The sequence below is a fragment of the Puntigrus tetrazona genome, chromosome 5 (assembly GCF_018831695.1).
Source record: "Puntigrus tetrazona isolate hp1 chromosome 5, ASM1883169v1, whole genome shotgun sequence".
In the NCBI taxonomy this organism is placed as follows: domain Eukaryota; kingdom Metazoa; phylum Chordata; class Actinopteri; order Cypriniformes; family Cyprinidae; genus Puntigrus; species Puntigrus tetrazona.
Genome location: NC_056703.1, coordinates 11,652,579 through 11,713,526, shown reverse-complemented (window position 1 = coordinate 11,713,526; position 60,948 = coordinate 11,652,579). Strand labels below are relative to the sequence as shown.

Genomic DNA, 60,948 nt, shown 5'->3' with positions numbered 1-60,948 from the left:
TTGTCACTTTTGCTGAAGAGTCTCTTAGAACACTTGCATTTATACCCCACATACTGTACATAATGTGTGGGTCTATATTGGGAATAATTTATATTTTGCGTGGACTGTTCTGAATCTGTACATTGTGCGTATTATTCTCTTCTGCTAGATCTGCTGCACTTTTGTTGGGTGAAAACGTCCAGCAATTTCCCACCTTCCATTACACGTACGGTATGTATATGGTTAGGGTCATTTGTGAGGCTACCTGAATCACCTGAATTTAAACATCACAATATACAGAGCACATACATTTGTTTCTGTGAATTGTGTAGACGTTTCATAGACCAAGCTATATTTTTTCCCCTAACCCAACCCTAAGCCTGAACCTACCCCTTATAGACAACCAGTTTGTTTTGTTACACATTCAGATAAACATAATTTACTATTTTTCATGCCAGGCTGTTCCACAATTAAAAAGAAAACCAGGTTTTACTATCCTTGTGACATTTGTTTGCCACAATGTAGCATAAACAAGTACACACACACACACACACACACACACACACATATGCATGACTAAGACAATACAATACAGAGCATTTAACATATTTGTTATCAAATCTAGTTCATGCTCCACTCATCACCATGATGGCAATACCACCAAAAAAACAACAATATAACAGATTCTCTTCCAGATCAGCATTGCAAAACACTGCTAAAACTAAATAGCAGCATTATTTAAGTGCAAATAGCATTTTCTGCTATTTATACAAACTTACTTCAAGTTGCAATTATCTGCACCTCAGTATTAAAGTAAAATGCAAATTATTGAGCGTAAATGTTAATTTTAATTCAAATTATTAAATAGATGCAATGGTTGACACCCTTTTTGGGACAATAAAGCTCTCTCTACACCTACCCTAACACTACCCAATACCTCATTTTCAACTTTTTGATAAATTAATGCTTTTATGATGTGATTTCAAATTTACATACCCCTTAATTAAATTTAAGGGAGAAAAAATATTATAAAAAATATATTATAGTTAGTATGCAAATAAGATGGCTATTTGCACTTAATGTAAATAGACACTGTTAAAAAATTCACACAAAAAAGCTAAATACAGATAAAAGTATGAATTTAAGTTTGTCCTAGACAAACCATTCTGAGCATTTTACAGTGAAGCATATGTTGTAGGTGGGATATGACTATTTCATTTCAGTCATAGCCAAAGATATCATGACAATCTGTTGGGTTTTTAAAAAATACACACAAATCTTGCTCCTATTGGGAAATGCACGGTACTGAACCTTAGCCAAGTGTCAAATTATTTTATCTTATCTTCAAGAGCAGCTATCAAGCAGTCTGAATATTTGGCACTTGATTCTTGAGGGTGCTTTAAACTGGATCTTTAGAAAAATGTGTTACTCATTGCAGCTTTTTAGTCTTGGTAGCTGCGTGTGGCGTGTAAACCACAAGAGCAAGTTTTTGAGAATAAATAAAATTAAACAAAATGTGTGGTAAGCAGAGGATAACTGCAAGATTAATCACAAACAATTATGTGATTAAACTGTTTCAATGCATGCTTGGTGTGTCCTATTTTCTTGAGCAAAATAAAGGGAAATCAGAAAGGCGTCCAAAATGTGTACATCCAATATTTTTTTCCTGCTTTTTTAAAGGAATATTTCAGCCAACAATACAAATCTGTCCAAAATGAAAAAGTCCAAAAATGTTTCTTTCATCAGAACAGATCTGTAGAAATTAAGCATCACATCACCTGCTCGCCTCACTTTCTGCCAGAAAAAGAGTCCAAACAGCTGATAAAATCGTCATTGTAACTACTCAAGACATCAGTCCTTCAATTACTGATGGATGATCATAGCTTTTTGAAGAGTGCTTTTGAATAGATTGACAGCTTATCAGCATTTTAAATGAATTTTCCAGGCAGGTTCTTCGTGTTAAGTGTTTAATGAGTGCACTAACTGTCATGCGGCATCAATGTAATATTCACTAATATTGTTATTCACATGTTGCCATTTAGCGTTATAGAATTCCATTACAAAACTATCACCTCCTAGGAATGGGACTTGATCGACCATAAAATTGTTGGACATGCCAACAGTGTACAACTATCAAAACTTAATTTGCCATTTAATGAATTGCAATCGAGTTTGTGCTCAAAATGGTTCCACAGCTATATCAGTTGAATTTAACCATGATCAATGACAAACAATAATTTTTAAAGAATAACAAGAAAAGGACAATACTTAAATTTATGGCTTTCTTCTTTTTAACCTCAGGAACTGTGAACATGAATGAGTGAGGTCATACGTGTTTGTACAAATTAGCCACCGAAGCAAATCAACTCATTAAGGGAAATGTATATAAATAATTACAATTACGATAAACTGCAATTGTTTATATCAGCTAGCAGTAGTTACGCTGCCATCAACAAATCTGTTCATTCAGCGAACATTCATTGTAAATACATTTAAACTCTAAGAAAGGATATTTTCGTGGCCACAGAAAATGCTTTCGTACAGTATCAGTGCATCAGAGCATGTAGCAAGAATCTAAATCGTAAAAGAGACATTAATTTGCAAGATAGAACCAGAAACTCATGTAATTTGTGCACAAAAGTTTTATTAACTAAACACAATTGTAACGCACAAGCATGAAGGTTCAGATGTAGTCTCGGAGGAAAGTCTTGATGGTTCCAAGATTTTGGACATTCTTCCGGTTTGAAGAGCGAACTCCAAAGATGTCCTGAATCGTGATGATTGAGAGTTTCTTCATAGGTAGAAGGTGAAAAGAGCTAAGAGGGATATCTGCTGAGAGCTGAGGATCTTTGGTTAAATGGAAAGTTAAGGCCTTGAGAGAGTTGCAGAGGTGCTTAAATACTCATCTTCTCAGTATCTTACAGAACAGCGCCTGGGATGTCCCCGGCCTGCCAGGCGTGCCAGTTTCAAAGGATGAGAAGTAGTGAGATGTGGAAGAGCCACCTCTTGTGGATCAAAAAGCCAATTATGTCTTGAACTTTTGGATGAGCTGAATATTTGTGGTTGATTGTCAACTAGTGAAGATTGTTAAGTCCTAAGATGTTGCATAGGTATCAACATGTAATATACACTCAATTAGATCACGTGACATCAAATTCTCAGATACCAAACGCAAAATGTTTTAATATTATTAGGTCATATTAACTAGTTGCTCTATCATAAACATGCAAAAACAGTATGCACTACTAAAAACAGTATACAAGACCAATAAACTGAAGGATGTGTGTGTTCATTCAAAGAAAGGTTTTCCTGTGAAGTAATTATAGTCTATTGTTGAGGACATGTAAATATTTTATACAGATATATACTGCATGTGTACACAGTACAGACAAATATATTACGTAAACAAAAGCTTTTATTTTAGATACATTAGACAGCACTAGTTTTTGTACATCAGTGTCATTCATCTATCATTTTTTCTGATTTCATGGATTACTCATGGTTGAGTACTAGTGGTCCAATGGTTCAAGTTTTAAAAAGCTGGCTTATATCAGACTGCTGCCTCTTTTCTTTTGGGTTCGTTGAAATCTCATTCGAAATGTCACCTAAGAGCAAATCAATTTGGATGCCAGATTCAGGAATGTTAATATGTTAAACAAAATACAATTCATTTTTTAAAATTGCTCAATGCAAAAGCATTCTAACTATGATTATATTATTATTAAAATCTATTTGCCTAATTTATTTAGCCAAAATATATTTGTGATTATATATCAATACAGTTGCTACAATTAACGTTTAATTGGACACACCTGTAGTTGCGCTTCTTTTCTTGGTCTCTTGAAATTAGATCCCCAATTAGTCCGTCATATCCAACTTGACTCGGAGTGAACGACTGAACGGGAACAAAGAAGCATGTCATATAAATGCAAATGATGCATATTAAATAGGGAGAGTGGTTGCAATCACAGTCCAAAAACAAATTAATGGTGACAGGTAATTAGTAAAAGAAAACATCTTTTCTGGCAGAAATCAATTTTGAACTAGACAAGTTAGCAGTTTAGAGATCAGGTGGTGAACCTTGAAGCGCTGCCCTTGGAGGAGGCAGACCCAACTCATTAGCTTGTGGCTCCTCACTGGCAGATATCTGTACAACTGCAGGCTGGACAACCCTTAATATGTTTGCTAGGTTCTATATACCTTCATGTGGAACCGGTATCCTGCTGTGTTTCCAGATTTTTTGCCATCTTAAGAGGCACAGTTCAGTCACCTTTCCATATGCACCGAAATACTGTCCATAAGAGTATACGTTCTGAGACCTTCTATGGGAAGGCTAGACTTCCGTACGTTCCTGTTAAGTAGAACTTGGGCCGTTCCCCAGTGTTACCTGGGCTACACCAAATGGAGGGGGTTTGGGAGGCTCCCACAGGACACTGGAAGATGCAGCATCCATGGTGTTTTGGTAGGGATCCCAATTCGTCTATCATATTCAACATGACTCAGAGTAACCGACTGGAAGGCCACGTCTCAGTTACGTATATAAACCTAATTTCCTGAAGAAGTGATCAACTGCAGCTGGATGCAATCAGTGCATGTCAATGTTCATCGGCTTGTCTTAATATACTCAAATTAGATTAGCCTCTCAAGGCGAGATCCCCAATTCCTTGGTCATATCTGACATGACGTCTTGATTCTGTTCTTCAGGGAAGGAGGGTTACAACGATTTGCAGTTTGAAATTAATGGGCTGCATTCAATGCAGTTTTCCAGCAGGGGGCTCCATACAAACCAACCCATGTCAAGTATTCTCAATAGGTTATTAGCATTTATAACAGATAAGATAAGTACCTTCAGCTCCAGTCAACCATTGAGTGGTGTTTAAATGATGATTTTAGGACATTCTGGGGTGTTTGTAATAGCACATTTAATCTATGCCTCTAGTATAAAAAGAATGCATCTGATCTCTGTATGAACATGCCTGGTCTCTACTGCCATCAGGTGGTGTTTTGTTTTTTTGTGGCAAAACTAAATGTTTTTAGCATGTTATTTATATGTTCTTTTTTTTATACATTTTATAAGCAGGACACAGTCAACTACCCATATATGTAAATGTAAGTCCTGTTTGTTTTAATCATTGTTTCCATAAGATTAAAATTAAAAATGAGTAAGACCTTTATCTCGCTAGCTGCAGATATTAGGAGAAAGATATCACTTTGTACTTTAATATTCATATGAAAATGATTATGACATATCTCTCAAGCATGTTGTATCTGTTCCCTTCAGAGTAATGTTTACACACTTATATTACAGTTGTGATGTATATTTTACGAGCCCAGTGTGCAAAAATCATTATGGAGTGTTTCCAATAAGATATTTTAGGAAAATCTTGTTTATATAATTATATAATTGATAAATATATATATATATATATATATATATATATATATATATATATATATATATATATATATATATATATATTTTATTTTATTTTATTTTTTTTTTTTTTTTTTTTTTTAATGAAACAGTGCATTATTCGATTTTAATTCTAAATGGTTACATCTTCTCTGAATAGGAGCTGAAATACAAGATTAAGAAGGCTATTCGGTTACCAAAACTTTAGAACTGACACAGAATAGATACAGAATCAGTGATCAAGTTCTTCCAGTTCAAGCAATTTCTTACACAAAAAAACTAGACAAGGCCAAGCAACTGACAAATAAATGGATTTAGACATCCAAATACGTTTTCTGAATCTTTTATAAAGAATAAACAGCAGAAGCTAAGCAATGAAAGGTATGCGACTGAGTAAAAGGTATGTGTAAAAGTACAGTAAAAGTGAAAGAGATCTGAAAGCGTAACTAGTTTGACAGTGTTCGCCAGCAACAGCAGGAAAGACAAAGACGGTAACTTGCAGTTTTTCATTACGTACACAGTTTTTCTGTACACAGCCGTAACTCTTGTGACAACTTCAAGCCCGCTGCACACTTTTCGACTGAGACAGGACACTTTAGACAGAAAAGGTATGTTTTGTTCACACAGTGTTTTCTTTGTTTAGAACTGAAAAGAAAACAATTTAGAGAAATGTTTTCAAAAGTGTATTTTTTTTGGAACATGGCACAGTCTTAAGATGAGGCATTTTTACTGAAAAAATAAATTCTGTTGACTGAAAGAGCAAACTTTCTGTTCTAAATAGAAGTCAGACCTGTTATGTTACTGTGACAATGACGTGCATTTTTACAATGATTACAATATAATACAAACACTGGTTATAAGCAGGCAATCATTTTATTTTATTGCTATTTGATTATCAAGATAATATAAATATTAAGCAATTTTTTGTGATGGGGGGAGGTTGGGTGGTTAGGTAGAAATTATTTATTTCTCTCATTAAACGTTTTTTTCCCAATTTAGGAGAAAATAATGGCAACTGGCAGAAGCAGTAAGTCTTAAAATAATACTATATCATTACAGAATATTATTTAAATAACACAAACAAAAAACTTTGATCATGTGCATGTGAGTTCATGCGTTTTTCTCCTCCTTCGCAGATGAGTTTCATCTTATTGTCCCTGATGAATTTCACAGCGCCAAGGCCAATCTGGGGTCTGATGTCACTGTAGCATGTCACCTGTCACCTAAAATCAGTGCTGCTGACATGGAAATCAGGTGGTTTAAAGAGACAGAGTGTGTGTGTCTCTATAAGAACAGACAGGTTACAGAAGGGAGGAGCTACAGAGGCAGAACAGGTCTGTCCACGGGGGAGCTAGACGGAGGAAATGTGTCCTTGAAGTTGAGAGAGTTCAGAGAATCTGATGTAGGAGTTTACCTTTGTCAGGTCATCAGTGAAGACAGAACAGAGGAGATAACAGTAGGAGTAGAAGAAGGAGGTGAGCATCCCATACCTCCACTCTACATTAGCTCAATGTCCTCAATAATCTCCCGCTACTGTACACTAAAAGTGAACTGAATCACAAATCAGTCAGCTGTTACACTAAACCCAATCAAACACACGCTCATTTCAAACTGTGTTTATTCCCTCAGCAAGGAAAGACTGTGATGTCCAATCTGTAAATCAGCTTCAAGAAAGACAAGTTCATCTGACATTACATGAGGTAAGATTTGTTGAGACGTACAATAACCTACCTGGTCTCATGACATAACACTTTTTTAGCCAGACACAAAATACATACCAATAAGTACATCAGTGCAGTTTCTAGAAGAAATGAACACCAGAGGCAATACAACTCTGACACCTTTTATTTCTTTTCACACAAATTTACAATCACTTGTTACAATTAATAAAGCACAATTTTCGCTCAGTTACTATAAGTATATCATATTATGACTTTAAAGCAATATTAATATGCTGGGAAATTTGAAATCGGATGCTTTTAAACGTTAGCATCACACATGGACGGTTTATTTGGTAGCTCACGTGATACGGAGTTGCACTTTGGCATTGAAAAGCTCTGGCTGGAATCCCATGTAACGGATCAAATCTGTTGCATCAACAAATGCTTTTTTGATATTAGTTTTGCAATTGTTAACACTATTGGGTATGTTTAGGGTTGGATATGTAGGCTATATTTCCAACATAATAAAGCATTTTAGAGATAGTCCTGCATAATCCCGCAACATAATAAAAACACAGCAACACTTACTTATGTCAATGTAATAAAATGTGCCAGGGTTCACATATTAAACCTGTGTTCTAGCGCCACTGAATGGAAATGTCTCTTTATAAAGAGAAACGTTCAGTAAGGTACATATTATATAATAACGGTGTTTTACATATTTGGTACATATATTTTAATGAAACCAGGCTGCCATTATCACTGAAGTTACAAAAGCAATAGTGATCCAGCTCTAATCAGAATATTTATCTGTTAAAACATTCACATAGAGTTAAAATAAATAAGTAGGGAGGCACTTGTAAATGTAAAGCCATAATGGATTCTTAATTCTATTTACTTTATATTTTCACAGTCAAACAGTACTTTGGCAGAGGATCAGAAAATAAAAATGGAAGAATCTGCTTTAATAACAGGTGAGTGTTATAAATCCTCAAAGACAGGGAGACACTAAATTTCATTTGGTAGACTAGACATCAGTAGTTTGATTTCCTTTTTCAGAGCTTGAAGAAAATTATGTGAAGATACTTCACCAAACCATGTTTAAGGTTTTCAAAAATCAAGAGAAAAAACTACAACAATCTGAAATCCAGTTAAAGGCATCCAGTATGGTTTTGGAAAGCATCTTACAGCAACTGGAAACAATCACAGAAAAATCTGGTCTCCTGCAAAATGAAAAACGCACTGATATAAAAGAATCGCATACTCAGCAAATAGAAAAGCATCTGCTACAAATGACTAAACACATCGAAGAGAAACAGATTCAGCTTGAGGAGAAAGACATGCAACTACAGAATATGAGCGAACAGGTGAGGGAGAAAGAGAAACTACTGGAGTCCACAATCGAAGAGATGGAGACACTGAGACAGGAGCAAATGAAACAGAAGGAGATGCTGGAGAAGAATGAACAGTTGAAGATCTCAGGTATGAACTTTGATCAAATTTAGCTAAACACGTATATTAATATGAATGTTAGCTATAGACACAATCTGATATTACATCTGTTCTGCGCCCAGAGTTGAATGAAAAATCCAAATGTCTTGAAGAAACAAAATCTCTTCTAGAAGAAAGAGACAGAAAGATTAAGGGTCTGGAGAAAGAGAAAGAAAGACTTGATGAGGAACTTCAAGACAAAGACAGACGTCTTAAGGACATTAATGCTAAACTGATGCAAACGGTCAGAGATGTTGAAAAGACACAAAACCAGCTTCAGGGGAAACACACACAACTGGAGAATATACACAAAATGCTGAGTGAAAAAATGAGACACCCAGAAAATAAAGCAAAAGAGCTGGAAGCCAGTAAATGTCAGTCAAAAGAAAATTTGGAGAAATAACATCTAAAGTGTTCAGAACAGATTTTCTTCTTATTTTTATGGCATTAAAACATTGATTTAGCTCCATTTTAAGGACATGCATTTGGTGCTGCATTAAAAAAAAAAAAAAAACCTCATTAGAAAATAAAAACAAAACAAGAAAAGCTATATCCTAAGAAATAACAGATATAAGAGATGTCAGTAATTTGCAATGTTAATATTTAAATATCCCATATTTCATTCGTGTGTTTACTGCTGTCCCTTTCCTCTACGGTCTCATAAATGTGGTGTGTAAGGCTAAAATGGGTGTTTCTTTTTATGTAACTGTCTTCATGTAACAGGATCAGATTAAATAAATGAATAAATAGCAGTAAAGTTTACAAATAAGTGAGTAATAGTAATAAAACGATGTGAATCATTAAAAGGAAGAGCCACCCTTTTCCCCCAGTGCCACATTGTACGGAGATGAAACCTGCTGTTCTAGATTGGAGAGTAAATTTCCTTGGACCAACCTGTTTTTGAGTGTTATTCATTCTATGTGCGACAGATGGCAACATTTATCGTCCATACTCAATACTCTTTTTTGCTCATCAAAAAGAAGCAGCACGGATCAGCCATGAAAATCTTGATAGGTGTATCCCTAAATTGTAAGCGCCAAAAAGAATGAACTGAAAAATACAAAAACTCTCGAAATAAGAAAGGTTTAGTGAAAGGTCCCATAAATTAAATGAATGCTAAAATTAAATGAAATTAAATTAAACTTCATGTCACGCTTGCAATTTCATTTGCAATTTTGTTTACAACGTTTGTATATTTCCTGGCAGTTTTTATTGTTTTTTCCCCCCAATGCAGACACTGTACCAAATGAAAAATGATGACATCACACTTAAATAGCATTTTATAGCTATACATTTAGCTAGCGCTTTAATCCAATGCATTCTACATCAGAAGCATATAAGCAATTTTTGACAGATCTAATAATAGTTATTCATTCATAGTTCGTGAAACCATTATATTCAGAAAACAAGACTGGGAAAAGGGCAACAGGCAGAGCAAAGGAGAGATACAAAATAAAAAGAAAGTTGGTATAAAGTTATTAAACATTCTGCTATTCTGGTCGTACATATCTCTCCAGATACGCTAATACCCTCACTGTAAGGCTAAATAGATACATGCTGAAAAAAAGAACTTGTTGAACTTGCAGAGTAACTGCATTATTCACATTTTTTCTTGATTTTACTTTTTTCAATACATTCCACTATCATCCAATCTATCATCAGCAAACTGAACGATCTGTTCAAGTGCCTTTAGTAGCAGAACATCAATGTCATCCTCTGTTTCAATCTCATCATGGTAGTTCTTCACTGGGTAGATGTTTGTCAATGGCACACCAGTTTTGATATGGCACAAATCGATCTGGAAAGGAACAGAATGTGTGGTCGGAAAATTATTATGCAAACATGAAACATGTGAAACACAGGATATCGTGTACCTTCTCTTTGATCTTCTTGCTAGTGTAGACCTTCCTTATATCGTTTTTGACAAGTGGACATGCTTCATCCACTTTAGTCATGACAATCACTTGAGGAATCCCTGCAGCAAATGCAGAGGCAATGTAAAGGTTCAATAACATGTTTTTCTTGTTGTTGTTCAGACCAAAATCGATCAAATTTGTGGCAGCATTTTTTAAAAGTTATCTGACGCATGTGTATTCTGTGGGTTTTCAACAATAACAATCAAGCTGAAATGCTTGTAATGTAATATATGTGAGTATGTAAACATTCAGGGGACAGTTTTACCCTTATTACTGATTCTCTCGCGGATGATCCTCAGCTTGTCAATGACTCGATCATCTGCAAACTGGATTGTATCTGCAGCTATGACGTAAACCAGGCAAAAAGACTGGTTGTGGAGCTCAGGGTCACTGTTATAATGCTGATCCTTACTAGTGATTGGCTCCTTCTCATCAAACTAAGATTGAAAATGTTCAGCATTATATGTGTTAAACATCAGGCATATAAATCCCATCTTAAGATATCATTTTCACAATTAATTTAGTGGTTTACTACCTTATAGCCATCCTTGACACAGCCAAATACTGCATTGATGATGTCTTCTGGTAGCGACCCATCAGACATTTTACTTTCTAAGCCCATGACGTCCTTGAAGGTGAAGGGCAAATGTTTCTTCCCACTTTTGATAGTGAATGCTGTGAGCTATAAAAATCATGTGAACAATTAAAATCCTCATATGATTAGTCAAAATTCTTATAGTGTTCAAGAGTGGGTTCTGGGTCTTTTTGAAGAAAAATGCATGCAATTGTGGGTGACAGGAACCTACCTTTTTAGTGAAACTATGACTGTTAGCATCAATAGATCCACTAACTAGCGCTCTAGAGGACATTCGCCCTTGAAAGACACTATCGAGGGAGTTAATAAAGCTGGACTTTCCTGCTCCAACTTGTCCAACTACCAGGATCTTGATGTCTTTTACATCTGGGTTACAGAATGAAAAGTTTTCCAGCTTTTCTTTTAGGGCTTCTTTCTTACTGTCAAAACAAAACAGAATTTTGTGCACTACGGAACTTCAAAGAAAGCAGTTTTGTGCATTCCTGTAATCACCGAATAGAAGCAGCAGCCTTGACTTAACACTGCGTGTACTTTTTTTGTATGAAATAAAGATAAATATCAATATGCTTGATTTAGTATAAATGCTATGCTAAGTTGTGCTAAATTTGTAAATCATTGTTATATAAAATGTTGTTTTTAAGTCTTTATGCAAGGAAAATGAACAGTGACAGTGATGGACATTAACCAGTTATAATGATGTAAATAAATAAATAAATAAATAAACATACTATCTTCGTAATGTCTTCATGTTTCTCGGACTGCTCGAGAGCGCCCCGGATTCGAGTATGAATAAAGCACACACTACATGAAGGCGTTGTTCACAATCACTTCGTCTTTTCTGGGTCCGAATAAAACATCAGGTCATGCACAGGCTATCGTGTCTCTTTGAATTTAAATCTATATTTATTCACACAAATCTACGCTCTTACATCTGTAATAAACACGGAAATGCTAAAGCGAGTACATTAAAACATAAATGCGGGGAGATAAGAAGCGTTGTTTAGAAAACTAGCCCCTTCCAATATGAACATCAAAAACATCAAAACATTGCCATGCATTGTATACAAGTATAGGCTTATTATATTCGTATATCATATTCAAATATTATTTTGTAGAAAAATTCTTAGTATATATTTGAACCTTTAGGTAAACTGATCATTGTTTTGAATAAACATTATAGTTAGTTTCTGATGTGTACAGGTAGCTTACCTCCAGTCAAATTTTCTCCACGGCTTATCCAGTTCTATTGGAAAAAAAATAAAATAAAATAAAAAAATAACTAAAAAAATTATATATATATATATATATATATATATATATATATATATATATATATATATATATATATATATGTTTTATACACACATATATAATATTAAATCATATGGAAGAAGGACCCTCTCACCTGGATTTGGTGGTGATGGTTCTTTTAGGGATGTTTGAAATTGCGCTAATTTTGCCTGTGATAGTCCCATTTTGTTTTTTTTTCTTCCAATAGATGTTTATCTCAGCTCTATCCTGGGATGACTTGCACTCACCAGCCATGCACAGGAACCATTATATATTGGTTTTAATTTCACTTTCATTTTGCCAGCATGCATGCATACAAAATGAGCACATTCTTTTTTTTCTTAGTTCGATCTGTTGGTCACACACTGATGTTAATATTAATTCAGACATTAGATACCATTCATAAATATTTTGTAAATGATTTACCCTGTACATTGTATGCTTCAGCCTCATAATAAAATGCCCTAGACTCTATACCCCATAGTGAAGAAATCGCAAAAAACAGATTTGAAAATTAAAATGAAATGAAAAGGAAAAATAACAGTACAAGTAACAACTTAAAACAGCAAGAAGCTGCTATCATGTTTCACTGTTATTGTGGAGGTGATGAGGCAACTCAGAGCTTGGTTTTGTTTTGATGCTTGTCTTGTTTCAGTTGTTAAGACAGTTGTGTGATGTTACAAATCATGTCTGACAACTGACATGTTAGACAACATATTTTTGCCTGGATATTTTTTCAGTTTAACTTTAATTTTCCTTTGTCATTACAGGGTGTGGAGTGAAACTGCTTGCAACAGAAACTGCTTGCAACATGTTAACAAGATCTAGCTGCATTTACTGTAAATAGAAACTGAAAGTGATTTGGATTTAAATGAAATAAAAACAGATTAAATGAGGTGTAGTGAATAAATATTCAGTTTGATTCATGCAGGGAGGATTCAAAGACAGGGTCAGTGTCAGATTTATTCAACAACAAGAAAAAGAGAAAAGAGGAGGGAAGAGAACGGTCCAAATAATAGGCAGGGAGACAATGGGAGTCAGGCTGAGAGGGAGATAAATGAATAAAATTTGATTAATTCTTCATTTAATGCTTGTAATGATACATAGAACAACTTTAAAGTCTCAAGCCCTTCTTTTGGGCTTGAGACTGACCCAACCAAGCAGGCAGCAAAGGAGGGGAAGTTTCAGCACGCTGTGTTCTTGTGTGCAACTATATATAGACAGAGGGGCGGCTGAACAGATCTTATCGTCTACAAACACATCCTGTGTGAACTGCACCAGACAGACTTTTAGACTTGACTGCAAAATAAATAGCTATGGACTACAAACCAAATAAACTTATGCTAACAAAATTAAACTACATCTGATCATTTTTAATTTATAAGTGACACAGTCTTTGTGACACATTAAATTACATGTAAAAACAAAACTAAAGAATAAAAATAAATAAATAATAGAATTACCTTAGCAGTACTGTATTCTTATCCACAGAATAAGTGGTAACGCTGTCATAAAGAAATCATGTTGGTTCTGCTTGTTTGAATGCCAGGTAAGAGCCCTGATCCGTGATTAAAAAAAATTATCATAATTCTACATGGATCCACTGCTCCATATACATTACTCAAAAAGACATATTCAGGATTATACATAAACACAAAGAAGGACTATTGAGACATTGTTTTATTTGTTTTGCTTCCTTAAGTACAACACTGGACTCAACATTAAACTATTCTTTTTTAGTGGTAGGCTGGAACAAGACCATCTTCATTTAATCTTGGGAATTCTTCATTGTGTGTGTGTGTGTGTTAAAAGTGCCATCTGTTGATTTATTAAAATAAATTAAAATTCCAGATTCGAACCTAGCCTATATTAAACCCTACAGGAGTATAGCACATTGAGTGCTTTTTACAGTGCTCCAGTGTAACAATCCATTACCTAACATGTATCTTAAATATGCATAGCTCATACCATGGTATTACTTGTGTGTTATTTTGGGGGAAATGCAAGCAAATGACCAACATGGGAAAACCTGGTAGGGAGATATTTTTGCCAAAACCAAAAATCCAATTGAAGTTATAAGCAAAATTAGCAATTTTCTTTCATATCTTCTTACCACTAGGTGGCGCTGTGGCAAAAAAAAAATTCAGGTGCCCTCACGTCTTTATAACAAATCAAGTTTGGTTCAAATTTTTTTCGCCAGCTACGTCTAAAGATGAGTTGATTTTGTTGAAAATCAGACAAACAGTTTGGGACAAATTCAGAAAAGTTTTTGATTAAAGTACAAAAGTAAAAATTACTAAAATGTGTTTGATTAGGGTTGGAGTTAAAACTCTGCAAGACACCAGTCCTCCAGTGACCTAAAACCTGGTGACCTAAACTCATCAATTAGGGAGCATTTTCAAGCCAGAGATCTAATAACTTTCATCTGACAAATGCAAGATCACTTGAGATTTCACACCTACAAAGAGATCTAAGATTTCTATGAATAACGCACATTTGAGAAATGATCTTGGATCAGTGAGGAATGGTTCTATAAAACATTTTATAAACGAGGTCCTAGGAACCTGCATTCTTATATTTTCACTTACGGCTATAGTTAATTACTCTTACCTACAAATTTATAAAGTGAAGTGGGTGAGAAAAGGCATGGGATCAGGAAATGAGCGAAACTCTAACTAGGGAGACGCAAAGCATAACAGCGTTACATGTCGACACTATACACAATATACTTACTAAATTTAAATTTTTACATGAAATTTATAATGAACGTTCATTATTAGCATTACAGTACATGCTACTGAGCACATGCTATATATCAGTGAAACAAAGATCTGAGACGATCATGCAATCATGTCTGATTAAAAAAAAAAACTGAAAAAGCTGTGACAGGTGTGCATTGATCCTCAGTGACTCTATTCCTCATCCTCAGTGATCACTAAAACACACAAAGCACAGACATTGTTATTGTGATGCATGTTCAATCATAACCTTTGAAACATGCAGTGCTTAACCTCTGTAAAAATATTAAATAAAAAGCAGTCACCTTTTTTTTTTTGAAAAAGTTTAAGACTGCAGACATTTCTTCTTTGTTTATTTGGCAATCCAGCAGTCCTTCACCCTTAACGAAAATACAATCCACCGGGCAAATACTTCGTCTGCATTCAAATCCACTGATGTTTTTGGCATTTATTGGATCCACTGTATAACTGAGTGAAATGATAACAACAGGCTTGTCTAAAAAGAAAAGAGAAAGATATTGTCATTACCCATATATTGGGAAAAATATGTATAAAAGGGCTAAAGAAGTTTTGTTTCTGTTACAGCGTATCATTTACAATATACAATATATTAATCACTTTGATAACTGTCAATAATCATCAACTGTCTTCATTTTTATCTTTGTAATATTTTCCTTTTTTTTTAATCTTGGAAACAAAAGACAAAGCAAAAGATAAACTGATTCATGTATTCATCGGTTTTGTACTGATCAGTAAAAGGTTTCTTTCCTCACCTAATTTCTTGCCATGTTCAATGATGTCAGGACAGAAGAGCAGAATGACATCACTCTCTTGCACTCTTTGAACCTTCCTCAGCTGCATACGTTTCTGTAGAGCATTTATGAAGTGCTTGTGATGCTCCTGTGCATCTCCAGTCACACTCACAAAATAATTCAGCGCACAGGAGGAAGTAGGCGTCATCTGCGTCATGTCTGAACAATTATAAACCAGATCAAAAATAGTTCATGCATAGTATGATAAATATATGGTGTTGTTTATTCAAATTCCTTTACAAACTGTACATCAAATGTAATTTTAGCTTACTGTCTGCTGAAGTTTCCTGTTTCATCACCTGTAAAGATGAAAGACATCACTGAATGTGAGACTGCTACTAATGCTTTTAGTTTTGAAGAGAATGACACAGATGACTAGTCTTTACTCTGACAACCAACACAAATACTCACTAAACTTAAAATTGTTCATTCTGTTGCCATCTTTCAGTGAAGACCCCAAACGCCCATGATCTAATGACACTTTGGAATCAGCTCCCTGCAATACTCATCTGAGCCACACAAATTTACCTAATCTGTATAACAATCTTCCAAACTTTTTCCATATACCTATTCTATTCAAATGCAAGCTCCTGTTTTTCCTGCAGTGACAAAACACACGTTCGTACTATATCCTGCTCAACAGTAATGGTGTCTTAAATCTGGTCCTGGGGACGCCTGCTCTACAGGCTTTGAATGTTCCTTATTTAACACACCTGATTCAGATCATCAGCTGAGAGACTGCATTAAACTGAACAGATAAAGCAGACATACAAATATATAGAGCAAGGTCAAGCAGCACTGTCCTATAGTTTAATTCTGAACTTGCGTTTTGTCATGGATCATTATTTTATACGTATTTCATACTTAACATAATTAGTGTGTTTAATACATAGCAGTTTTAGTTTTTATTTTACTTCTTAAATACCTGCAGATTTAACCAGTTCACAACTTTTTGAACCACAGCTAAATTCTTCTGACAGTTCAGTAATCCTGTATCCTCATTGAACAGACAGTCCACTGTGAGTATGTCTGTCCTCTTTACATACTGGCTGCTGTCTGGCATCACTTTCTCAGAGTCAAACGTGTGATGAAGCACCACTAGAACAGTAGGCTTCAGCTGCACAGTCTTTTCAGAGTCTGTTCAAAAATATATAAAAAGGTATCATTTCTGAAATGTATCAGTTGGAAAATGAAAAAATATATACATTTAAAATAGTGCAATGAATAATCAAACAACCTGTATGGCATTTTAACTTGTTCAGTGCTGAATCAATGTCAGTTCCAGCTCGGGAAACAATAGGACAGAAAACCAAAATTACGTCACTCTCATCCACTGTGTGAACTTTGCTCAGACTTTTAAATCTGTTTTCTAAAATGCCAATAAATTTCTGGTAGCAGTTATCCACATTTCCAGCCGATATACAGAACATTTTGACACCCTCTGAAAAATGAATTGAGATAGGATAAGTACAATGAAAAATCACAAATATGTTTATACAAAACTGGATTCAAGTTTGCAGTATTTAACATCAGCTCCATTCTTCAGGACAGTGTCCTTAAAAGAAGACTTATTCTGATCAGATAACTATTTAATATCCTTGACTAAAGAAGAATTATTGTGTGAGAACTCACTTGTCTTGGGTTTGTTACCCTCCTTTCTCTGACTTTTTGCTTGCACTGGTTTAGATCCACTCTTATCCTGCAAACACACAATAATTGTGGTGAAATTCAGTCACAGTATAATAATAATAATTATTAAAAAAAAAAAAAAATCAACAGCTTTTCATCCTCGTAAAATTGAATACAGCATAAGATTTTTGAGTAAACTAATTTTAGATCAGTTTCCATATTTTAGGGAGCATTTTGTTAAATACCTGCTGTTTTAACCAGGTCACAGCTTTGTGAGCCGCATCTGAGTTCTTCTGACACTTCAGTAAACCATTATCCTCATTGAACAGACAGTCCACTGTGAGTATGTCTGTCCTCTTTACATATCGGCTGCTGTCTAGGACCACTTTCTCAGAGTCAAACGTATGATGAAGCACCACTAGAAGAGCCGGCTTAGAGCCTGAAATTGGGCAGATTAGTTTATTTTAAATATATTAATAAATAAATATTTATACATCTATTGCTTTATTTAAACCAGTACAGTTAACTGTTACAACCTCTGCTGTCTTCAAATCTTTTAAGTGCTGCCTCAATGTCTAGTCCAGCTACAGAAACATTAGGACAGAAAATCAAAGCAAGGTTACTCTCCTCCAGGCTGTGAACTTCCCTCAGATTTGGAATTTTGTTTCGGAGAATGCCAATGAATTCCTTTTGTGTTTTTTGCAATGCATCTGCATTTCCAGTACAAAGTGTGAACATTTTTACTTCCTCTGTAAAATTCAAAAGCAAATGAATTTGTTACGAATACAGTTATATTTCACACACAATTTTGACAATTTATTTCATTCTGTAGGATGTGTCTTGAAACAAAATTAGTCTATGACAACCCACAAAAGTCAATAATATACAGGATCAGGATCTGCTTCGATCACTGTCTGTACATATGATTATGTTTAAAATTCTGAATACGCAAAAACAATCAAATCAAATACATCCTGTCAAACTACAAATGTTACATAGAGACAGACAGACACCCATAATATTAGCTGTTGTACAAACAGTAATACCAACCAATATTCAGCTGCTGTATTTCCAGAGGTGTAGATTTGGTATCTGGATCCTGATTTACTTCACTGGTTTCCAGCTCTTTTGAGAGTTTGTGCATGTTCTTTTGTTGTGTGTTTTCCTCCTCAGGCTCTTTAGATGTTTGCAGCTGCACAGCTCTAACCGGTTCAATCGGTGCATTTTTTTCTTCATTTCCCTGTTGTGTTTTTTCAAGACCGTCCGATGCGTCTTTCAACTCTGTGAAAACTATACACATTACACAATATCATCATAACATCGTGAAGTAAAATTAAAGGTGCTTCACAATTGCCGTGGAAGAAACTTTTTGTCTAAATGTTCCCTAAAGAACTACACCTTAATATTTTATGTACATCTTGTACTATTTTTCCATCACAATCTGTTAAGAGTATCTAAAAAAAAAAAGCACATAATTTCAAATTTAAAACCAAAGCTTAAAAATTATATCTTAATTAAGTGAAGCTTACTGAATCACTTCTTCATGCCAAGCTGCTGTATGTTCTGAAATATTGTTGTGTAATATCCATGACTAAAAAAGCAGTTATTGTTAAGAAGTCCCTGATAAGAAACAGACTCACTTGGCTCTCTCTGGACTGATTCAGATTCAACTTCATCCTGCAGACACACAACAGCTGTGTAAAACCTCCAGCACTTTAAAAGCTACTTAAATGTAATGATATGATACTTACCTTTGTTGAATTGTGTGATCCTACTTGATCTGGGTCTGTAAAATAGATAAAATTAGTTGAAAAAATTATAAACCTGTCACGCCGTCACTGCCTCCACCAGCCGATCCCGCCACCTACTCACAATCTCAATCACCTGAATTACCCGCACATGTAGCCACTTACCCACGTCCCTTTAAAACTCATTTACTTCAGTCAGTCAATGGCAGATCTCAAGATTGCCTACCTTCTGCTTTGGTCACACCCCGACCTGCCTGCTTGCTTGTCCTAAGGACTTTGCTGTGTCTATAATCATCATGTCAAGGAAAGACTTTTAGACTTTCTCTGTTGAAGTTGTTGTTTATAGATATCTATCTGTTTTGAGTCCGTTTGACGGCTGCATGCCGCTCTCTGCCTTGTTTAATTAAAGCTGAATTTCTCTACCTGAGTTCAGAGTGTTGTCTTCTTGATCAGAGTGTGACAAAAACAATCAGAAGAATTTAAATAAAATAAGGGTTATGTTTACTGAAAAAAATCACTTTAACCTACCTTGAGGTGGACAAACGTCGGCACCTGCTTTTGCCCTCTGCAATGAATTATTACAGCATAAGATTACTAAACAAATAGTAACACTTCTCATATTATACATTTAGGAGCACCTTGTTAAATACCCGTTCTTTTAAGCAGTTTATAACTTTGTCAAGTGCATCTGAGTTCTTCTGACACTTTAGTAATCCTGTATCCTCATTGAACAGACAGTCTACTGTGAGTATGTCTGTCCTGTTGATATACTTGCTGTTGTCTAGGACCGGTTTCTCTGGGCCAGTCATGGGATAAAGCACCACTAGAACAGCCAGCTTAGAGCCTGTTAAAGAAAATGGACTTAACTTATTTTAAACTATTTTGTCTCCAAAAATTACAATTAATATATACTTCACACTTAAAAATTAAAAACATATTATAACTTTAAATAATTTTATTCAAAACAGTGCAGTAAAGTGTAACAACCTGATTCGCCTTCAAATCTTTTAAGTGCTCCATCAATTTCAGTTTCCATTTGAGAAACGAGACAAAAAATCATAAAGACTTCACTCTCATCCAGGGTATCAACTTTGCTCAGATTCAGATTTTTCTTTCCCAGAGTGTCAATAAAGGTCTGGTGCACTTTATGCAATGCATTTGCGGTTCCACAAAAATGAGTGAACACTTTTAGTACTTCTGTAAAATTCAAAAGCAAAGAAAAGAATGTTATGAATGTGCCGAAATATTTCAAACCGCACACATTGTAGAATGAGGGGAAGACTCGTTTATGACAACCCACAAAAGTAAAAAAATTACAATAATATGCAGGATAAGGATCTGCTGTACTATGGCTGATCTGTTTTTGTCACTATCTGCACATATGGTTAAAACTTCTGAATACACAAATATATGCTGTCAAACTATTACATAAAAACATGCTCTGATTACACCAGCAACACCAGCTGTTGTACAAACAGTAATACCAACCAATGTTCTGTTGTTTTTCCAGAGATGTAGTTTTGCTTTCTAGATTATCTTGATGTAATTCATTGGTATTCAGTTCTTTTGCTGGATTGTGCATGTTCTCCTGTTGTGTGTTTCTCTTCTTAAGCTCTTCAGCTGTTTGCAGACATTCAGCTTTAAGTTCTTCGATTTCTGCATCCTTTTTTTTGCATTCCTGTTTTGTGTCTTTCAGCTCTGTGATAACTACACACACAATCAACAACGAATTTAAGACAGTAATATTCTTTATATACACCTTTTTCCTGAGTAATCGATGAGCGCCACCATGGATTCTGACTTCTTGTGTTCCAGCCTTGATAGAAACCCATGTTAGGATGGGGTAACATTGTAGACTTAATTAAAACCTTTTTAATGTAACTAAATATAAAACTGTGCACAGGTTTAAGCTACGCACAATTTCATCATAATCATCATAATCATAATTGAATCTCTCCTGTGATGTGGATATCTCATTGGGCAAATAAAAATGTTTGTTTCTTTAAGGTGCCTTGTGTCTTTTGCATTGACTTTAACAAACTAAACCCAAAAAGTTCCTTGAATCTTCTGATCTTTAAAAAACATCCTAACAAAAAAAGATCCTAAAACTCACCTGCCATTAACACAGATTTTTCCATTTTTATTTCATCGTTCTGTTCTGGGGTAGTCTGTTGAGAAGAAGTAAGCTTTGAAAGATTTATGTTTGATGGTGTGTGAAACACACAACACATGACAGCGCTGTAGTTAATAAATGTATTTACTTTAATGTTGCCAGTGTATCACTTCTATTTGAACCTGTCATAGGACATTACGCTTAATACTTTAATCAAAATCTCACATAACATTATAAATAGAAATATATTCCAATCTAATATTACTGTTGGTAGTCATTCAATGCATTCAAAAAATGGTACATTGTAAAAAGTGATAAGTTCACTTAAAAATATTGCCATAAAATTATGTAAATAAAATAATAATGAAAAAAATAAGTTATTTCAACTGTCCAAGTTCACTTTTTTTATTTTTTATTTAATTAATAGTTTTAAAGCAACGGGTTTCCTCAATATTTTTAAGTTAAGTCAACTTATCACTTTTTACAGTGTACAGTGTTTTCCCTTTAAACAATCTTGACTGAATATGCATGCATTTTTTACTGTCAAAATTTCAACATTTCTAAATAAATATTTTCTATAGTGACTTTAAGTCTTATTTTAGATGAGTGATTAACAAAATATACTCTAAATTAGTAACATTTGTCTCAAAAAAATATAGAAAAAACCTCACTCAATGTAAAATAAAAATTCTCTCACCTCAGGCAGAAGAAATGCAGTATCTTCATAGGAGTTTTGCATAGCAAGCATAAATAAATAAGAGAGAGAGAGAGAGAGAGAGAGAGAGAGAGAGATTTGTGATGGTTAGATTCAGAGAATAGATAGTTTGTAGAGTATAAAAAACATTACCACCTCACTCATTAACAATTTACAATTCTTGGTCTGTAGGACTAAACATCATTTTAATTGATCATCATTTTAATCAACTGTGCTTTTACACATTTTTATGCATATCAGATCAAAGGATCTCAATTTGTATTTGAACAGCTATGTGGGATTATATCAATTATAAACTCCTTGAGACTTTTTTTATAATGAGTTTTCTACTTGTTAAGCTACGTGGAATACTCACATAGTCTTACTGTTTTCTTTTCTGTTCTGCCTCCACTGACCACCTGACACAGGTAATCTCCAACATCTGACTCTCTGAAGTCCTTCAGTTCTAATGAAATATTTCCTCTCTCCATCTCCATAATCAATTTCACTCTGCCCTTATAGCCCACCCCTGCAATCGTCTGTTCTTCTATATAGACACACAGACAGTCTGTTCCCTTAAACCACCTGATGTCTACGTCAGCAGCATTGATTTCAGATGGCAGAGGACACAGTACAGTGACATCAGACCCCAGTTTGATATCGGCACTGTGAGCTTCGCCAAGGACGATAATCTCATCTGTGAGGGAAAAAGAGAAAAACGTGTGCATATGATTATCAAACAAAGAGTATGAATCAAAATAAAATCAGCTAATTAAAAAAAAAAAAAAAAAAACTTACTTTTGCATGGAAATGCCATTTTCTCTCCTAAAAAGGAATACAAGGCTCATAGTGAGAACAGATTGATTTTTTAGATTAACACCTCGATGTCACCCCCACAACACAGACTAAACACATCATTTCTATCATTTTTATGTATAAAACACTTATTTCATGTCTTTCCTTTGCACCTCTGGACACTAAAAAGCACTTCTTGCTGCTGAATGAGGGATGAACAAGTATGTGGTGGCCTGCAGGGGGCACTGGCACCCCCAGCCCCCCCCAAAGATGTTTTGCGTTTAAATTATATTTTATAGTCTGTTTGTGATGGTCAGTCACTGGCAACGGATGGGAAGAGAAATGTAATCCTTGTATGTAATCGTTAACCTTTATGTAGGTTACTAATTTAACTACACAGTTTAACAGTTAACAGCTGTGTCCGATTACAGTTCCACTTTGTCTACACCGCATTTATTTTGTCATTTTTATAATAATTACGTAACAACGCCAACGACTCATTACATTAGCTTGGGCAAACGCAAAACAGAGTACAGAGCAAAACAGTAAGCACGATTATCCGGTCACAGATGAATAATAAAGGCTAAATAATAACGGTAGTGTTTTTTCATGGCCTTTACTTACCTTTCTACTTTAAATATCCGGTGTCAGCTGAACTGCAGAGCAGAAGTGTCATACAACCTACCCGTTCAAACTGCTCTGTCACTAACTCTTTCACTTTCAGATTCAGTTGAACTGCAGCTACACGCCCTGTTATAAATCCTTACGCCAAATAAAACGTTTTAAGTCTAAAACGTCCCGGTGTTCTATGTAAGTATTTTTTTTTACTTTTATAAAGAAAAAAAAATAGCATTGTGAGTTTATAGATATTTAGGAAACACGTATGTTTACAGCTGTTTTTATCGATCCGGGGCGAATGCGTTTTCGCAGTACCAATTTCAACCGCTAGCTGTCAATCTTACATACTGTACCTTAAAACTGATCTTTAATGAACAGATTTATTTATTCATTAAAATAATTTTGTAAGCAGCTTGACAGTAACTCCCTTACGTTATTTACTATACGTTATGTTGTGTTAAATGCATCCAACTCCACTCTAAATCTCACACCAAAGTCTCGCGATCTTCCTTTTATTGTCACATAATCCCGCTAGAAGTCTGCTGCAAAATTCCCCTCATAGCTGTTGCTTGTGTATACTGTCATAATCAAATGGAGCCCTCTACTGGGAAACTGCAGCCCATTAAAAACAAACTGCCCCCAGTCAATATAAATGATGCAAATTAAATAGGAAGAGTGATAACAGTCAAATTCAAACAAATGGTAGCCTTCTCAGCAACAGCAAACGTCTTTACAAATCGTTTAAGGCAGCTTTCAGTTTTTAATCCTTCTTTTCAATCGCATAGCTTACGTATGCTATTGCAAAAGAATATAATGACCGTGGTATCATTTCATGCTAACTGGCGAAAACAGCCCGAGAGGTCACAGGCTACTAAAATTCAGTGGAAAAAATGCTTGGTCTAGTTTACGTAATTATTCGGGAGGTGTTTAAAACTGCTGCTTCAAAGAAAAGGAAAGTGAAAGAATTTTTGACTTGTTGACTAGTTTGACTAGTGGGTTTTTCGGTTTATCTTTCTGAGGCAGCAGGCAGTGAATCTGCAGAAAAAAGGTAAGCAAAGCTCACGACAACATTTAGACCTGCTTGTTTTCATTTCCCTTGACTTTCATTAACATTTGTGACGATTCTAAAATACATCTGGGTCCGTCAGACTGACTGTAAAAAAAAAAAAAAAGATTGCGTTTTTGTTTTTCGTAATGTAGCCTGCACTATTTTTTTTTGTTTCATAAAGAGTGCGTGTTTGTTGTATGCAAAAATAAACGTTATTCACGTTTTCGGATTTACCTGTTTAAAAAAAAAAAAGCACATGTTGATTAGGTAGGTTTTAAAGAATGGATGCTGGTTTGAGCTTGTTTAAGCTCAAATAATAATAATAATAATAATAATAATAATAATAATAATAACAACAAAATTACTTACATTTACATTAGTGAATAAGTAGACTAATCAAATGATAGTCTGTGATCTTTCTGTGTTTTATCTTCCTGTTTAGGAGAGAAAATGGGGGCTGACAGCAACAGTAAGTGCTTCTTCCTATTAAAAATGCCATTAATAGGCAATGTTATAAAAGGCAATAATCATTTTGTGTGACATTTTTCTCTTTTTCCAACACAGATGAGTTTCGCATAAAATTATTTGAAGATTCTCAAAGAGATTCCACCCTTCGGTGTCACTTATCTCCTGTATTCAGTGCTGTCGATATGGAGATCAGATGGTTTAAGGAAACAGAATGTGTGTGTTTCTATAAGAACAGACGGCTGATAGAGGGAGAGAGTTATAAAGGCATAATGAGTCTATGCATCGAGGAGCTGAAGAGAGGAATTGTGTCCTTACAGCTGAAGGATGTCAAAGAATCATGTGTTGGTGATTACCTCTGTCAGGTCACCAGTGGAAACAAGATGGCGGAAATAACAATAAGAGCATGTGAGTGTTTCATATACTGTAGCTTTATTCTAAACTACTTCTAAACTCCTGTCAGAATGGACTGTAATACATAGGACTGTATTACAAATTAATAAATCATCTATTCCCACTAGCCTTACAAAATTTTGAAAGAGTGGCAAGTTTCATTCAAAGTTAAAAAAATGTTTTCATCATAAACGAACTGTTTTTACATATTCAGTGTTTTACTTTGATTTCCCCATGTTTCCCGGCAGCATTACAGACCTATAAAGATCAGAATGAAACGTCTCAACAAATAACCACACTAGGGACTGAACAGGTAATAGAAAAATAAACAGTCTGCAACTTACTTTAATACAGTGTGATTTTCTTCTAATATTTATGAAACAAATGCAAAACTGAAAGTATGTTTTGTAGGTCTCTATGATCCAATAAGGTTTAAGTAAACATTTAAGTTTCCATTTGTCATTTCAAAAAATCATTAATGGGCAATCTTCTTGATAGACTGAAAAACAATGGACTGATATGGAGAGAATAAACATGGTAAATTCTGCTTTATTGGCAGGTAAGTTCTGTGAATAATCTGGATTTAAATAATCTGGATTTATTCACAACAGAATAAAATACGTGTGTGTGTAGTATATGTATGTATATAAACATTTATTAAGAATTTAACATGCTTTATTTTGTAAAGTTTTCAATACTCTAGAAAAAAACGATCTGCAAAAGAAAGATCCCCAGGGCGCCGATGCTGCAGCGATGCAGACAGACATAAACATTGAAGAGAACCAGGATCAGACTGAGAAGAAAGACACACAACAGGAATATACAAGCAGACGTATGAATGAGAGCATGGATTTCTCAAAGATGGAGATGGATACCAGTGAACCGGTGGAAACTACACCAGGAAACAATACCTCCTATTTGCGTAATCAACAACCGGCATGTTCAAGTCAGAAATCACTGGCCAGTGGTAGGTGTTCATGTCACATTGATAGCTTGCCAGAATGCATTTTAATGTATATTTCAAAGTTCAGCTGCACTTGAACATACATATTCTAATGAAGATAGTGGACGTAGCAGACCAGCCAAGGTCTCAGTGACTGCTGAACTAATAGAATAATAGAAAGACATGTTAACAGACAGGTTAGCTAGTTAAAATGTATTATGATATATAACTAATTCTTTCAAAGATTTTCTTGTCTCTCTTCTTTTATTTTAAAACGCTGAATTTTCCAGATGTTATGGTGTGATAAGGATTCAGAGTTTCAGATAGCTTGATCAAATTCCATCTTTCGTTGTCAAAATAGATTGAAATAGATTGCGTGATCTTTTCTGTTCGAATGCTTAAAACTAAATTTGAACACGCCTTGATTTATTCAATACAGAATAAATGAGTACATATAAAAATTGAAAGATATTTAAATATGCTCGATTTATTCATCTGAATAAATAATTTTGTTCAGCTGCGCTCAAATGTACATATTCTCATGAAGATATAGACGGATGGAGCAGATCAGCCATGAGCAAGGTCTCAGCCACTGCAGAATAAATGGAATGATAGAAACGTTCACGTTTAGCGAATAACAGAAAGACATCTTCACAGACAAAGGTTAGCTAGTTAGAATGTATTAATATACATAATGAAATCTTAATGTGAAAGAGGAGGAGCAGAAACTGGACATGAGCATGAACATTTCCAAGGTTTTCTTGTCTCTTTTTTTTTTTTATTCTCTTACCATGCTGTTGATTTTTTTCAGATGTTAAAGTGTATGTCTTTTCGAGTGGAAATACAAAATGCTATGACAAGACTTTTACTGACATACTAAAAAGCAGAATTGAGAATCTGACAGAAGATCCGTCCGTGTACCAGAGCGACATCATTCTGGCTTTCTGTCCCGTTGTTTCCCGAGCTGGAACCGACATTGACACAGCTCTTGAAATATTCAATTACAAGACAGGTTGTTTGAGCTTATTGTCACTTTCAAGCAATAAATATTTTTAGAAATCAAAATATTCAGGAATACCTGATATGTTAATGGTGAGGACATTAGACAGATTTATTTCATCTGCATTTCCTGAACAGAAACTCAGCTGGCTGTTCTAGTGGTGCTTCATCACACGTTTGACTCGAAGAAAGTGATCCCAGACAGCAGCCGATATGTAAAGAGGACAGACATACTCACAGTGGACTGTCTGTTCAATGAGGATACAGGATTACTGAACTGTCAGAAGAATTTAGCTGCGGCTGACAAAGTTGTGAACTGGTTAATACAACAGGTATTTAAGAAGATACTCAATATTGTATTTGAAAAACACCTTACTGTGTAGCTCATGTTATAATCATTCTTTGCAGAGGATTCAAACAGGTGTCAAAATACATCTACGTCAAAGTAGGTTAAACTCGAATTTTGTTAATATAACCTCGATAAAACACAGAAAGTAAGTAACATTAATTATATGTTGCTCGTTGTTTTCATTTTAACAGATTTAACAACAAACTACTTGACAACCCCAGGAAAAATCCAACAAAAAAGTGAACAACTAACATCAAGGGTAAATGTTATATTGTTGTGCTTAAGTTGCTATTTAAAATGTCAAACAGTGTTTATCCAGATACTGTGACTGATTTTCACCATACGTTCTGTGTCTGTAGTTCAGTTCATTTCTAAAAAGGAAAATGGGAAACAACGAACCTAGTTCAAGTAAGTCTGTATCTTATGGAGGATGTCACACAATAATTTATTAATTAGTAAGTAATAAGTTAATTTAATCAGACATACCACATTTTTGACTTTGGTCAAGAGCTGTTATACAAGAAGATATACAAGAATATATAGAATAGCTCATCTTTCTGGTCACCATCCTAGAAAATAATTAAACTATATTATTATTTTTTTGCATTCATTTGGTCTAAACATATTTGTATGTTCCCCTGTTGTTCTTATTCAGTCCCAGTTCATTCTCTAGAAAAGGTCAAAGTGTTCTCCATTTTTTCTGGAAAGATAAAAAACTGTCAGAAGGAGTTTTATGGCATCCTGAGAAACCGAATTGAGAATCTGAAGGAAGGTCGCACGGTGGACGAAAGCGACATTATTTTACTTTTCTGTCCTATTTTTTCTCGACCTGGAACTGACATTGATTCAGCACTGAACAAGATCACTTACTCTACAGGTTGTTTGATTGTCGTTGTCGCACTCATTTAAATCAAGTTTTTAATTCACAGAATACTCTGCCTCAAAATGATACACGTACAAGAATTTCATAAAAAATTATTTTAAATTTGTCTTTGTTTTAAACAGGCTCTAAGCCTACTGTTCTAGTGGTGCTTCATCACACGTTTGACTCTGAGAAAGTGGTCCTAGACAGCAGCCAATATGTAAAGAGGACAGACATACTCACAGTGGACTGTCTGTTCAATGAGGATACAGGATTACTGAAGTGTCAGAAGAACTCAGATGCGGCTCACAAAGCTGTGAACTGGTTAAAACAGCAGGTGTGTAACAATATGCTACATAAAATACATTTATTGTACTAAAATGTATTAAACACATTTCATGTTACTAATTAAACTCATATTGTAATTTTTTTTCTGCAGGGAGAAAAAAGAGGCATCACAGTACCGTGTCAGTGTAGGTTAAAGTCAATTTATCAATAAATAAAGCCTATTTCGAATCTAAAGAAAATCAAGCATCTTTTTAACTGAAGTGTTGTTTTTGTTTCATTGTTTTGATTTTTTAAAACTGTCCTTTATTTGAAACAGACAAATCATCTAGGTCTCCATATACATTGACACCTTCAGTAGTAGGTAAGAACAAACACTATATATATAAATAATTTTGTGTGTTTGTTATTGTTTTTATAGTTATAAAAAAACTGAATATGTTTATATTTATTAATGTCATTTTTCTGCACAGGACATACAGTGGATTTTCCAAAACAGAAACCTAGTAGGTTACAATGACTGTCTTTAGTTATATTTGACATAATTATGACCTAAATCGAAACTAAACTTTACATCAAATATTTCACTTCTCTTTGTATATAAATATGTTTTCCAAACATGCTACAAATTATTGTCCAAGAAATAAGAAATTTTTTTGGAATCTGGACCCTTAAAATACTCAAAAGCTGTCAATGGGACTATACGGCAAAAATATCTTTGTACCGCCATTTCTTTAAAAGTGTACATTTTGCAATGACAGTAATTGAAAGCTTTTGTAATAATATTTGATAGTGAGTAAAATATTTTTGAATAAAAACAAATGAATAAATCAATAAAAACAGTTGATTGTTACATGAGGCACTTTTTTTCTTTCAAAATGTTTGATTCCATAAACCATATGTGTTTCTTTAACATGACTTAAAAATGTACCTCACGTGATCTGGTCTGGTTTTAGAAATGTTTTTTTTTTCAGATGTGCGAGATTCCTCCTGTCCAGTGGATTATTTTGTCCATGTGACTAAAGACACATTCAAGTGTGATGAGGACTTTATAAAGAGTTTACAGCAACGGGTGTCTCTGAGGAAAGTTCAGAAAGTGCAGGAGAGTGAAATCCTTCTGCTCTTCTGTCCTGTTTATTCACAATCTGACATCTCTTCAGCATTACAAGAGTACCACAAGATATCAGGTGAGGAACAGTAACATTTACTGATCAACACAATGGCTTGTTGTTGTTTTTTTGGAGTATGTTTAGACAGATAATTAATAAATACAAAATTAAATAGAAAATTAAAAATGGAAAAACAAAGACACCTAAATATGTGTATCATTCACTCTCATCTTGAGTTAATGTTTTCATTAGCTTTCCAAGACAGCAATATATTGTTGACCGGATCTGTGCTAACACTGTGTTGCTGTCTGGGTAAGCTTTTTCAGCTTTTCTGACTATTCAGAATATCTTTGTCTCTTTTTGTCTTCAGACAAACCTGCTGTTGTAATTTTTCTCCATGAGACACTGGATTCAGGCTCTGTCCCAAACAGCGGTGAATATGTAAAAATAAAGGACAGTTTAGTGGTGGATTGCATTTTCTGTGATGGTGAAGGACTGCCTGAATGCGGAAAAAATTGGGAAGCAATTTCTGCAGCCGCAGACTGGATAAAAAATAAGGTAACACTTCTTTTTCCTAAATATAATATTAGGTAATAACTGAATGTATATCATGGTAACAATGCGTTCTGTTTTGTCCAGTTGAGAGACCACTAAATCATCTCCCCAACCATTCAGAAAGATCCTGTGATTCCTAACTCCACTCCTCACGGTTGAGATCGGCTTTAACTTGCGTCCGTCAAGTGCTGATGTTTTGCTTCATGTATTTTGTGATATTTGCAGTAATAGAATCAGCTGTCTAATTAGCATCCAGTTTTTTTCCAGCCACAGTCAACTAAAAACAGATGTCATTTAGGTCTTTGTTTTGTGGACTATGGCATGCGCTTCAATTGTATTTACAGAAGCCTAACATGTTGACGGGCATTTACAAAACTTTATAGTGAATAGTTCAAAAGTCCTATTGGCTACTAATGTATTCAGATAAATGACCCGACAGCTGTATAGCTCTCCTTGCCGAATGGCAAAGGTATTATAATAAACCAACTTCTGTCTAAAGCCTTATGTTAATGTAGAGGCTAATATAACTATGTAACAAATTAGCTCAGTTTATGTGAATTTAAATAGGAGATTTGTAGTGACTTGTTCCTGTGTTTGTGTTAAGTAATCATATCTGCATGATCTATTGATAGGTTCTGTCTGCTACTGTGCCTTTACTCTAAACTGTTACCTTATACTTATAATTACAAATCGCATTCAATTTTGTGTGTATTTGTGTCTTTTGTTCAACTGTATTATTTTGTCATTTTTTTGTTTACTCTCTTAACTTTTTAGGTCTATATATGTCTTAATAAATGAGTCTGATGACTTTTTTTGAATGGGTAATTAAAAAAAAAAATTCACTCATAATTTCTTCTTTAAATTCTTCAAAAATATGTGACCACCCCCTTTTATGACTATTGTGATTTGTGCTTAACTGCAAATAATTTATTCCCGATAATTCTCACTGATGTTTTATTTATGCTGTCTCACTTGTAATTTCTTCCTTTTTCCCCATCTAAAAAGGATAGCTATACGGCAATAATCGCCTGCAGCTTTTGTATATGGGTGATTATATAATTGGAAATACATTTGGCATTTGCAGAAATAACAATAAATTATAAACGGAACAAATCGTTCTTGTTTCACAAGAGAAGCTGTCCCTACATTAAAACACTTGAAACTAAGATAATATTTGATGTATGCAGACCTTAAAAATGAAAAAAATCTCTATGTCTTTACAGCATTTGACGAAGTTATTTTTAATCTGTATTGTATAAATGTATTATATACAATATGCAAAACAGATATATTCTTGAAATATTATAAAGGTGCGACAATATCTAATGGTTTATGGGATTCCATCTTTAATAGTTTAGTAGTTATTCATTAATAAACAGAGTTGACCCTTTAAGTAGCAAAATTATAAAGTAACAGAATTTTTTTCCAAAAACTCGACGTCCTGGTATAAACACTAAGAGCACATGACACTAATGAAAACAAGACTAAAAGAGCTTTAAATAACCCAATGTGAGATCAGTAGTAAATTCTGTTTTTCATTTATATAGTAGTAACAGAGTTGATGTTCTACAAAGTAACTCTTGGTGTAAGAAGTTTTTAGATTAAAATATTTTCTCAGAAAGAGCACACACACTTTTCAGCGCTTCGGATAACTTAGACCAAAAATTAAAGGCAAAATATGCTACAATAACAGAGTTGACCCAGGATTTATGGACATATATTTTTATAAGAAAAACACTACGTCTAAATAATTTAATGTTGTAGAATTAAGTGAATGACTATTTCGGGCTTTTATAAATAAAATGAATACATTGTTGCCAAAAGTAAAGTACAATAAAATATTTTGATTGCATGTTGGAAAAAATACATGATGGAAAAAATACGCTGACTAATTTGGACAAGAACAAATCATGAATTTCATCTAGTTAAGACACTTTTTAAATAAATTATTGTATTGTTTTGGACTGTAAAATTATGTAATTCCTTAAAATGAGTAAAAACTATTAAAATAATAAAAAAATATAACCATTTGAAAAAAAACTTCAAATGTACCTGCAATTTTAGAATCACCCATTTGAACTTGCATATAAATTATAATAAAAGAGGACATTAACATAATACAGCATGTCTTCTGAAAATTATACAAAACAAAAAAGGCAAATAACTAACAATGTAGTTCAATGTTTAAGTCTGAGCAAGTGTACTGTTAAAGTCTCTTTAGGTAGTTGGCGCCATCTAGTGTTTTAAAACTTTTATTAACGATGAAAATGGTTCAGAATTGCCTTTAAAGTGAACACGCAACTTTTAGACGTCTATAGAATACCAAACTAATTAATCGATTATTATTTCAATGTGAAAGTGCTTTAAAAATGGACTGTAAAATATTTACTGATGATTAAGCAAATATGTTCAGATGGTGCAATTGTTATAGATTAAAAAACAATAAAGCAAACAAAAACTAAAATCAAAACTCCACAGCAGACTGATATATACAACCTGTATTTATGAATTAGTGCAGATATCAGTACATAAATGATTTAATGTCTCATTTCAGCTATACAAGTGATCTGCTCATTCCACTCATTTCTCCATCATCATCATCATCATCATCATCATCCAAAACTCAGTGCTTTGCTGAAGATTGAAACCCTTTTGATAAACATGCACAGCTGTTGCATAGAAATCACCTCTATATTCTCTTTCATGCAACTTAATAGTGTTTTTCTTTAATTTCATGTGTGAAACAACTGACTTCAAATAAAGGAGGGCAACCCACACACTCCATACATTTTTAGGGCTTTTTGCTCCATTCTTTCAGCAATGAATTGAAATGTAAATACTTCCTGGTGAGGTCAAGCTGGAGAGAAACAAAGCAAAACTGACCACGTGGTCTGAAAGCAAAATCACAGACAGACATGAAGGTTTAAAAAGAGGCAAACCCGAAAGTGTTCGAATCAAAAATATTTGAACCTTCTCAACACTGAACTCATGTGGCAGCTTTAAGAAATGCAGGGATCATGCTCTTTTCTAATACTCCAGATTGTAGCTCAGGGAGAAATTGTGCTTTATGCAGGCAGACCGTAGCCAGGGTCACTCTGGAACGGATGTTGGATAAGTAGAAGAGTCTAAAATAAGTTTTAAACCAGTTAGGAGTGAGGTTGCTTCAGCAAAGGTAAGACAGAGACATACACAGCAACAATTTGATAACAGACATTCATTCACCCTCAGTCACATATACCAGACAACGTTACGCAGTGCAAAACAAGCTTAGTTTCTATGACAATGACCAAATACATATCCACTCGGTAGCAGATTTGACCCTAAGCCTGACCAAAGGGTGTGCGACTGTTTTCTGTCATTACAGGGTACGTGTTCTGAGTCACGTGACAGCAGGAACTCACTTATTTCTGAAAGCAAGCACACACAATCAGCTCAGCTTTTAAAACGCTGATCAATACCGAGCTGATCAGGGGGGTCGAGTGTGTCTGTCTGTAAGAAATGCTTTTGTTTTTATTCAGAACATACCGAATAAAATAATGGAGGTGGTGTCCACATCTCCTTATGACATGCATTCCTAAGGCACCCACAGTGAGAAAAAAAACAAAAACTGACACGTTAGACGAGAGTCCTAATGTCATTAGGACTTGCAGACTTGTATTGTGATTATTCACAGGTTTAGGTAAGGACTGCTTTCCACAAGGTTTGTCCTTAGTTTCAGAAATTGATTTTAGTATGGCGTTGATATTTGCTGTTGCATAGACAATGAGGCCAGTCGGAGTTTGAACTGAGAAGAACATGTTTGTGCGGTAAAAACAGAGCTGGACAACAAAGCTTGACCTCACCAACGTGATTTACAATGTAAATTAAAGCATTAGGACCATCAATACAAATAAGTGGAAAAACACCTTAAAAACAGACAAACTGAGTTTTCTTTTAATTATTGATTCTGGTATACTCGGATATTTTTATTTGTATCATATCTGTGTAAATATAATTTGCACCTATATATTTTAAGGGGGAAATCATTGTCTTTGTCGTTGTTTTGCAACAGCTGTCAAGAGACAGTTTTCTTTAAACTAAACACAAACAGTCTCTGATGAGGGTTTTAATGGTGATTTCTTTTTACAAGGATCCTGATCTTTTTGCCCCGGCCAAAAAAACGAAACAAACCGTAAACAATAAAAGTTGCATTTCCGTAATACAAGAGATCCCGGAAAAGGCGGTTAACACGCATGTTTACTGTCTGAATTCAGCCAGGGGCACTTTAAACAACTCTTTTTTTTTTTTTTTTTTTTACTTGTTACGTTTTCATACATTGATAAAAATGATTTTTTTTTTTTGTAATTAGACGCTGCAGCTCATAGAAGTAAATCTTGTTTACTAGTATATATACAAATATATATATATACAATCTTTTCTTTATAGCATGACAAAGTCACAGACACCCTATTTTATGTGTACTAATCATTTTACAATCAAAGAATGATGTCAGGGGACAGAGATGATAAAAAGCAGCATATTTGTACACACACGGGGGGCCTTTGATCGTACTCCCTCTTAGTTCAGGGAAGAATAACCTCACACTTTAAATTTGTATCGTGATAACCTAATAAATACGATCAATGAGATTATACATAGTACATTTGATCTCCTTCTGGATGGAGCTGTATTCACACACACACACACACACACACACACTGCCACATTATATTCACGTTTTGTGATTGAGACTCTTCATCGAGTGTAATTTGGACTGACCACAGTACTGTGAAGCGTCTCGCATGATTAAAACCATTACTACAAGCAGCAGGTGGAAGACGCGTACGGCCTCAGGTGAGAGAATGGTGTTCCCATGATGCACAGTGCGTGTGCGTATGCAAGTGTGGGGCTGTGCAAAGATCAGGAGGAACACTGTCCCTACTACCGCATCAGATTTCTCTCGGAAAGACTTTTCTTTCACTTTCTCTCTCTCTCTCTCTCTCTCTCTCTCTCTCTCGCACTCGCTTGGAAGAGCAGAGCAGCTAAAACGAGCGGCATCGGTTATTACGTACAGTATATTGCTTCGAGAAAACGCTTCTAAAATATTAAGGGCTATAGTTATCCTCAATAATCTAAAGTGCCTTTTCTGTGAGAGTCGAGCAGGGCGGCTGAACTGGCCCTCTGATGCTGGGATACGGCCTTATACTGTCCATGTCAAATTCTTTCACAGACAATCTCTTCAACACATTGGCACACGCACACAGACGCACATCGACACATTCAAGGGACATCACATACATCGGTCCTGAAATCAGGCTGTCAGGACAAACAGAGCGACAGAGACAGAGAAATGCAAGTCCTGTCTTCTCTCTGGAGAGATGGAGGGATGGATGAGTAAATAAAGGTGTGGAGAGATGAGTCATTTGCTTTTTCCCGAAGTGCTGGATCCCCTGGAGCCCCGGTCTCCTCGTTCGCCCCTCTCTCTCTCCCTTCGTTCTCCCCTCTCTCCTCTTTCAGCTCTATCTCCTCTCTCCTTCTCAGATGTGTCCCTCTTTTCCGAGCTTCTGTCCGATGCCTCTATTTTATCTGATCGGTCTGAACGCTCAGACTTCTCTGACCTCTCTGATCTCTCTGCCCCCTCGGATGGCTCCGCCCCTTCAGAACGCTCCTTGCGCTCTGATTTGTCCGGGTCGGTGGAGGAGTTTGTGGCTTTCTCCCACTTGGCGATATCCTCGATCTCCTTCAGGCTAGCGTTGATGCTGTTGACCCAACCTTTCAGATCCTCCTGTAAGACAGGACACACAAAAACACACACACTTATGACCAAATCATATGGCCACAACAGGCAGAATATTTACCAAACAACTCTGATCTCTGATTTTCACATTAAGGTGGGGCTTTGTATGACATACCTCATCCTTAGCCAGGAAGATGTAGTCCCCCTCAGCAGTGGTCCTTAAAAACATTAGAAACACATACATTTATAAAAATTGATAAATGTTAGAAATCATAAGTGCCTGTGGCATACAGTATGCTACAATGTAAATGTTTTTGAAAGAAGCCCCTTATGTTCATCAATTCTGCATTTAACTAAAACTGCAGCAAAAACTACATTGCTTTCAACATTAATAATTTCTTACTATTATTAATGTTGAAGCAATTGTGCTGCTTAATATTTTAGTAAACTTTATGCAGTAACAATGTTGCACAGATTTATATATACATTTATAATTTTAATTTTATTGGTATCTTATCTTAAAATGCTGTTTTTTTGTATATTAGCAGGCAGTACGTTAGTAATTATAGAGTTAATTTTACCTGAGAATGAAGACATTCTTCTTCTTTTTATATCCATTGGTAGTGTCAAATTCGCAGATGGCCAAGTTGAGAAGTGGCTCATCGTTGTAGGGTGTTGTTTTGTGTCGGGCATCCTTGTAAAAACCGATCTCTCCTTGTTTGAGCACGCAGAACAGATTTACCCACGACTTGCTGCAAGAGGTTTAAAAATGTAGGGGTTACGAGGCCTCACCGAGGCATTTAGTAACGCTATTAGCAGGCAAACAATACACTACATTAACATTGGGCAATTTAGCACTTTTATCCAATGAAACTTAGGACAATGGAAGCAATCTAAATCAACAAAAGAGCAATGTTCCGCAAGTGCTATAACAAGTCTGTAATCAAATTGATCACAATATGCATTTTAAATGACTGAATCGTTTCTTCCCACATTGTTGACTATTCATTTATATTCATTTGAATGATGAATCTCTGTGTGCTGTATAAAGAGTATAAACACAGCATGCAATTATCCAGATTATTGTAAATACATCAAATGCAGAAACTGGTTATTCAATAGAGATCACGCAGGACCTTGCAATTCTTAGCAGCTAGTAAGAAACACACCTATTTGGGCTTCTCTCTTTCCCTTCCTCTTCGTGTTTCCTGTACAGGAAGCCTTCGTGTTCAACGGTGTGGGTAGGAGGCTGAGGTGTGGATGGGATGCTCTGAGCAGGTGCGGAACGGGACCTCCGTGGCTCCTCGGGTTCTTTTGGACGGGGTCTTCGCCGTGGTTTGGGGCGGTCTCGAGCTCGAGGGCGATCCAGACGACTTACTGGGGCAGAGAGGCTGCTGGGGGGTCTGTACACCTCGCCTCTCGCCTGAAAAATATTCTTTGTGAATGTGCGAAGCAGAATTGTTTATTATAAAAAAAGTGAACAAAAAAAAAAATGCAGGGTGACCCAGAAAGTGGAGAATTACTGAGATCACAATTCTGCTCTATCCCTATTGTGCCCTTGAGCAAGACACACGAACCAAGATACTCCAGAGGCACTGTACCTGCAGTTAGTCTACCCTTATATGTCTTTGCATGACACAAATGGTAGAAAAATCTGCATACTTTAAACTGATTTTCTTCAAAACAAAAATCGCCTTAACATACACTACTGCTCAAAAGTTTAGGATCATTAAGATGAATGGTAAAGTATTACTAATTGCCCAGACGATGCATTAAATCTATGAGAGGGAATGTGATGCATTTTGTGAATTAGTTCTATGCTAAATATTAAATTCCAGCACAGACTCGACACATACAACACATACATGACAAGCTTCTCTCTCCTGCACTTGCTCAACAATCTCAGCCATAGTGGAACGCTTCTCCCTAAAGAAAAAAACAAACAAACAAAATAGCCAACTTGGTTAGATAAGAGCACATACACACACAAATGCACATTTGTTATTTTATCATGTTGGGGACTTCAACTTCTATGTTTTTATATTGGGCTTTTTCTATTTTCTATACTCAAAACTTAAAAAAAAAAAATTAGATATTACTAATATTTGAAATTAAGTTTTAGTTTTCCTTTTAATATGTCATTTAGTTTTTTTATATTTCTATTTAGCTTTAATTTTTTTAATTTAATTTTTTAAATTTCAGTTTAATGAACATGATATATTATCATTTTAAATAAGATACTGCAATCATAACACATGTAAAAGTGTTTGCTCATAATAACAACACTTTAGTTGTTTATTAAGCTTCACTGAGACTATAAGCAGATTTTTTCCCCTCATGCAGATCTTTAACTCTTAATGGACAACCATTTTGGCTTTTAGAATTAAATTTTCCTTTACCTAATTTAGGAACTATTTTTATTTTTAAGGCATCTCAGAAAAGAAGTTTTGTTCCCAAAATATAGTCAAGCAGACACAAATACACAAACACTCACCCAGATGGTCTCTTGTCAGATGGCTCTTTCCCAGATTCTGCATCGCTGGAGTCATGTTTCTGTACTCTCTGCCTACCACTGCCCTCCTGCTCACTGGACGACTGTCTCTCCATTCTTCGACGGTAGCGTTCCTGCCTAACAATCAGCGGGAGCTCGTTAAGTCGTGCCTGGATCTCCTGCTCGCTGGAGGTCTGTCGGCCAAGCCGGTACTCTCTCTCCCGCCTCAAGTGATCCATTTGAGGGTCAGATCGGCTCCCACGAGGGTCTCTCTGTAACCGGCTGTGGATCATCTCCAGGGAAGGATCCAGGCCCATAGGAGGAGCTGGCATGTTTGCTGCTCCACCGGCGAGCTGTGCTCGGTGCGCCTCCAGTAAAGGTGGAACCGCTTTGTGAATGTGGTTGATTTTGGGCTGAAGGCAATCAGCTTTCAGATGCTGCCAAGCATATCCCATTTTGGGCTCCACTCCCACCCCCACAGCACCTAAATGGTTCAGGCTGTGGTAGCTGGAGCTATCTTCTCCTAAAACAACCTGTTGGTTAAGCCCAGTGTAGCTGGAGCTGTTCACCCCCAAGACACCAATTTGTTGGTTTAACCCCTGATAGCCAGAATTATCCAAGCCTGAAACACCTTGTTTTAGGCCATGATAAGAAAGACCCTCTGCTACACCCCCTGATGGCTGATTCAGCCCGTGGTACGAGGAGCCATTCATGACAGGTGTGTAGGGGTTCAGAGTGGATCCGAGCCGCTGAGCGAGTGTGTTCGCCATGGTGTTTTCTGTGGCGTGTATGAGGTCCGGACCGGGCTTAGACTCCAGAAGTGAGTCCTGAAGAGGGTTACGGAAGAGAGAGGAGGATGAAGATGAGGAAGAAGAGCTGGGCACAAGACAAGAGAGAGGGAACATCTGCCTGCTGAGGAGAGAGGAGGTAGAAGGCGGCTTGTTCAGTTCCTCCTTCATTTTCTCTGCCTGCAGATAGAGAAGAAAGAGAAAGATATTGTAGTTCTTAGTTTTATGTTTTATGTATTTATGTGCAGGGTCAGCACCACATCAGCTGGACAATCCTGCCCCCTCAGTCACGATTATTCTGAAAAGGAACTTAAAAAAAACGTTAAAAAAAAGCTCTGGTGTGTTTCACAAAAAGATGGTGTGTTTCATTGTGATAGTGAGACTACTTTGTTTGTGCTTCCAAAAGAGAACCTAACTAGAAATCAGTGGTTAAGTTGTATTTACAACACTGTTTCAGAACAGTTCAACACAAATATTAGAGTGTTTTCAGCGTATTTACGGAGAACTGAATCTTAAAACCTGACAAAATCGTCTATGCTGGCTATGCAGAGAGACTATAAAATGGAGCAATTCTAACTCTGCAAGAACAGTCTGGTGCTTCTGACTCATAACCTTTAAGTCAGTTACGTTTTCTTATTAAAAGAACCTGGTACATACTATTCTAACAAGTTTTGAGCAGTGAAGGGTAGTGCCTGTTTGTCGTTTCTCCAATCACAAATGCAGACATGGTGTCTGCATTTTAATCATTATAATCAGTAATTATGTCCTACTGGATGCAACAAATGCCTTGTTTGTAATTGTTTTTATTGTTTTGGGGTCATAGTGCTGAGACACATTTTAGTTTTTCTAAACATCCTTATATCATAGATATCAAGTCAAATTAAAAAAAAAAAAAAAAAAATTGTCCTAGGCAATTTATCTTTTTGTTTTATATAGTAATTATTGGTGTCAAACGATTCATTGTGATTAATCGCATCCAAAAAAAATTCTTTACATAATATATGTATGTTTACTTTGTACATTTATTATGTATATATAAATACACACACATGCTTGTATATATTTCAGAGAAATGTGTTATTTTTATATATTACATTTTTTTATTTATAATATAAATTATATGATTATAAATATAGACATGCAAATACATGTAAACTTTTCCAAATATACACTGTATGTATGTGTATTTATATATACATATTCAATATACACAGAACATACATTGCAGTTAATTGTTTGACAGGACTAATAGAAATAGCATTCAGTGCTTTCCTATCTCTTAGACTGGGTACACACTAAGAGACTTTTTTTAAGAAACCAAACCACGCACAAACAGATTTTCATCCAGAGTCTCGACTGTGAACACGGAAAATCTCGCAAAATCTCTCAAAACTTTTGTAGACTTAAATACTCTATCATCAAGCTGACTCTCTGCTGTCCCAATCCTTTGAGCTACACATGGCTGAGCTTACTTCGGTCTTCTGTTCAGCTCGCTTTCTGATTGGATATTGGTTATTATATCACATATAACTAGGGATGTTACTCAACATTACAGCATCAGCCCCTTTAGATACTTTGGACCCTCTGCAGGGCTGTGCTCGTGCTGACTATTTATACATAAGTCTTTGTTTCCATTATGACCTGGCGTAACGAGCTGAAGTGATCCTTCCATGTGGACGCAGCCTTCCGGAATGCTTCATGCCGGCGAATAAGCTCCTCCACCTCGTCTGTCCCGCCACCTGCCTCACGGGTATTTGGAGTGATTGGTTCCTTGATTGAGAGCCAGGACTGCTCCGCTGATCCTGGCTGGTTGGACTGTAGCCTCTGCTGGGCTAGAATGTACAAATAAAGGTTGTGGATAACTCTGAGAAATTATCAGACTGGCAGACCTCTAACATGATGTTACAACAATGTCATCACTGACCTTGCTGAAGCTTCTCCCAGTGCTGTTCCCATCGATCATTCAGATCTTTCTGCTTTGCCATGACGTACTCCAACTTCTCCTTTACCTGAATTGCAGGGTATGTAATCATTTATGAGTAGAGCACTGATGGTAAGTGATCCATGTTCAATGCAAAATGCAAAAATGTATGCAAATTTGTATTATACAAGGGAAAAAAATCCTTTTAGTTAGGGTCATATTATTTTGAAGGTAAAGACATTTATATTTCAAATGTATTCTGAACATTTTTTTCCATCAAAGTATCCTAAAACAATTCTTCATTTCCACAACAAATATTTACAATGATTACTGAAGGATCATGTGACACTGGACTGCAGTAATGGCTGATTTTTTTTTTATTTATTTTAATTTTTGCCATAAAAGGAATGTCACATTTTTAACAGTTTGAAACAGTCAACTGTTTGATTTAATTTCCACAATATTACTGTTATTTTATTTTAGAGCATGAGACTTGATGACTTGAGAAAAAAACAAAAAACCTTAAAACCCTAAACTTCTGAATGCTATTGTGTCTGAAATGCTTTAATAAAAATGTTTTAATGAATTTGAACATTTAAAGTATGTGTGTACCTCTTCAGCTGCAGGGTTGCGTGCCGCGAGCAGCATTTTTCCCATCTCCACACAATGCACAAAGTTCTTGCTCTTGTTATCTATCTTACTCTTCAGATTCTGATGTTGGGACATCATGCCATCCAGCACAGAGAGGTCCCTGACACGTACACAAGGACCCGCCCAACACCAAGACCCACGCCCAGACACAAACAAGAAACACGCACACACATTATCCTGATGCATATTGTCTACTGTGATTGGTTTAAATCCAATTGTAGATTCAGAACGGCTCAGATGGTTCTATGATTGATCTGGTACCTGGCATCATCAGTTGAGCCGATCTGTCCCATTATTCCATCCATCCACATGCTTAGTTCACGCACCACTGCGAAGAACTGGATCTTATCAGTTACTGTGGTGACCTGCACACGGCTGCCCTCACATGCGACAAGGAGCTCTTTCCAGGCCTGCATCACTTCCTGCTCACGGGATAAAATGGCATCTGCCTTCTCTCCGGCATAAATCGCACGCAGCTGAGCTGCGTTTTCTTGCAGTTGGCGTACCTGAGGTAAAGGAAAAAACTTAAATGACTTGTCCTGACACTGATACTTAGAAGGATCTAAAAATACTTGTCACTTAAAACATTTAATAAAACTATTAAAACTACATACAATTAAAAAAAAATATTTACTTGTTTATCTACTTGTTTACCTCTTAACTTATTCTGATAGGTATTTTATAGAAGCTTGTTTCAGCCATAGGATACAAAAAAAAGTAACTGTAACTTTTTTTTTCACAAAATCTGATTTTGTTGCAATTATTTGCAAGATATACAAAAAAAGGAATTAATATTTGTATGTTTTCTGTAAAAGTCACACTTTTTTGTCACTTGTTTTTTATTTTTTATTCAGTGGCAAAAAAAAACAAAAACAAATGCAATATGTGAACCCAGAATTTTGGAAAAAAAAGATTTGTGACATAAAATTAGAATTCTGAGGAGAAAAAGAATTGTGAGGTGTAAACTTGCAACCGTATTTATTCCATGGCATCAACAAGTTTCCATGTTATGCAGCACTGTGTGATGGTTGTAACTGTGTTTCTGAGCAGTGTGTTTCTGGACTGAAATGGGAAGCACCCCTTGCTGGGTCATGAAGATGAACCAGCCTAAACACTTACTTATCGTGGCTGCTGCACCTGGTCAGAACAGGTGTTGTTGTCGTAGCTGTGTGTGTGTGTGTGTGTGTGTGTGTGTGTGTGTACTAGTGTGAGCCTTACCTGTGAGACCAGCAGCTGCAGGGAGTGCTCAAAAGAGTGCAGGAGTCTCTGCAGTGTGCCAGGGTTGGCTGAGCTCACCTGACATGACCTCACCTCTGGCAGCTGTCTCATCTTTCCCTCGATCTGGACCAGCACCTACAAAACACAAACACAGACACAATGATGATTCCTCATATTTCAGTGAACTGTGAATGGGTTTAAAAAAAAACGTGTTTTAATGGCTGTATTGTTTACCTCCTGACAGTCTGTGAAGAACTTGTGTAGCTGGTACGAGGCTGCAAGCATCTGCGCTCTGGTGTCCATGAGCTCAAGAAGATCAGCCCATGACTCATTCAGCCCATCTTTCCACTCTGCAATGGTGGCAGCATCAGAGTGACTGCAGTCAATCATCTCATTCACCATCTTATTGACTGAATCCATCTGTTTCTGGCCGACTGCACGTGTCTCAGTGGAGAACTGTGTAAAGCTGCTCTGCAGAGCCTGGGAAAATTAAACAGCACCAAAACAAAATGAAACACTGGATCGAAGGCAGAATACAGACACAGTTTTTTTGCATTTTCCCCAAACATTTTGCCTTTTTTTTATAAAAAAAAAAAAAAATATCCAAAATGTGTTTTATCTGTTTTGTCTAGCTTTACAAATAAACAAAAATAAATGACAAAACAACAATTGAATAATATTTACTTAACACTAAACATTTCTTATATTCCTATACCAATAAAGCACAATTTAACTTAAAATTAATAAATTAGAAAATTTTTGAGACCCCCTTTTCTTGAATCAGGCATGTTTTTTATTGTATAAAATAAATGCAGAATTGCTGACCAGCATTATCAAGCTTGGTCGAGCCAGGATCATTTTTCAAAACTCATATACACCTAGGATGGCTTGGGGGTGAGTAGACTATGGCATAATTTTCATTTTTGGGTGAACTATTCCTTCAAATAGCCTAAACAGGTTTTTTTAGATAATATTATTTGCATTCTAAGTCGCATCAGCAAAAAAAGGACAATTCTTTCAGAGGAATTTTCAGTGGATTAAAGAAAAAAGTTCTCATCACAATTTAAAATGTTAAAGTTGATGTCAATATAGATTGCATCCTTGAGTTCAAAACACTTGACAGTGTGTGTGTGTGTCTGAGCTGCTGATACCGTGACGTGTTCTAGGTCCTGGCCGAGTTCAGTGGAGCTGGCGACAGCCTCCCTCTCAGAGATCCATTTCTCCAGTGCCTCTACCTCACGCTTAAGCTGATACAACCAGTATTGCTGCTCCAGCTTTGTTTTCCTCTGTTCTACCAGGTCTTTTAGAGACACATATAGCCGGTCTATATGAGCCTGCTGTTTGGTGATTAGCTCACTGAGAGCGAGAGAAACAAAAAGACAGATAGACAGGAGATAAATTTACTCTGGTTACCCTTTCCTTATAAAGTTAAATCTAATATTCAACATTTGTGGTAAAACTGAAAAAAAAAAAAAAAAATTAAAGATGTCTCTTATACTCACTAAGCTACATTTATTTTTTAAAAACAGTAAAAACTATTACAACAATTTAAAATAAATGTTTTTTATTATAAAATGTTTTTTTTCCTTTGATTGCAAAAGGTAAATTTTTTTGCAGTCCTCTGTCTGACATCATTTTTGCTTTTTCACACATCTGTGTATGTTTATTTACCTGTCTGGATGTCCCAGCTCAAGCATGCGACGGCACTGCTGGGACAGTGAGCTTACGGTCTCTGCATAATTCTCCACTGTTTGCTCTAAGGCCAACTGCTCTTTCAGTAACCTAAGAGTGCTGGCCTCATCCTACAAATAGAAAGGATAGAGAAAGAAATAATAAATCTTGGTTTACAAAGTGAAAGGCAAGCAGACCACATCACACTGACCACAGTTTACAACCCTGCTATGGTCTATGCTCTGAAGACTTCTTTTAAATACACATGTACACACATTAGACTGATGACACACAAGGGTAAATATTTGAGCAGCTTTTTTGGAGCAATGATGTTTACGAGAATGGGTGACAAATGGGTGACAAATTACTATTTGTATATTTCAGAACGGCTTCAGGTCGTGTCTCACTCGGTTACCCACTGGCTGCAACACTTTTCAAAAAGTTGTGTATTATCAGCCTTAGTTTATTAGCACACTGTAATACATAAAACGGATAGTTCACCAAAAAACGTAGTTCACCACAAACGTTGTAGATCCCTTGCTGTACATGGAAGATCAGAAAGCATTCAGATTTTATCAAAATATTGTCATTTGTGTTCTGAAGGTGAATGAAGATCTTACTGGTATCAAATGACATGAGAAGGATTAATTAATAACATTTTCGGGTGAACAGTACCTTTAACCAAGCATTCCTATTGTCATAGAAGTATGGATGGACTGAGTTTTAAGTACAGTACATACGTTTCCTTTCTCCTCATTGAGGACCTGAAGTTTCTGTCCGCTGAGCCAAGACTCCGCCTTCGCAGCCTGGGTGTAGTATTGCTGGGCATGGTTCACAGCATCCAGCATCACTGTGCGACGTTCCATCTCTACCTGGAGAACCTCCCACAGCTGCCTCACATGACCCGCCCCCTCCCGCACAAACTCCACCTCTGGGGTCCGCAGGGCAGCAACGGCCTCTGCCCTTTCCAGCACCTCCTCGACCCGCCCCCTCTGAGACTGTATCTCCATCTGCAGCGCCTACATGTCCAATCACACACAAGTGAGCTGTCAGTCAAAGCTCACCTGCCAATCAAATTGCATTACTGGAGTCAGAAGCTATTAGGACCAGACTGTCAAGGGCAGCTGAATTAAATATTCTCAGACTTAAACCTCAGTTGTATCCAGAAATGTGCAAAAAGACTAATGATAGGTCAAACAACGACAGGTAATTAATAATCAATTCATAGCTGGCTTTTAATTCTTTCCTGCAATTGATGTAATTTTCCATCATTTATGAGACAACAATTCCCTGAGTCCCTGCCACTGACAGAATGTTTTGTCTTTCTGTGTTTCCATTGTTATACAGTAGAAGTACTCAATTCCTGGATCAAAACATGCAAAGAAAAAGCAGCAACAAACAATCACTTATATATATATTTGTAAAATAACACAATCATCAAGCATTAAACAGCATTAAATCAAAACTGCCAAATGTTATCAAATGAAATGCTGACCCAGTAAGAGGTATAAGACTTCTATTCCTTCTATATTTAAACATAGTTCTGAGTCCAATTCAGACATACTCTTTTACAAAATTTAGATTTTCTCAAAACAACTAAATTACTTAAAGTAATTATACTCAAAGAAAATATAAACATTAGAATGATAAGAATGATTACTATAAGGATAAAACTAAAACAATAACTATATTAGTATGGACACCAATATAAAATTATATTTTGCTATAATCGTGTACTCCAACCATGTAGCCTGCTGCTTTGAATGTATGAGCTCTTCCAAATCAAGTGGATTCTGATTGGCTGTCATTTTTTTATTGTTCATCAGATGGAAAACAAGCAACATTGTTACTTTGTGTTGGCATACAGCAGGTGTTGTGTGGACTTTCCTTTTCTCGTAGAATTACAACGACTATTGTTATATTGTCCATAATGCAACAAATTATGATGATAATCGATCTAACAGATTGAGGATTACTGAATGAACTGATTGACAGACTGTAAAAGGCATTTCTATCATATTTGGCTCTTAGCTTATTAGGTGCATCAATTCCCAGACCTCTCATTTACTCCCTCTGTCTTTTATAGTCTATAGTTAACAGATGTTGGCAGGAAAAATCTTCTTACATCATTTTATGAATGTAAAAATAATGTACATGAACATACAATGAAGTTACATCAGATAAATTACATTATATCTAATGCATCTGGCGTCCCAAAACGAGACAGTGTTCACTGTCTCAGGACTGTTCAAGTTATGTGATCAATGTTAACAAATCAAATAGATTAGATGGACACTTTCTCCTAAAAATTGTGGGTAGAAAGGTATTTGAAAACCTAATTAATATATAAAATTTGTGTGCATGATTTGCCATTCATAATGACTTTAGGCTTGAAACTAAATTGAAACACAATCATTTAGGGACTAATTGTAAAAAAAAAAAAAAAAAAAAAAAAAAAAAAACTGTAGTTTTAACTGTAGTCTTACCTTATGGTTCATGATTAAATGTTGGACACTCTGCAAATTGGCCCCATATTCTGTAGATGAAGCCAAAAGTAGCCGATCCTGAATCCATACCTAAAGAGAAATAGAGAAATTTGAATGTGTGAAGAAATGTAATATTTTCTGAATAGTATTTAAAATGAATAAAATGTCAAATTTCTGGGGGAAAAAATCCTTCATTTGCAAAGTTTGTATGGTACACGATTTCAAAGTCATGTGATTTTGTGTGTGTTGGGCATTACTAAACAAACCAGCGAACTGATGTAGTTGCACAGCATCAGAAATGTTACGGTCATTCTGAAATGCCTGAGATACATTCCCACACAGCAGGCATCCACCACCGCAAGCAATGACCGCATTTATTGTGTTTCACCTGCTCACCCTGAGGCACAAGTAGTTTATCATATGCTAAAAATTATTACATAAAGTGGCTTCTCCTACTTTTCTTTACAATATTGAGTGCCAGTTTAATGATTTTGATGATTTTCTTTCTTTTTGACTTATTGGATGTAAACTGTGTTTTATTAGCAAATGTTTAGGAGTGTCACTTTGTTCATTTACACATGAACAGTTTATGATCCGGTTCACAGTTATACAAGCTCATCTCTCAACTTAACTCTCAGTATGTGCTTTGAGCTTGGGTCACCTAGAAAGGGCATCTTCCCATCTACCAGTAAAAAAAAGTGCTTAAAAACCAGCTATTGTGATATTAATAATCTCTTTGTGGTTTACAACAAAATTAAGAATTAAGAATGATCTTAATATTATTCTTATATATTTAATTTATGTATAATTACAAACCATAAGGTAAATGACACTCACAATCTCATCCTCCAGGTCCTGGGTAACTTGGTGCAGTTCTTTTGAGGCGAGAAGGATCCGCCTCCTTTCCTTCAGAGGCTCGATAAGACGGACGATTCGGGTCTCCGTCACACCACCTTGCTCTTCTCCTTCTGGTCTCCGGTGATCAGCACCAGCCCTGACTTCACCAACACCTTGATAAAGCTGCATCTGGGCTTCCATTGACTAAGAGATGAAGATGAGTGAGATTAATTTGCGATTTTCTAAATGCAAACAGAAAAAACATGTTTGCAGGTCTCACTTGTATCCTCTGGAGCTGCTGGCTGAAAGTGGGGCGTGGCTGAAGGAGGGTGGGTTGGGTGCTGTGGGTGGAGCCTAGTGTGGGCAGATGATCCTGTATGGCGGTGAGATGCTGGTCCAGGTCGCTGAGGGTGTTGGTGGGCAGGTCGGTAGTGCGGTGGTTCTGGGTTTCAAACAGTTGGCGGGCCTTGACTTTGGTGGTGTTCTCCAGGTGAGACCAGCACTCTCTGATTTCCTTCAACTTCATCTCCACCACCGATCGCAACTCGGGCTGTTCCTGGATCAGCTCCTCGCCCTCCTACACATACAAATGTGAAATCCGTGAATGCGTTACTGCTCTGACCCTCAAACTTCATCCTTGCCAGTTTATGCCCGTGTGTGTATGTATAAGATGGAAAGGGATCAAAGTAAAGAGAGTATCTGTCTCTTCAGAGCCATGGCTGTGGTCCAGCCTCCTAAAATAGGGCGCCATCATACACACACACACACACACACACACTCTTACTGTCTCTCTCTCTTTCTCTGCATTAGTGTGCAAAGGTTCATTCTTCCCTGCAGAAACACATGAAATTAAATTCACTCCCAATTCTCTTTTCAAAGCGATCCACATCCCTCTTTCCGTCACAGAGCCGTCACTGTGTGTGTGTACACGTGTGCATGTCCATACGTGTGTGCGTTTGTGTTTCATAATGCAGTGCAGCATTTCTCCTTTTGGCACAAGTCGCCTGCTCCCCTGTACTGCAGAGAGGGAAAGAGTGTGTGAAAGGAGGAGAGAGAGAGAAACAGATGGAGAAACAAAGAGAGAACAGAGAAAGGAACAGGAAAAAAGGGAATGCTTGGACGGAAAACAAAAAGACGGAAAAGAAAATGAAACTGAAGGTGAAAATGAAAATCTATGACAGATAGACGGATGCAAATGTATTCTGGCTGGTTGCTAGGCATTGTTAAGTGTCTTAGCTGGCTGCTAGAATTTTCTGAAGGCGATCTGGCTGTTTGTGCCAGTTGCTAAGGAGTTCTAACCATTCCACGGATGTTCCAGCCATAGATAGATATATGCATATGTAGATGTCTTATTAGCTGCTATTTCTATGAGCCGCTATGCGTAAGCTGTCTGCCATATTGTCCGTAAACACTTGAGAGCAAACTGACTGTGCGTCTTCAGCGTGGTTATACATGCATATATCTATATCAGCAACAGACTTCAGCAGATGATTTAGCAAAACAAGACAAAGCAGTTGGCTAACGCATTGTTAAAAACTTAATCTGTAATACTGAATTAATACATAGTAAAACACAAACCAATGCATTCTATGAAAGTGTATCCTGTGTCTTAAGGAATTAAAATTTCAGCAGTTCTTTCATAATGCCAAGCCATTTTGGAAAACACACTGACTGACGGACACTATAATGTATCTGAAATATCTATGTATCTAAAATATCTATTGCTGGGCATTGCTCAAGTTTTGTGATTGGTCTCTAAGGTGCTTGCTAAGGTGTCCTAACTGGTAGTGTTCTAGTTAGTTCTAAGGTTGTCTGGATGCTAGACATGGTTAAGTGGTTGCTAAACAAAATCATACAGCTAGATGAAACAGACAGACATCTAAATAGATGAATGACAGCCACGATTTAGATAAAACCATTAATGAACTGGAGTAGAAACGTTTGTATAAAAGCCGCTGTGTGCGAAATTTAGATTTAGTTTTTATTAGTGTTGACTATTATATTTAGAAATAAACAATCCTAATTTCAAAGGTAATTTTGAACTCTAATATTACAGTGATATACCATCTGACAGGACAGACAGATAGACAGATAAATAGATATACAGATTTTGTACATTTTGTACTATGTATATGACAAAATGTAATTTTTGATTAGTAATATGCATTGCTAAGAACTTCATTTGGACATCTTTAAAGTCGATTTTCTCAATAATTACATTTTTTTGTAACCCTCGGATTCCAGATATTTATAGTTGTATATTGGTCAAATATTGTCTTAACAGCAATACATCAATGAAAAATGTATTTATTCAGCTTTCAGATGATGTATAATATTTACACTTAAGACTGGTTTTGTGGTCCAGGGTTACATGTGTGTGAGCAAGAGACATGTACAAGTGACAAGAAAAAATGTGTGGAAGTCAAGAGCTATTATTTTGCATAATATATCATGTGTTCTTGTGAATGGCCTGGTGAAACAAGGAGGCAAGGTCAGCTCTAAGGACATCGTCATGTCCTGTGATTGGTCCAGCCGCCTGTCTGTCATTGAGGATGCTGAGCTGAGTGAGTCTGGAAGTGGGGAAGGGGGCGGGAACTCTTCCAGAAGGACGAAGAGTTCTCCAATCACAGAGGCACGCGGCGTCACTGCTTCTGCTGTTTCTCAGGTTACAGCTTCATTAACTCACGTTTCCGCGGCTACGTACCACTATCTAAGAGTGAGCATGTTTGTGTGTGAAGCTGTAATTTTTCTCAAGTCAGGCAGCTCCTCAGGGCTACAGAAATCAGGTTCAGGAAATAATGGCAGCCATCTTAGTTTAACCAAACGAAAAAAAGTGCTAAAAATCAAGAAACTTCCTGCTGCAAAACATGTCATGTCTGACAATATTGCTGACTAAATTGCATTTTTAACTGTTAAATTGCTTAATTTAATAATACAGTAGAAACATTTGTAGTCACGAATTCCGAGCCCTCCGTCACAGGAACATTTATGAATTTGAGGTAATAAAGCTTATTAGAATGGCCTCCCATTTTTCTTAATTATGTTCCTGTGGCTGTGGCTTTAGCTCAAGTTACACCAATAATAATTCAATAATATGTTACATTCCCATAACATTTGGTTTAAGGATGGGAATGAACAAAAGAGCACTCGAAATTTACAGCAAAGAACAATCATAAAAACAATGATCAATGAAAGTAAGTGACTTTTAAAGTATGAATTTTTCTTTGATGACAAAATGAAACTTAAGTGCAATATGTAGACTGCCAATCTGTCATAGAAATAACATTAATAAGAACAATCATTAACATATGCATCCACAATGTGAGCTACAATTCTATCTGGCACAAGTTAATTTGTGCCGATGTAAGTTGTAATATTGTATACACAGCTGACTGATCTTACATATTAGTTATTTAACCCGAGAGCAATGTGCTTCAGTTTACCAGTGTTCCTTCAATCGTCAGCTTCTGCTCAAGGGAACAACAGCTGAATGATTGAATATTATTAAATAGCATCAATGTAACTAAACAATTTATTATTTGAACCAACCGTATTCCTTATAAATGTTAATTTTCCAAAAGCACTGATTCATTAAAAATAGAGACATCTAGAATTCTACATATTAAAATAAAAGAATTATATATTCTACAATGACCTGCACAACTGTAAAATAGGTCCTAGATTTCTGACACAGCTGTAGTCCTGAAACAAAATCCTGAAGAACAGAGAGAAAAGGAAGCATGTTGCAGATTGCACAGAAAGCAGAATTAGACTCTCCTTCTTCAAACTGAACAGAACAAGCAAACGTCTGACAATTCAAAGTCAAACGCACGCAACACACAAAGACATAAAACTTTGACTTGACTTAGTAGAAACTATATATATATATTTTTTTTTTTTCAGCATACACATATCCCCATGCATCTGCTGATGTATCTAATTCACTGCAGGATTCAGATTATAAAAAGCTATTTCACTCATGAGATTGGTTCGCATGTTTGATATGGTCCACTGAAATCGCTCGAAATAAAGCTGTGCGAAACACTGGCACTGAAGTACCAGAACAACATTAATCACAAGTTTCACAAAGGGCCTGGAGATATACATGACAGTCACACCCACATAGAGTAGCCAAGAAGCTGCTGATTTCCACTGGCATTTACAGATCAAGAAAAGGAATTTATTGCAATTGCAGATATTATGTAATGCTATCATATTAGACTTTCCCAAACCATGATCTGACACTGATCCATGTCAAATTAATGCTGCTTGATCCATTCAATTTGTACAATATATTCAAAATTACTTTTATAATAAATACAATTTATACAAAACAGACAATGCTGTGGTGATATCTTTTTAATTGTTAAAAATATGCTTTTTAATTGTAAATTACATTAACATTATGTCCTAGGAGTAGTTCACCAGCAATCTTCTTAAAACAAGGATAGATAGATAGATAGATAGATAGATAGATAGATAGATAGATAGATAGATAGATAGATAGATAGATACTTTTTTTTCCAATTTATTTAGTGAACAATGTGCCTTTTTTAACTAGGCTAAAAGAGCATAAACCAGTCTGATTGCTGCCTCGAAACAAATTGTTGATTTTAATAATTCCAGTATAAGGGCTTCTCCTTTAGGCAAGCTCTGACACATAAGCATCAGAAAATACACACAAGTGACATTTAAAATCAGCTTGAATAAAGATTAGCTTAATTATTACAAAGTAGTGCAGTCATCCTAAAGGCTACAGAGTTTAGAATCTTACATCATCTATTCCTTGGTGAACTGTAAGCACCAAACTTCATTCAGTCACATATGGAAGAAACATGAGAAGGGAAACAAAGCGAAAACAGAAAGATAGCAGTCCCACAACATCTAATAAGACATTCAGAGTAGTGCGGTACAAATCCACCACAAGACCAACGTGACGAATCAGCAGCAAGGCATTTGAGATATTATTAACCATATCATCAATGAAGCAAAATGCATCTGAAATTTCTAGTTAGAGCTGAATTGTTTACCACTTAAAACACACTATTCAATTAGGAAGAGCTCCTTCACCTATGTTTAGATCTTCTTTCTGTTACAACCCCAATAATACAAAAATAGAGATCTCAGCTTTCCACCCACTGTCAGCATGAAAGAAGAACAGAAGCAGTGTCTATGTAGTCATACAGCGACACACGATGCATCATGTCACATGGTTTCTTGCCATTTTCTGTGATCAGCAATACTAGCAGATATCCCATTAATACCCATCATACCTTTAGACTGATTTGCATGATACTGATCATATTAATGCCCCTGCCATCACACAAGGTTTCAAACACTTCACGGGGCCATTCGAAACCCAGCCATCACGCTTCAGCAGCACCAGGATGTCCTGTTGTGTATCAGGTCATGATAAGCAATCTTTTAGGACAGCATGTACCGGATCAGAACAGTCACCTGGGATCAAATATTGTATTGCAGAGTGTCATAAGGCACCATAGACCAATTGAAACGGAACATGTTATATAACATTGAATGGCAAGTAATGTTTAAAAAAAAAGATGCAAATATACACACAGATATGAAGACTGTGTTATTAGGACATTAAAGACAGCTGCAGTAGATCCTTCTTTTCCAAAAGACTATTTCCACTATCAAGCTTTTACCAAAGCTTTTTCTCTTTTATAAAGGTTTTTTCGTAAGAATATCAGCTTCACTACCACCAGGTTTCAGCCAGTCTTACATGGGAACACACCAAAAATGATAAAATTCTAGTTGACAACAATAATCTGCTGATACTGTAATTGTCTGCTAAACAATACAAGACCAATAACAATAATAAGGCCAGAAATCTAGAATCAACATTTGCCATTGATGTCAGATCAGTTTTTAGCTGTTTAAGTGATTGTAAGCGTCACAACATTAAAATATGGATAGTCATTCATTCTGAAAAATGTTCTATAAAAGTGAGATAGCATCCTTCAAGAAACTGTGAAACTGTGTAGTATCTGTGTATCTTAGTTGTAATGTAGTGTCTGCAGAAGTACTCTGAAAAAAAAAAAGAAAACGGTATATTGTATAAATCAGTACGCATACGTAAATATTCAATACCCACTGAAACAATATCTGTGAAATTTATTTTACCTTGTTATAAATTAGAAAATATGGAAGTACTTTAGCACTTTGATGTTATTTAGCACAATGGTCAACGATCATTGTTTTTTGTGCTTTAGAAATAAAATTTACTGACAAATTTCTTTGCTTAATTTACTGGCATCTCATACGAAATGTATTTCTTGATTTAAATGCACAACAAATCAAGAACACACTTCAAATACCTCAATGATTTCAGTTAGGAGCAGTGGACATGGGAAATATAACAAAGAGAAAAAAAAATCCTGCACACTGCCATGTCTCTGCTTTTAGATGCCTGATGCAAGTTGCATAATCAAAAATTTGCTGTTTCAACAAACATTGGATTTCCTGCAATCTATGGCAATTTTGGGGATTTTTTTCTTATCTCAACACTGCTTTAAGAAAAAAAAACATGCATGATTAGAGGACACTTTTCAATCCTTTGTGAATAAACTTCCCAAGGCCTACACCTATATGACAGAATCTGTCTTTAGTTCATCTTCAGTCAACCCTTAATTTGATCTAAACCCATTTATATCCAACCATCAAGGGTTTGCCTCAAATCTATTCTCTGTTCATCCTCAAACAAGGCCAAATGCCCTCATCTAAACCACAACCAAAGCTAAATGTGTATTCAGCTCCTTCACAATCAGTTTTCAATGCAAATCCTTTTTTTAACCAATCCTGAATCTTTTCTCAATTCATTCTAAACCATTGCTGGATCTTTCCTCAACAAATTCATTTTTCTGTTCATTTTTCTTATTTCCTTCATTCAGTTGAGCTCTAAATTCAACTGAGAGGTCATAAATGTGTTCCACAATTCCCAGAATAAAAGTCTAGGAAAAGCATTTACATTTATTAACCAAAACAAAATCCCCAAGGCTGCATTTATTTGATCAAAAGAACAGTATAAATATAGTGAAATATTATTACAATTTTATATAAAATACATTTTATATATTTTAATTATTCCTAAATATTCAACAGTTATTACTCCAGACATCAATAAGACATGATCCATCAGAAATCATTCTGTACAATTACTTACAGTTCTTACATAAAACATAATTGCTTAATATTTTTGGGCAAACTATATTAGGTTTAAAAGAATATCATATAGGTAGCTGACATATCAATGTGTCCTATAGTGTAAAACTCTAACATTGAAGATAAACTTCTTTCATTCTCTTTGTAACTTTAAGAATGAAAGACGTTTTTCTCATATTATTTGTGTGTTAATTTAATTTAATGTTTATTTGTTTTGCTGTCACACCATAGGACACAGTCATTTTTATGCCAGCTACCCATGTATTTAAAACATAAATGTTTTGTAACATTATGAATGTGTTTACTGACACTTTTGATCAATATAATGCATCACTGCTGTAAAAAACTGTAATCTTTAAAAAAAAATGACATCCTTGTAAATTAATATTTATTTACAAAGAAACTGTGCTCATACAGCCAGTGTGGCGGAAAGGAGTCAGAACCCATGCATTTACCTGAAGAGCGCCTTATTTGCAAAGTGCCCACCCGTATATTTTTTGCCCTCCTTCTCACCATCCCATTTCTTTAATTTCATCCTCTGTGACTCACCTGTTCGATCTTGGCGAGCCATTCTTTGTTACGGGCCAGTTCGGCCATGAAGGCCTGGTGCTTCATCCATTTCCTGTGCAGCTTCTGAGCTTCATCTCGAGCTCCATCGCGAGCTGTCAGCATCCTATCGGCCTCTGGGAGCTCTGCTCAGCTACACCATACACACACATGCACAGAGCAGTCAGCAGACAGCTACGACACAGACACACTCTGTCACAATCTTTTAGCCATCATTTCCACACACGCGCACACACAGCACCAGGCCCCGTACACTCCACATCAATACAACACTGCAGCACCACGAAAAACCTCTTCACCTGCACCACCAGCACACACACGCATCCCAAAAATGTCCAGAGCAGAGGAGAGAGCAGCACCTCAGCAGAATGTGCAGCAGCAGTGGGGTCTGGAGCTCAGGGGTGGGGGATCCACTGGGTCCTCATGTCCTCCAGGTTAGCGTCCAGGCCCCTGCAGTTCTGCTGCAGTATCCGTGCGTCAGTCCAACGGCTCAGAAAAAACAACCGGTACGCACGCACCCGCAAGACAGACACCCACTGAAAGCGCTCGGTCTCCTACAGAAGCCTTCGGTGGGGTTGTTTCCTGTAAAAAATCACTGCATTATAATCCTTCAAGCCACACGAGAACCAAAAGCCGTGTCTTCACCTGCCTGCGTCCGCGTCAGGGGCGAAGCTCTGGTTTCAGCGCTGCGCCCGGAATCGCTACACCGTCCTGCTGGGTCGACCTGGGTGGATGGGGGGGTTGGTTCGGAGGAGTGGGAGGAGTCGCTGATGTGCGTGTATGTTGGGGGGGGCGGACAGCAGATTTAGACACCTAAAGACACAAGTTACCCTCTTTGAATGAGCTCACGCACTCGCAAACATCGTGCTGCGGAGGATGTGACGGTTGAATGGATGCACACGTGTGCTTTTGTGGGCAGATTCTCATGTGCTCTAGTGTGATTGCAATGCAGCACGCTGCAGTCTCTCTCTCTCTCTCTCTCTCTCTCTCTGTCAGCGCAGAGAAAACCGCCTCAATCCTATCAACAGACTTTACTGCAGTGCCTCAGAGTGAGTGAGGGAGGGAGGGAGGGAGCAAGAAAGAGGGAGAGGCAGAGAGAACGAGAGAGAGGGAGGGGGTGGTAGAGGATGAGGAGAGAGAAAGGAAAAGATGAGGTTTAAGGATGGCACATTGGCTACAAAAGGAGATAGAAATACCATGGGACAAACACACCTTGTGTAGGCAGGGAAAAGGGGAAATGGGAGAGACAGGTGTAAAGAGAGGGAATAGTAAGCAGGCGACATTTTTCAGTGACACTAGGGATGTTTAACTGCACCACAGGGACATGTGTGTGTGTGTGTGTGTGTGTGTGTGTGTGTGTGTGTGTGTGTGTGTGTGTGTGTGTGCGTGTGTGTGTGTGTTGGGGGACTGTAAGGAAAGGAGAGCAGATTGGTTTAGAAAACAACCAACAGGGATGCTGTGGAACTGGAGGTCACAGCCTCAGCAGTAGTGTTGGGTAGTTGCCACAGCGATGTGTGTGTGTTTGTGTAAGGACATCCAGAAAAGAAGATGTGTGTGTTACATGAGCACTAAGAAAAGACCAGAAAAATTCACTGGAGACGTAGATTGTGTTATTACAAAGATAAAAAGGAACATCCATTGGTTCAGTGGGAGATAACTTGACTGTGTGTCTATAAGGAATCTGTCATCATTTTAAACAGCTGAGTGAGAGCAGGGGAAAGGACACACATGTGTCGCTGTAGCATAGCTGCCTCCGATTTAAAGAGACAGACACATGTTTTAGAAATGCACACACCCAGGGAACAGAGGTTTGGGCTGGGATACGTCTGCAAAAAGGACAGATTTTGCTTTCAGAAACATCTGAAGCAATTAAGCATCAATGTTATTAACTGCAGGATCTGGATTAACAGAAAATAAGAGACAAGGATCGCACCATGTGGCTTATAGGATCTGGATGAAACCCTGTGTGCTTGGCATATTTTACATTTGCTGATAGTCTAATTAAAATGACAGTTTTGTAGCTTTGAGCTTATTGTATTTGAGATCACCTTTATTCTAGTGCTGTGGGTATGCAGATTATTTCAGGGTGAAAAGTAAAAGAAAATACCATTTACATATATATATATATATATATATATATATATATATATATATATATACATAGCATTATAGAGATTAAGAAAATACATTTCTTATTTATATTTATATCATATTTGTAAGCAATATCCAAACCCTAAGACATGATATAAAAATGTTTTTGTTCATATATAAATAAAAAAATGTAGACTACTAATTTATAATAAAAATATGGTGATTTAATGCTAATACAGTAAGCAGACAGTAGCTCAGAGATAGAAAATAAAATAATTAGGAAAACCTACCATTTAAATTAATCAGAGCCGCGAGCCTCAGATCTGGGTGTGAATAGATATGGCCGTACTCCAAAAAATGAATCAGCACTCCGGCATGTCTGCAGGTACAGGTAAAGGTGGTGGTGAGAAATCCTTCAAATTCAAATGAAAGGTGTCCTCTTTTCATGATAGAAGCTGTGGTATTACTGACCTAAGCTGTTGTGTTGCAGTATCACTGCATCAGGCCATGTGCAATAATATCAATATTATGCACACAAATAAGCTTTTTTTTATTATAATTTCAATTCATTGTTTGTTCTTGTTTTTCTTTTAACTGTAAAAATTTGAATATATAAGTAGATGTTCTTTAACCCAGTAATTTGAAGAATCACCAAACTGAAAAACACACACACACACACACACATATATATATATATATATATATATATATATATATATATATATATATATATATATATATATATATATATATATATATATATATATATATATATATATATGTTTTTTTTTCAATTTGGTGATTCTTCAAATCACTGGGTTAAAGAACATATATATATAAAGGCATACATTTTCGTAATTTGGTGGACGTCAGCATAAACGTCAGCATCAACTTGTCTCCTTCCCTGTTAAAATAAAGCCGGAGGCCTTCAACTGTGTGGCGCCCCCTTGTGGACAACATGCCAACATGCTCTGTGACATGGAGGCAACAATACACTTCCACTAAGAGAAACCACACAATAAGGGATGAAATCATTCTCATTTTCTATTTATACACACAATTGTGTCACAAATAATGGCTTAGCACTACATATACAGGTACAACATGCCAAAGAAAGGAATTCATTTAAAGACCTTTGAGCTGTGCTCCCATTTCTGCTTTTGAGTAAATGCACATTCACATTTAATCTAGAACTACAGTAACATGTCCCCACAGCAATACAACACCTCTGCACTTACTCACAATTTATCTCAACATGGGAACAGGAAAAGTACCAGTAAATAAATTGGAAAACAAAATATATGGCGTTGCATATTTGACAAAGTAACTTTTTCTTGTAAACTAAAATGCAATGCGTTATTTAACTAGGTACTTCAAAAAGTAATCTGATCACGCTAATTGCAGCGTTTTACTCCCACAACTGCTTACAAAAAAGGCTGATGGAACATTCCTGGTGTCCAAACACATCACCAATGTTGTGTCAAGGGTTAGTGAATCACCAAGGATCCTGGAACATATAAAACATATATTTATTTCAAACGCTTTAATATCACCATACGGATGTATTAGGACTGAATATATATTTTATGGGCTTGCAAATCAGACACATTTTGTTGGCCCTCTAACAGCAAAAAAACTCCGTTTACATACACAATGTTTGTTCTTTGTCTTTTCGAATTATTTCACTTTAATTAACCCCATTAATCTGCATGAAGGGAGCCAAAGGCGAACATGTACAATCAGGTGTTATTAATCAAAGCTCCACAGAGATGCAGCATGTGTGTGTGGATGGTTGAAAAGGCGTTTTTTCAAAGGGCATGTCAGTCTGAACCCGTGAATGAGCAGGCATGATTTCTAGTAACATCTAGAAGGCCAGGATAATGCGCAGAATGCACCTTGAAGTCACTGGGTCAGGCAGATGTTATTACAGCTCATCGGGAATGACCTAGTGAGTGTCGCCATGGTGATAGTGCCAGCCAGCAGCATGCTGCATGTGCCAGTCCTTATCAGCTTCTCAGACAGCCAGCAGGCACAGCAGCACAAACAATGTGGTTTCCTTTTCTGCTAGCCGCTTCTTCTTTATTCTTCATTATCCTCTGGCAAACAAAAATGTAAACAATCAATAACAAATGAGAAGCATGAGCTGAAAGAGAACAGTTTGAACATTTTTGGTTATTAATATATTATCATGTTTGTAGCATCGCTTCTGAATTCAGATATGTTTTTGAGTACACATATTCCTTTGAAACAAAGCCTACCACCGTATCTTTCTGCCCCGTTTCCAAAGAAAAAAATTTAAATTTGAAATGTCTTTCTATTTTATCATTGTGCTTTTGAGAACAGATTTCTTCAGTTAGCCATTTCAGCTTCAAAATTTAGCAAAGATTCTCTGTAAATATAAATATTTTAATATAATATAACTTATTTTTACAAACAATTGCATTGTAATTTAGAGGCCAACAGTTTAATACGAGTAGCAATTTCAGTCATTTTTATGACATTTTAATGATTTCTTTAAAAAATGCTAAATTAATCCTCTTGTCCCCTTTTCTGAGCAGATATCAAAAGCGAAATCGCGTTTTGTCACATTTCGAAAAAACATCGCGATGCTTGGTTATTATCGAGTGTTCTGTGATATTAAAATTGCGCATAAAACAAAACAAATACTAATTACTATTATTTGTATTCATATGTGTGCGCGGTATATCGACCGTTAGGTGGTAGCATCGTGCAACAGCAAACAGCGCGAGACCTCTCTCGTGCGACCCGGTACTAATGCGCTGAGTGACGTATGCACTTCCTCTTTGCTCCTGCGCCGCGAGGGCAACC

The 60,948-nt window shown here is 36.2% G+C and overlaps 6 protein-coding genes across 14 annotated transcripts in view; 3 read left to right on the top strand and 3 right to left on the bottom strand.

Annotated features, from left to right (window-relative positions):
• Positions 1 to 5,810: 5,810 nt before the first annotated feature.
• On the top strand, positions 5,811 to 9,296 carry LOC122345938 (tropomyosin-2-like). Its single transcript, XM_043240477.1, has 7 exons — positions 5,811 to 6,000; positions 6,392 to 6,419; positions 6,529 to 6,867; positions 7,022 to 7,092; positions 7,967 to 8,027; positions 8,113 to 8,535; positions 8,628 to 9,296. Exons 2-7 carry the CDS (start codon positions 6,401 to 6,403, stop codon positions 8,945 to 8,947), a joined length of 1,233 nt encoding a protein of 410 aa, XP_043096412.1. The 5' UTR covers positions 5,811 to 6,000; positions 6,392 to 6,400; the 3' UTR covers positions 8,948 to 9,296.
• Positions 9,297 to 10,007: 711 nt separating this feature from the next.
• LOC122344640 (interferon-induced protein 44-like) lies at positions 10,008 to 12,485 on the bottom strand (the record flags this gene model as incomplete). The annotated part of the gene is made up of 7 exons (XM_043238163.1): positions 10,008 to 10,342; positions 10,419 to 10,519; positions 10,726 to 10,897; positions 10,996 to 11,142; positions 11,267 to 11,474; positions 12,265 to 12,298; positions 12,461 to 12,485. Coding segments are annotated over 7 exons (858 nt in total), but the record flags the coding sequence as incomplete, so codon positions are not given.
• Positions 12,486 to 14,007: 1,522 nt separating this feature from the next.
• On the bottom strand, positions 14,008 to 23,610 carry LOC122345658. Of its 5 annotated transcripts, none has more exons than XM_043239989.1 (21): positions 23,499 to 23,610; positions 22,878 to 22,904; positions 22,456 to 22,776; positions 22,083 to 22,105; positions 21,386 to 21,440; positions 20,761 to 20,979; positions 20,260 to 20,469; positions 19,911 to 20,116; positions 19,801 to 19,837; positions 19,276 to 19,310; positions 19,165 to 19,201; positions 18,575 to 18,814; positions 18,061 to 18,273; positions 17,770 to 17,963; positions 17,528 to 17,594; positions 17,133 to 17,336; positions 16,821 to 17,032; positions 16,167 to 16,194; positions 15,857 to 16,054; positions 15,389 to 15,579; positions 14,008 to 15,280 (listed from the first exon to the last, which is right to left on the bottom strand). In XM_043239989.1, the coding sequence occupies exons 2-21, from the start codon at positions 22,894 to 22,896 to the stop codon at positions 15,278 to 15,280; spliced, it is 2,712 nt and encodes a 903-aa protein (XP_043095924.1). In that variant the 5' UTR covers positions 22,897 to 22,904; positions 23,499 to 23,610; the 3' UTR covers positions 14,008 to 15,277. The 5 variants fall into 5 exon arrangements, with proteins under 5 accessions (XP_043095924.1, XP_043095921.1, XP_043095922.1 ...); XM_043239986.1 differs by having other exon boundaries at positions 14,008 to 15,281; positions 15,392 to 15,579; XM_043239987.1 differs by having other exon boundaries at positions 14,008 to 15,282; positions 15,390 to 15,579; positions 18,575 to 18,805.
• Positions 23,605 to 31,307, top strand: LOC122345659. Its single transcript, XM_043239992.1, has 20 exons — positions 23,605 to 23,684; positions 24,516 to 24,540; positions 24,983 to 25,009; positions 25,105 to 25,413; positions 25,647 to 25,711; positions 25,897 to 25,957; positions 26,087 to 26,365; positions 27,153 to 27,353; positions 27,479 to 27,672; positions 27,749 to 27,785; positions 27,881 to 27,948; positions 28,049 to 28,097; positions 28,345 to 28,566; positions 28,695 to 28,888; positions 28,991 to 29,024; positions 29,156 to 29,196; positions 29,306 to 29,342; positions 29,811 to 30,023; positions 30,316 to 30,503; positions 30,585 to 31,307. Exons 3-20 carry the CDS (start codon positions 24,991 to 24,993, stop codon positions 30,597 to 30,599), a joined length of 2,226 nt encoding a protein of 741 aa, XP_043095927.1. The 5' UTR covers positions 23,605 to 23,684; positions 24,516 to 24,540; positions 24,983 to 24,990; the 3' UTR covers positions 30,600 to 31,307.
• Positions 31,308 to 32,983: 1,676 nt separating this feature from the next.
• Positions 32,984 to 56,956, bottom strand: sptbn4a (spectrin, beta, non-erythrocytic 4a). 5 transcript variants are annotated; one of them, XM_043239982.1, is made up of 21 exons: positions 56,674 to 56,955; positions 56,328 to 56,610; positions 56,011 to 56,161; positions 48,560 to 48,856; positions 48,280 to 48,483; positions 47,443 to 47,532; positions 45,697 to 45,975; positions 44,957 to 45,087; positions 44,437 to 44,641; positions 43,520 to 43,765; positions 43,286 to 43,420; positions 42,329 to 42,573; positions 42,029 to 42,209; positions 41,420 to 41,504; positions 41,137 to 41,327; positions 38,711 to 39,675; positions 38,082 to 38,142; positions 37,386 to 37,639; positions 36,798 to 36,968; positions 36,392 to 36,434; positions 32,984 to 36,264 (listed from the first exon to the last, which is right to left on the bottom strand). In XM_043239982.1, the coding sequence occupies exons 3-21, from the start codon at positions 56,131 to 56,133 to the stop codon at positions 35,899 to 35,901; spliced, it is 4,272 nt and encodes a 1,423-aa protein (XP_043095917.1). In that variant the 5' UTR covers positions 56,134 to 56,161; positions 56,328 to 56,610; positions 56,674 to 56,955; the 3' UTR covers positions 32,984 to 35,898. The 5 variants fall into 5 exon arrangements, with proteins under 5 accessions (XP_043095917.1, XP_043095916.1, XP_043095918.1 ...); XM_043239981.1 differs by having other exon boundaries at positions 56,388 to 56,610; XM_043239983.1 differs by having other exon boundaries at positions 42,029 to 42,167; positions 56,388 to 56,610; positions 56,674 to 56,954.
• A 3,854-nt stretch (positions 56,957 to 60,810) lies between these two features.
• rpl36a (ribosomal protein L36A) overlaps positions 60,811 to 60,948 on the top strand; it is a 2,278-nt gene continuing 2,140 nt past the window's right edge. The window contains exon 1 of the mRNA XM_043239473.1: positions 60,811 to 60,948. This exon is cut by the window's right edge and continues 3 nt beyond it. The gene's annotated coding sequence lies outside the window, so the exon portion shown is untranslated.

Coding starts and splice junctions, on each gene's coding strand:
- LOC122345659 (XM_043239992.1), top strand. Junction 27,673..27,748: donor TGAACTGGTTAATACAACAG/GTATTTAAGAAG, acceptor CATTCTTTGCAG/AGGATTCAAACAGGTGTCAA. Junction 28,889..28,990: donor TGAACTGGTTAAAACAGCAG/GTGTGTAACAAT, acceptor TTTTTTCTGCAG/GGAGAAAAAAGAGGCATCAC.
- sptbn4a (XM_043239982.1), bottom strand. CDS start 56,133: ATGCTGACAGCTCGCGATGGAGCTCGAGATGAAGCTCAGAAGCTGCAC. Junction 44,642..44,956: donor GAGCTGGGACATCCAGACAG/GTAAATAAACAT, acceptor TCTCGCTCTCAG/TGAGCTAATCACCAAACAGC. Junction 43,421..43,519: donor TCTTCACAGACTGTCAGGAG/GTAAACAATACA, acceptor TGTGTTTTGTAG/GTGCTGGTCCAGATCGAGGG.
- LOC122345658 (XM_043239986.1), bottom strand. Junction 20,980..21,385: donor AAAATCTGTGTTAATGGCAG/GTGAGTTTTAGG, acceptor TTGTGTGTGTAG/TTATCACAGAGCTGAAAGAC. Junction 17,964..18,060: donor AAGATTTGAAGACAGCAGAG/GTTGTAACAGTT, acceptor GCCCAATTTCAG/GCTCTAAGCCGGCTCTTCTA.
- LOC122345938 (XM_043240477.1), top strand. Junction 6,868..7,021: donor AGTAGGAGTAGAAGAAGGAG/GTGAGCATCCCA, acceptor TTATTCCCTCAG/CAAGGAAAGACTGTGATGTC. Junction 7,093..7,966: donor TTCATCTGACATTACATGAG/GTAAGATTTGTT, acceptor ATATTTTCACAG/TCAAACAGTACTTTGGCAGA.